This window comes from Salmo salar, chromosome 17, assembly GCF_965601325.2.
Source record: "Salmo salar chromosome 17, fSalSal1, whole genome shotgun sequence".
Taxonomy (NCBI): Eukaryota; Metazoa; Chordata; class Actinopteri; order Salmoniformes; family Salmonidae; genus Salmo; species Salmo salar.
The window spans coordinates 51,559,918-51,631,315 of NC_138307.1; the positions used below are offsets into that span (position 1 = coordinate 51,559,918).

General features: G+C 44.9%; 3 protein-coding genes across 6 annotated transcripts in view; all 3 read left to right on the forward strand.

Annotated features, from left to right (window-relative positions):
• Positions 1-1,069: 1,069 nt before the first annotated feature.
• LOC106576087 (ataxin-7-like protein 1) lies at positions 1,070-30,358 on the forward strand. 2 transcript variants are annotated; one of them, XM_014152973.2, is made up of 11 exons: positions 1,070-1,198; positions 1,675-1,743; positions 5,498-5,602; positions 16,579-16,762; positions 17,005-17,417; positions 18,958-19,040; positions 19,245-19,501; positions 19,954-20,176; positions 25,764-25,885; positions 26,253-26,946; positions 27,182-30,358. In XM_014152973.2, the coding sequence occupies exons 1-11, from the start codon at positions 1,102-1,104 to the stop codon at positions 27,197-27,199; spliced, it is 2,265 nt and encodes a 754-aa protein (XP_014008448.1). In that variant the 5' UTR covers positions 1,070-1,101; the 3' UTR covers positions 27,200-30,358. The 2 variants fall into 2 exon arrangements, with proteins under 2 accessions (XP_014008448.1, XP_045555680.1); XM_045699724.2 differs by lacking the exons at positions 1,070-1,198; positions 1,675-1,743 and adding an exon at positions 8,307-8,408.
• Positions 30,359-34,151: 3,793 nt separating this feature from the next.
• LOC106576088 (zinc finger protein 800) lies at positions 34,152-55,432 on the forward strand. Of its 3 annotated transcripts, XM_014152977.3 has the most exons (8): positions 34,152-34,515; positions 40,034-40,108; positions 41,392-41,566; positions 44,759-44,854; positions 45,178-45,321; positions 46,755-47,110; positions 47,214-49,015; positions 51,318-55,432. In XM_014152977.3, coding segments are annotated over exons 2-8 (2,625 nt in total). In that variant the 5' UTR covers positions 34,152-34,515; positions 40,034-40,057; the 3' UTR covers positions 51,319-55,432. The 3 variants fall into 3 exon arrangements, with proteins under 3 accessions (XP_014008452.2, XP_082819970.1, XP_082819971.1); XM_082963844.1 differs by lacking the exon at positions 51,318-55,432 and having other exon boundaries at positions 47,214-49,019; XM_082963845.1 differs by lacking the exons at positions 40,034-40,108; positions 51,318-55,432 and having other exon boundaries at positions 34,153-34,515; positions 47,214-49,019.
• Positions 55,433-60,986: 5,554 nt separating this feature from the next.
• The window catches only part of LOC106576124 (metabotropic glutamate receptor 8), a 392,665-nt gene continuing 382,253 nt past the window's right edge, over positions 60,987-71,398 (forward strand). The window contains exons 1-2 of the mRNA XM_045699730.2: positions 60,987-61,117; positions 65,826-66,608. Of these exons, the coding sequence (XP_045555686.1) occupies positions 66,054-66,608 (555 nt within the window). The 5' untranslated portion in view covers positions 60,987-61,117; positions 65,826-66,053. The remainder of the gene's footprint in view (positions 61,118-65,825; positions 66,609-71,398) is intronic.

Genomic DNA, 71,398 nt, shown 5'->3' on the forward strand with positions numbered 1-71,398 from the left:
CTATTGGATCATTGCTTAGACCTACCAGACTGTCTTTGAGGGTGACAATTACCCCATGGAAGGATGGAATTATGCAATGTTATAGTAGCCTATTGGAACATGGCTCAAGTATTCCTCCCAGTGACATCCTGCAGCTAGACAACCACTGTTACATGCTCAGTCATGTGGTCTGTGGTAGTCCACACTGACACGTGCTGAAGTCATGAAGCCCTATTGGCTTTGGTTCCTGTTCAACACCAGCCTACTGTCACTGATCTATAACTAATGTTATAACACAGTCTGTAGCTATAACACAAGTTTGACCACTCATCCACACATTTCCCCATACATTTCTCCAACAATCACTTGTTGAATGTTGGATGGGTACTGACTGTATGGATATTTTCACAAACATCGACATCACCATACCAATGAGGCAATGTCGTAGGCTACTGTCTGTCCATCATTTAGTGGAGACGCTATTTCCAATTCCAACCACAAGAGGTCAATGCTGAGTAATATTTTGTTGTTGCTCCATGGCGCTGAAGAGCTCTTGTAAACAATGTATATGATTCCTATGGCAAATTTGTGATCAGCAAAAGTGATATTTTATATAATAATGTGTATGGGCAGCAAAAGGTATAGTGCAAAAGTGTCCAATATTCTTGTCTGTAGTAAAAGTATTATTGACTGACTAGGATATTGCTGCTTCATAACGACTGCACATGTTGTTGTACTGTATTATACTGTAATATTGCTCATATATTGGTCAAGTGTGCTGTACTTTGGCTATTGCCAGCCTAATATATTCTACTATTACTGAAACATGAACTAAAACATATTTAATATGTAAGACATCGGAATATATTTCAGCAAATAAACAATGGGTGAAATGCAATTTGAGGAAAAAAACAACACACGTGTCATTTATGTATCAGAAAAAGAAACGTTTGAACTTCTGAACTTCAGAGGCGCACACCGTCCTTTGCAACCTTTCAACTCCTTGCCGCCAGAGGCCGAGCGAAGACGGAACATGACGAAGATGACGTCAGGTGCTCCGCTCGTCTCGTTTAGCTTACTGCGAAGGAGAGGAAAAAAAGCAAGCAACAAGAAGGAAGTGCAATGGCGACATTGGATCGCCAACTACCAAATCCGGATACGTTCCTGTGCAAACCTTGGTCAACTTTTATCAGCGCAGCAAAATTACACTATTCTGACAGTAAGTGCACGTCAAATTTGTCATCCATTTCTATAAAAATGGCACGTGCGAACAGTGTTGTTGAACTGAGATTGAGTTAGCCAGCCGTGTCCTCCATGCATCTGTCAAAACTGGGAGATAACAACCAAATATTAAGTTAGTTACCAAATGCATAACAAATCGACACAACTCTCATGTTTACAAACGCTCTGTATTCATTTCTCTGATGCATTCTCAATATGTTCGTAATGAACATGGGTTAGTTTACCGCTGCCTGGCCAGGATAACTTTCGTTGCTTGTTGGTGACAGTTCGCTTGATTTATCAAGGCACCTCGTCAGTTAACGTTACAAGCTGCGAGCCAGCTATCTACCTAGACGTAATGACACGTTTCCGCGTGGCGTGCGGGAGATTGATGTTTTATTCAACCACCAACTGACCTATCTGACATGAACTCTAATATGAACCTTTTATTTTCTTTATATTATTCAAATCCAGACTCGGTCGTCGAAAACCGCTTGAAAGAGCTGTACAACAACTGGGAAGGAACTAAACTCCGTAAAGAAGGTAAGGTTGATCAAAACGTGCTGTAGTGTCTGTCACCTGAGCCCTGTTCGTGTTCTTGTGGACTGATGATGCTCCAGTTGTCACTCCAGTATTCTTGCCAACGTCCTTGCATATTTTAACACCCCGGCCACACAACTAGGCACAGCCTGTCAACTTCTAATCCAAGGGATGATCACAGCATACCTATTTCCTAAAACTGTTTATTATGAAGATAAAATGTGTTTTATGTGTGATAATGAATGTACGCGTTTGTTAGTTACAAATGAATTGATATCTAGTGGCATGATATTGGTCAAGCAAGAAATGTCACGCTCGCATTAGTATGTTCCCTTCCTGCTTACCTAGAGTTTGTGCCCTAGAGGCTCTTGGCTCCACCTACACTGTAAAAATGAGGGGATTTGATAACTATAGGTTGGTGGGCCACCCAGAGTGACAGACAGGAGCTACACTCAAGTGTAGTGCACTTCGGTACTAACTCCCCTGTCTTCAGTTCAGTCAGACTGTGAGTGCCAAAGCAGCCTCTCTCAGTCCCAGCCAGACTGGAATCACCAACATGCTCTGACTGCTGATCCCAGGCCAACACACTGAGACAGAGTAAGATTGACTTGCCCTTTAGACACTGATCTAAGGCCAGTTGTGTTTGCCCTGGACCCCCTAATGGATAAGGTAAGGAGATCCACTCACTCAGTCAGAATGGAGTCTCCCAGTGTTGCTGTTCCCCGGACAAGAGTCAGGCAGGTTGTGAGACACACACACACACTCAGTCACACCATCAGCTGATGAGGTCACACCATGTGTCAAGCAGACAGTAATAGCTAACTGGCGCTGAAGAAGACTGAGGGACGTCATTACAGTCCAATGGCCTAATCATCTCTGAGATTAGAGCCAGACAGCGATTATGCCCATAGTTATATGGTAAACTCAGCATTATGCCTTCTCTCCACTACATATGTCAACAGCTGATGCAGTCTGTAATTCAATTCATTATCTGACAATGTTGTTTAGAGGATAAGTGAGACTTGACAATGCACAAATATATATAATACTGTTATCCCCGCTTTATACTATTTTCTCAGCGGGTGTCTGTCAGACAGTGTGTTTGTCTCTCTGCCTGGGTAGCGCTCATTCACCAAAGACAGATTGTTTTAGCAGCAGTGTTTTGGCAGTTTCTGTCGTTTTGGCAGGCGAGCGCTGGAGTAAGCTACACACTGTTCTCATTTGTCTTGGCAGAGACAGATGAAAAAAAAGTGCTTTTATAAGTACTATACTTGTTGTTTCTGGTTTAGGGATGGACATTTGAAATAATTTCACTATTAGAATAATATCAGGATTTTTTTTCTCGGATATCTGCATAGTCGGAATACATGTTTTTTTTTTTTTTACTTATGTTTTTAGTAGGAGGAAGGACTGTGTGTGAGAGAGACTAAAAAGTAGCCACGCTGGCCCGCGCGTGTTAGACAATCTTGTAACAGTTAGCTGCTGCTTATTCGTCATGCCATGGCAGTGCCTGTTTTGACTGCGTCAAATCCATGTACAGAAGATGGCTAAACTAGCTAGCTAAATTAGCCAGCTAGGTAACTAGCTAACTGAGGCTACAATTACTGCACTCCTTGTCCTTGTAAGTAAATGGCAACACCATGATTCAGACTGAACAACAGCCTACCTCTTGGTTGTTTGTTGTAGCCCACTCCGTCTTATTTAGCTAACTTTTAATTCTGTCATTTTAATTCCATTTTGGAACCTCTGACTGTAGAGCAGCTTTGATTGGCCGACAAAATCAACAAGCGTGAAACGTGTGTAGGCTACCGTCGTAGACGGCTACAGGTGTGTCTTTTTTTTTTTTTTAATGGGGTGAACGTCATAAACACTACTTTTTAAATGTTGGTTGTTTTATTAAATTAAACAATTTCCAATGTCATCCTTGTATTTAACAAAGTCACATGGATAATTAAATGTACATACAAAGCATTTTCATTGTTAATAAATAGGGTGGCAGGTAGCCTAGAAGTTAAAAGCGTTGGGCCAGTAACCGAAAGGTTGCTGGTTCAAATCCCCGAGCCAACTAGGTGAAAAATCTGTCTGTGCCCTGTGCAGCGGCTACTACTGTTAAACCTTTGGATGCCATCTACCATAGTGCCCTTCGTTTTGTTACAGGTGACAGTTTTGATACTCATAACTGCATCCTGTATCAAAAGGTAGCTGGACTTCACTAAAGACCCATAGATTTCTACATGACTCTCTTTTTGTTTACAAGGTCCTACTTCATAAACTTCCATCTTATCTAACTTTGCTGTTGAAGTATAGATACCCGAGTTGCCTAACCTGTTCACAGGATTGGTTAACTCTTGAGGTTCCTAGGATCTCCACCGAGCTAGGTAAATCTGCTTTTGGTTTTAATGTACCGTATTGCTGGAACAAAATCCATTTCATCTTGATGTTCTGGTACAATTTAGAGTATTGATTGGGGATTTATTTGTGGAGGGATGCAACTGTTTTTCTAAGTGATTTGTGATGTTTTACTTGTACTTCCAATGACTGTGTTTTTGTATTTTGTGTATATATATATATGTATGTATGTATGTATGTATGTATGTATGTATGTATGTATGTATGTATGTATGTATGTGTATTCTGTATATAAATGTGTTCATTTGTGTTGTATTGTGCAGGGCACATTTGAAAAAGATGTCTTCCCTGGTAAAATAAAGGTAAAAAAAAAAAAAAAAAGCTGTGTTATTTTCATTGGAGCAGAGCGGCTAGTCTACCGGAGTGGTCTGCTCCACACCGTGTAGGGGCTTGACCATGGAGGTCAAGGTTGCCCTTAACCACTGATCTAGCATCAGAATAACCCTCCACCAATCCTAACCTTTAACAATTATGTCTAAGCAACTATCTGGACCAGATCCACTCGATTTGATTTGTTTATTTTGACCCCCATTTAGTTTTTGCAGAAGCAGCAGCTACTCTTCCTGGGGTCCACAAAAAACACAGAACATGACGAGTAACAAAACACTGATGGACAAGGACAGCCACACACATTTTAAAATACAAAGATATACAATCAATCAGCAGGCATTATTGTATGTTTAGTGTTAGCCAGAGTGATGCTTCAGTCCTCACTTCCATGAGACCTTGATTGGCTCTGAGGCTGCATCCCCATTCTCCACCTTTCTCCACAAAGTGTACATTTGTGGAGAATTGGGACGCAGCCAAAGATCTCCTGACAGTCCGGGACAGCATGAGTACCGCCTCAGTTAGATACCCACCAAGCATGACTGGCCTCTTATCTCTTCCAGTCGACAGAACATGCCAGGTCAAGGCGAAGACGAACCAAATCCTCAGTTTTCTCACAGGTTGATGTTTATTGTCATGAGTTTTGTCCTGGAGGCAGCTCTGAGCGATTTTCCCGTCAGTTAGTTGTAGGCATTGTGGTTAAGGTTAGGGTTAAGTTTAAAATTGGATTTGATGACTTTGTGGCACTCTGCAGAGCTGCCTCCAGAGCAAGATTCACGACGAAAAACGCTAACCTGCCAATCCGCCTGGGATGCAGAGTCCACATAGTGATGAGTAAGATCTCTGTGAGTTGCCTGTTTGTAAGTAGGAAGATACATTTTGATTGGATCAGCTCAACCCCCCCCAAACATTAACCATGGGAGGAAACAATAAGCCCTTAGATCAATGTCAATGCAGCTTTCTGATCCTACTCCTAGCTCACCCCTGTCCCTGTCCCTGTTCCCGTCTCTGTCTCCTGTAGAGATGCACGTGTTTGGCCAGTTTCCCAACCAGGAGGATTTCTGTCTCGTCGTCTGCCATGTCTGCAACCAAGTGGTCAAACCCCAAGGCATCCTCACCCACTACGGTAAGAACCCTAACCCCTACACACTACCCACTACCCAAACACACTACAGTAAGAACCCTAACTCTAACCCATTATAGTAAGAGCCCCCCCAACATTGCTCAGTGCTGGACCAAATCAAAATCACATTTTATTTGTCACATGCTTCATAGACAACAGGTGTAGACTAACAGTGAAATGGTTACTTACGGGTCCTTTTTCAACAATGCAGAGTTAAAGATAAAAAAATAAAATAATTGAAAACCAGCTCTTGTCTGTCCGTTTACTTACGTTCTCGTTGATCCCCAGTGAGCGGAGCGCGCTTACATCTGCTGCTGGCTGGCTACACATGTCCTAGAGCGAGGAGTCTGTCTGTGCCAAGAGACAGGCAAAACACACATGCATATGCACACACACACACACACACACACACACACACACACACACACACACACACACACACACACACACACACACACACGCCCCCCTTGAGTGCTCTCTCCTGCCCCCTGCAGGTTGCTGCCTCCAGCTGCAGTCCTCTCAGACAGGCCCTAGACTTTGTCCTAACCACTAAATGGTTATAACGCATGTAAAACTGACCTTAGATCTGTGGTTAGGGGAAACAGGAAAGCTTCCTCTCACAACAGCTGCTCACTGACAGGCTCTGAGGAGGTCAGGTCTGCTCAGGGGTCAATGCCTTTCAGCTATGCTCCTCCAGCTCTAGTGTGTGTGTGTGAGTATGGAGGAATACTCTTTCTGCCAGCCAGGCTGCAGGAGTCAGACAGACACATCTGTAGCTGGCGGCAGAGGCTAATTAAGCAGTTTAACGGAAAAGCTTTTGTGTGTTATTCAGAGGTGGGGTGTGTGTCATTCTGAGAATGTCTGTGTGCTAGATTGTTATTCATAGTGTGTGTGTGTGTGTGTTGTTGTTGTTGTCTGGTGACTGCCCTTATGGTCCTGGATTAATTGAGCTCCTTGCAGGCTCTGTCCTCTCAGCTTAGTTTCGTTTCCTGACTTTGATGTGTGGGCTGGCACTCACTGCAGTGCAGTGTGTTGGCGAGGCAGTTAGTTGTTTGTGTGCTTGCTTTGGTTCCAGTGTGGGCCGTTGTTGTGTTGAAGCAGCTGCAGTGATTGTGTGTGTGGTTTAGTGGAGTGTTGACTTGTCTAGAGTAATTTAGTAATGTGTGTCATGTTATGAAATGTATTGGCTGTTGCAGAAGGGTTTGGCGCTTCACTCTCTCTCTCCTCCCTCTTTGTCTCTCTCTCTCTCTCTCTCTGGTGGGTGTCTTCCTCTAGCGCTGGCGGTGCGGATGTAAACAAAGCCAGCTGAGCTCTGAGAAGCTGACTCTGAGCTTCCTACTTCCTGTGGTTGCTAGCCTCACAGGGCTCTTACGCTAGCCACCGTTTCGCTCGCTTGGCAATGTCATGGCAATGGGCTTGAGGGACTAGGTAGTCGTTGCCCCTAACCACTGATAAACACTAACCACTGATACCGGGTCAGATAGTTTTAAAACCCCTTAATCATGTTTTTAAGGTCAGGACAGGGTATTTTGACCCTAGATCTGTGTTAGGTGCCTTGCCTTGCTATGTTGTTGTCTTAGGTCTCTCTTTATGTAGTGTTGTGTTGCCTCTCTTGTTGTGATGCGTGTTTTGTCCTATATTTATATTGTATTTATATATTTATTTTAATCCCAGTCCCCCGTCCCCGCAGGAGGCCTTTTGCCTTTTGGTAGGCCGTCGTTGTAAATAAGAATTTGTTCTTAACTGACTTGCCTAGTTAAAGAAAGGTTAAATAAAAAATGAAAGGTGGTAACTTGTACCTTGGAAGGGCAGAAGCACAAGACCTAGACTTGGGTGCATTGTTAGATGTACGCTAAACTACAGTTGTAAGTAGCTAATCTGTGTGTGAATCTGGATGGCTTGCTGTGTAACTACTACGACTGCTGCTACTACATACCTGAATGAGGTGGACTTTGGTCCTTGCTCCCCCACTGCTTTACCTTGCCTATTTACTCACCTGCACACACACCTGCCCGCCGGACGCAGTTACACGCTCACACACACACGACTGCCGCCTGGCGTGTACACACACACCACACACACACACACACAGCCTTGACGCCTGTTTAATCTGTGTGCTCATTCATCCGTATTGTTCTAACGAGCTGTTGGTATTTCAGCACTCATTGGCAGGGTAAGGCAATCTCCTTGTCATTCCCACACACTGTCATCTTATTGGCTCCTCACACTGTCAGTCACTAAACTGTGACCAATGAGACAGATTCTGTGTGGGTGATACAGCCTGTCAGACAGTAGTTGATTGACGACAGTTGGCAGGATGGCTGTGGTGTCGAGGACAAGTCTATTTAGGAAATTGCCAGGGCAGAACAAAGATGTTGATTCCAAAATGAATAATCATGAAGAGTTTTATTTGCTGACAGTGATATAATGCATTATTGTATCCCCACTGCACAGTTCACAAGCTTTCCACACAAATGTTTGTGCAGTCTGCATGAGTAGTAGGTCTACAATAAGCATTTAATGAGGTGTGTGTGTGAGAGTGTGTGCGAGAGCACGTGTGACATGTGGGTATGTATGTATGTGTGTGTGTGGGTGTGCGAGAGCACTTGTGTGGTGGGTGGGTGTGCGATGGGGGGGTGTGCGAGACCGTGTGGGAGCGCCCGTGTGGCTGTGTTGTGTTTTTGACATGTCCCTCTGTCCTGATTAGGTGTCTGGTGAGTAGAGTCCCAGTGAGGCAGAGAGAGTAAAGGACATCCCCACCCTCCTCCTCACCCCCCCCCCCCCCCCAAAGACATGCATAGCCAGAACCGTAAGTCTCCTTCCTTCCTTCCTTCCTTCCTTCCTTCCTTCCTTCCTTCCTTCCTTCCTTCCTTCCTTCCTTCCTTCCTTCCTTCCTTCCTTCCTTCCTTCCTTCCTTCCTTCCTTCCTTCCTTCCTTCCTTCTCTATCCTCTCCTCTGTCTGTCTCTCTCCAATGCACTCTACTGCAATATGGATCACAGCGTTTCAGACTAACTATTTCACTTGGTGGCACCAGCTCATGATTCGGTCGCACTCATAAAAAAAAAAAATTGTCACGCAATATACAGTCGTTGCCAAAAGTTTTGAGTATGACACAAATATTAATTTTCACCAAGTCTGCTGCCTCAGTTTGTATGATGGCAATTTGCATATACTCCAGAATGTTATGAAGGGTGATCAGATGAATTGCAAAGTCCCTCTTTGCCATGCAATTATTGCAAATATTGCTGCCAGTAAGATTGCACCTAAATCAACCATTTATCGGATCATCAAGAACTTCAAGGAGAGCGGTTCAATTGTTGTAAAGAAGGCTTCAGGGCGCCCAAGAAAGTCCAGCAAGCACCAGGACTGTCTCCTAAAGTTGATTCAGCTGTGGGATTAGGGCACCACCAGTACAGAGCTTGCTCAGGAATGGCAGCAGGCAGGTGTGAGTGCATCTGCACGCACAGTGAGGCGAAGACTTGTGGAGGATGGCCTGGTGTCAAGAAGGGCAGCCAAGAAGCCACTTCTCTCCAGGAAAAACATCAGGGACAGACTGATATTCTGCAAAGGGTACAGGGATTGGACTGCTGAGGACTGGGGTAAAGCCATTTTCTCTGATGAATCCCCTTTCCAATTGTTTGGGGCATCCGGAAAAAAGCTTGTCCGGAGAAGACACGGTGAGCGCTACCATCAGTCCTGTGTCATGCCAACAGTAAAGCATCCTGAGACCATTCATGTGTGGGGTTGCTTCTCAGCCAAGGGAGTGGGATCACTCACAATTTTGCCTAAGAACACAGCCATGAATAAAGAATGGTACCAACACATCCTCCGAGAGCAACTTCTCTCAACCATCCAGGAACAGTTTGGTGATGAACCAGGCCTTTTCCAGCATGACGGAGCACCTTGCCATAAGGCAAAAGTGATAACTAAGTGGCTCGGGGATCAAAACATTGATATTTTGGGTCCATGGCCAGGAAACTCCCCAGACCTTAATCCCATTGAGAACTTGTGTTCAATCTTCAAGAGGCGGGTGAACAAACAAAAATGCACAAATTCTGACAAACTCCAAGCGTTGATTATGCAAGAATGGGCTGCCATCAGTCAGGATGTGGCCTAGAAGTTAATTGACAGCATGCCAGGGCGGATTGCAGAGGTCTTGAAAAAGAAGGGTCAACACTGCAAATATTGACTCTTTGCATCAATAAAAGCCTTTGACACTTATGAAATGCTTGTAATTATACTTCAGTATTCCATAGTAACAGCTGACAAAAATATCTAAAGACACTGAAGCAGCAAACTTTGTGGAAATGAATATTTGTGTCATTCTCAAAACTTTTGACCACGACTGTACAGTACCGGTCAAAAGTTTGGACACACCTACTCATTCCAGGTTTTTTCCTTATTTGTACTATTTTCTACATTGTAGAATAATAGTGAAGACATCAAAACTATGAAATTACACATATGGAATAATGTAGTAACAATGAAAAAGCTATTTTATATTTGAGATTCTTCAAAGTAGCCACCCTTTGCCTTGATGACAGCTTTGCACACTCTTGGCATTTTCTCAACCAGCTTCATGAGTTAGTCACCTGGAATGCATTTCAATTAACAGGTGTGCCATGTTAAAAGTTAATTTGTGGAATTTCTTTCCTGAATGCGTTTGAGCCAATCAGCTGTGTTTTTACAAGGTAGTGGTGGTATACAGAAGATAATCCTATTTGGTAAAAGATCAAGTCCATATTATGGCAACAACAGCTCAAATAAGCAAAGAGAAATGACAGTCCATCATTATTTTAAGACATGAAGGTCAGTCAATACTAAAAATGTCAAGAACTTTGAAAGTTTCTTCAAGTGCAGTCGCAAAAACCATCAAGCGCTATGATGAAACTGGCTCTCGTGAGGACCTCCACAGGAAAGGAAGCCCCAGAGTTACCTCTGCGGCAGAGGATAAGTTCATTAGAGTTACCAGCCTCAGAAATTGCAGCCCAAATAAATGCTTCACAGAGTTCAAGTAGCAGACACATCTCAACATCAACTGTTCAGAGGAGACTGCGTGAATCAGGCCTTCATGGTCGAATTGCTGCAAAGAAACCACTACTAAAGGACACCAATAAGAAGAAGAGGCTCGCTTGGGCCAAGAAACTTGAGCAATGGACATTCGACCGATGGAAATCTGTCCTTTGTCTGATGAGTCCAAATTTGAGATTTTTGGTTCCAACCGCTGTGTCTTTGTGAGATGCAGAGTAGGTGAATGGATGATCTCCGCATGTGTGGTTCCCACCGTGAAGCATGGAGGAGGAGGTGTGATGGTGTGGTGGTGCTGGTGACTCTGTCCGTGATTTATTTAGAATTCAAGGCACACTTAACCAGCATGGCTACCACAGTATTCTGCAGCAATACACCATCCCATCTGGTTTACGCTTAGTGGGACTATCATTTGTTTTTCAACAGCACAATGACCCAACATACCTCCAGGCTGTGTAAGGGCTATTTGACCAAGAAGGAGAGTGATGGAGTGCATATCAGATGACCTGGCCTCCACAATCCTCCGACCTCAACCCAATTTAGATGGTTTTGGATGAGTTGGACCGCAGAGTGAAGGAAAAGCAGCCAACAAGTGTTCAGCATATGTGGGATCTCCTTCAAGACTGTTGGAAAAGCATTCCAGGTGAAGCTGGTTTTGAGAGTGCCAAGAGTGTGCAAAGCTGTCAAGGCAAAGGGTGGCTACTTTGAAGAATTTAAAATATATTGGTTAACTTTTTAGTGACGGGGCAGTATTTGGAAATTCGGATGAATGACGTGCTCAAATTAAACTGCCTACTACTCGGGCTCAGAACGTAGGATATGCATATTATTAGTAGATTTGGATAGAAAACACTCTGAAGTTTCTAGAACTGTTTGAATGATGTCTGTGAGTATAACAGAACTCATATGGCAGGCAAAAACCTGAGAAGAAATCCAACCAGGAAGTGACTTGTAGTTCTATCTAATCCCTATTCAAACTACAGTGTCTGTGGGGTCATTTTGCACTTTCCAAGGCTTCCATTGGCTGTCAACAGCCTTAAGAAACTTGTTTCATCCGTCTACTGTTACTGGGCAGAGAATAAGAGCTCAGTCAATCAGTGGACTGCCTGGGACCAGTGAGTTGTTTACTGTGTGGGCACGTTGGCGCACCTCTCCTTTTTTTTCCCTCTGTAATGAATACGCTATTGTCCAGTTGGAATATTATCAACGTTTTATGTTAAAAAGACCCTAAGGATTGATTGTAAACATCGTTTGACATGTTTCTATGAACGGTAATGGAATTATTTCACTTTTTGTCTCTGGTTCTGCGCTCTCGCGTTATGCCTTTGGATTAGTGACCTGAACGCGCAAACAAAACGGAGGTATTTGGACATAAATATGGAGTATTTCGAACAAAAAGAACATTTCTTGTGGAAGTCCTGGGAGTGCATTCCGACGAAGATCAGCAAAGGTAAGGGAAGATTTATAATACTAATTCTGAGTTTAGTTGACTCCAGAACTTGGCGGGTAACTGAATAGCTTGCTTTGATGGCTGAGCTCTGTACTCAGAATATTGAAAAATGTGCTTTCGCGGAAAGCTATTTTAAAATCTGACATAGCGGTTGCATTAAGGAGTAGTATATCTATAATTCTTTCAATAACTGTTGTAAAGTTTATCAACGTTTATGATGAGTGTTTTTGTAAATTGATGTGCTCATTCACCGAAAGTTTTGGTGGGAATACATTTTCTGAACATCACGCGCCAATGTAAAATGGGGTTTATGGATATAAATATGAACTTTATCGAACAAAACATACATGTATTTTGTAACATTGAGTCCTGGGAGTGTCATCTGATGAAGATCATCAAAGGTTAGTGATTCATTTTAGCTGTATTTCTGGTTTTTGTGACGCCTCTCCTTGCTTGGAAAATGGCTGTGTGGTTTTTCTTGTCAAGGTGATGTCCTAACATAATCTAATGTTTTGGTTTCGCCGTAAAGCCTTTTTGAAATCGGACACTGTGGTTAGATTAAGGAGAATCTTATCTTTAAAATGGTGTATAATACTTGTATGTTTGAGAAATTTGAATTATGAGATTTTTGTTGTTTTGAATTTGCCGCCCTGCTATTTCACTGGCTGTACCGTGGGTGGGATGCTAGCGTCCCACATAGCCCATACTAGTTAACACTTTTTTTTGGTTAGTACATGATTCCATATGTGTTATTTCATAGTGTTTATGCCTTTACTATTATTCTACAATGTAGAAAATAGTAAAAAAAAAAACATTGAATGAGTAGGTGTCTAAACCTTTGACTGGTACTGTATATTTTTATAGTAATCTTATCAAGTCAATCCCAGTGCTTTATTAATACGTGTAATAGGCTACTACTATTCAATAAATAAGTTGTTTCATTCAACATGTCCAAGCAGGAATGCATGATTCAAGATATTTTGATGTGCAACCTAATCCAGTGATTGTCATGGATTTTGGGTTGACAATTAGGATATTGTTATATTTTACTGTCAAAATAGGGCTCCAGATGTTTATTTTTGTTTTATGGAGATGAATTTGCCTACATCTTTATATGCATTAAGGGACAGTTAGAAAATTACTGGGGGTGGGGGTAACTTTTTTTGCTTTGTTCCGGGCTCCTATTCGTCACACTTGATATTTGCCTTTCCAAAGGCCGCGAAACTACATGTTTCATTGCCCATGATGAGGCTTTTTATCAACGTAATTGACCTCACAATAAGCCAGTGTCGAGTAACTTCCATGACTGCTTTGTGGTGCTGAAATGGGAAGCGGCAGCTGCTGTGCAATCAATCGGGAGGTGGAAAGCACATGGTGCTGAAATTACGCTAATTTGAGTAATTATTTAAAAAAAAAACATTTCACTAATTAACTAACAACGAAGGCTTTGTGTTGGAGCCTATTTCTTCCTATTTAAGAAATAAGAGGTAGGCCTACCTGTTTGGCCGACAATTATACGCTATGTTTAGATTTGTCGGACAGTTCCTTCAATACCTCTGTGTCCGTGAAGGGCTTGGTATGTTAAGTTAAAACCATTGAGGGGGCAGGTCTATGTGAGGGTATACCATAGCCTACTTTTTGTTAAAGAAAATTGCAAAAAGCCTACCCCTTGTTAGTTTAAGATTTTGAAGAAGACAAAACTGATCTTTAACAGCGCTTTCCTCTGATGCTAGAAACGAGCCACAAAATGCACGAGAAAGACGAGACTCTTGCGTATGGGAATATCTTCGGTTTGCCTCTGATATTCAGAATTTCTATAGACTAAGAGTAAAAAAATGTACTTTGCTAGGGAAGTAATCTAGTAGACCTACAGTGTGTAACTCTGTTGCTATCAATTGAGCTGTTCACTTTCTGTAAAAGAGAAGGAGTTTAAACCAAGGCAGCTTTTAAGGATGCACTTGTAACTAGGGTTGGGCGATATTATGATGGTATCGTCTATCGAGGATGATTGACAGCCATTGTCGACGGTGACGTCATCATAATGTGACAGACGATACCTAACCTATTTCAATTTGACTGGCCGTATTAAAGAGATAAGCAGGGCAGTGCATAGGTGACATTCCGAGGAAATTGTCTATATTCCTATTTGCTGTAGCCTATTTCAATTAATATCTTATATTTACAGAATGCAAGAGAACAATGTAGACATGGCCTAGTCACCAAAGCGGCGCTAAATGTCCAGTCAGAATTTTTTCATATTTTTCTCTCTCTCCAATAGGGGATGATTTCTCCCACTGTGCTATTTCATGTTCAAACAATTAATATATCTAATGGAGTTCTAGGCTATCTCAAAGTTTTAAGTAGTTTTTTTAATAACCTACAAATATGGTAGGCCTAAGGTAATAATGAGAGGGATACAGTGCCTTCAGAAAGTATTCACACCCCTTGACCTTTTCCACTTTTTGTTGTTACAAAGTGGAATTAAAATTGATTTAATTGTCTACAACAATATAGCCTGTCAACGTGGAAGAAAAATTCTAACATTTGTTTTTAAAAAAATATGAAAAATAAAACACGATCTTGATTAGATAAGTATTCAACCCCCTGAGTCAATACATGTTAGAATCACCTTTGGCAGCGATTACAGCTGTGAGTCTTTCTGGGTAAGTCTCTAAGAGCTTTCCACACATGGATTGTGCAACATTTGCCAATTTTTCTTTAAAAAATCCTTCACGCCCTGTCAAATTGACAACCATTTTCAGGTCTTGCCATAGATTTTCAAGCATATTTAAGTCAAAACTGTACCTCGGCCACTCAGGACCATTCACTGTCTTCTTGGTAAGCAACTCCAGTGACGATTTGGCCTTGTGATTTAGGTTATTGTCCTGCTGAAAGGTTCATTCATCTCCGGGTGTCTGGTGGAAAGCAGACTGAAGCAGGTTTTCCTCTAGGATTTTGCCTGTGCTTAGCTCCATTCTGTTTCTTTTTTTAATCCTGAAAAACGTCTCACTCCTTAACAATTACAAGCATAACCATAACATTATGCAGCCACCACTATGCTTGAAAAAATTGTGAATAATGTGTTATATTGGATTTGCCCCAAACATAACTTTGAATTCAGGACAAAAAGTTAATTGCTTTGCCATATTTTTTGCAGTATTACTTTAGTGCCTTGTTGCGAAGAGGGTGCATATTTTGGAATATTTGTATTCTGTACAGGTGTCCTTCATTTCAGTCTGTCATTTAGGTTAGTATTGTGGAGTAACTACGATGTTGTTGATCCATCCTCAGTTTTCTCCTATCACAGCTATTCGACTCTGTAACTGTTTTAAAGTTGCCATTGGCCTCATGGTGAAATCCCTGAGTGGTTTCCTTCCTCTCCGGCAACTGAGTTAGGAAGGACACCTGTATCGTTGTAGTGACTGGGTGTATTGATACACCATCCAAAGTGTAATGAATAACTTCACCATAGACGAAGTGATATATAATGTCTGCTTTTTAAAAATTTTGCCCATCTACCAATAGGTGCCCTTTTTTTGTGAGGCATTGGAAAATCTCCCTGGTCTTTGTGGTTGAATCTGTGTTTGAAATTCACTACTCAACTGAGGGACCATACAATTATCTGTATGTGTGGGGTACAGAGACGAGGTAGTCATTCAAAAATCATGTTAAACACTGTTATTGCACACAGAGTGAGTCCATGTAACTTATTATTATATTTACTCCTGAACGTATTTAGCCTTGCCATAACACAGGGTTAAATACTTATTGACTCAAGACATTTCAGCTTTTCACTTTTAATTAATTTGCAAACATTTTGAAAAATATTATTCCACTTTGACATTATGGGGTATTATTGTATGTAGGCCAGTGTACATTTTTGTTACGTTTAATCCATGTTAAATTCAGGCTGTAACACATCAAAATTATACCTATAAAAAGCTGAGACTCTCCTCTCTTCAACATGGACAACAGTAGTTGCTTCTAAAGCTGTGTCGTTCCTGCAATTAGATTTTGAAATGTTTTCCAATCGGAACACATTTATTTCTCCTGGAGAGGAAAGTGGCTTGCTCATCACATCATTAGGTCCCAGTGAAACAGGAGCAGGGCAGACACTTACATTATAGGAATCATGAGTATAATGTACTTCACTGTTTAACCAAATCGTGCTTTTAGCTGCCCAAAAAAGAGGAACGTTTGAGTGAGTGACAATGTAGAATGTGCGGCTCGCACCGATGCGACGACTAATAAAACTCAACTCGTACAGCCAAGTCAAATGGTTGCAGTCTGGAGCCATGGATCACTTGCAAACATCACAGATCCATTGTGTGAATAACTGACTAGTCCGTGATCTACAGCGTTAAGATGTTCTCATGATGCTGGGTGTTTACCAGTTGTGTTGACGCTGTGTATGTTCAGTCTGTATTTCTCCTGACCCTCTCTCTGTGTGTGTGTGTGTGTGTGTGTGTGTGTGTGTGTGTGTGTGTGTGTGTGTCACAGAGCGTCGGCACGGCTCCCCGAGTCCCTCCAGGGGTCCAGTGGCCTCTGTGAAGCCCAATGTGGCAGTGTCCCCCACCCAGGGTCCTACTCCCCCTCTGCCCTTCAGGGTCCCCAGAGACTACTCCCGCTTCAACAAGGCCCCGCTCGCTGTCTACCCTCCCAAGGGTGTCCGCAGCAAGACATAGTGGGTACACACACTGGCCAAATCTTGTGAACATGCAGACATTTCCTACATTGAATTTCCTGCATTGAACTCCGTCATGGTTATTATTATTCTGAATTATTATTCATTTATTTTTATTAAAAAAATTCCATAACTTTCCACTCAATCAATTAGCACCCCCCCCCCCTCTCTCTCGCTTTTTCTCTCTCTCTCATCCCTCTCTCTTGCGTTATCTGTCGCTCCATCCCTCTTTCTCTCTCCAGTGTGTCGTTGCCAGTAGTGAGTCTGGAGAAGATGCCGTGTCTGGGCCATGCAGAGGGCGGAACACATGTCAGAGTCCACTGCTTTTCTTCCACCCCCTCCTGCTCCTCTCCCTCCTCCCTCAAACCCTCTCTGACCCCTCCAGCTCCCCTCAGGGGGTCTCAGGAAAAGCTGGTGAACGGTCGTGGCCCCACCACCCCTTGCTCCTCCACACCCCCCTCCTCGGTGGACCGCCGGCCAAGCCCGGCCCGCTCTCCCGTGGACAAACGGCCCTCCTCTACCCTCTCCCCCCTGGACCACCGCAGACCCTCCGCCTCCCACTCTCCCTCCCCTCGGACCCCTGCAACCCTCTCCCCCCTGGACAGGAAACAGCAGAATGGAACCAAGACCCCCAGGCCTCACAGGAGACTGTCAGGTGAGAACACAGTCTAACCACAGATTTAGGATCAGTTTACCCTACACCCAATCCTACCTTTTAATCATTATCAATGGCCTGTGTGGCTCAGTTGGTGGAATGGTGCTTGCAATGCCAATGATCATGGGTTCGATTCCCGCTGAGGCCACCCATACGAAAATGTATTAATGCAGGATGTTAGTCGCTTTTGGATAAAAGCGTCTGCTAAATAGCATATATTATATCTACAGTATTATAATCAGGGATCAAAACTGACCAGAGATCAGCCAACTTCATCCTCCTCCTAGGTGAACAGACACGGAGAGAACATATGTGTTAATGTACCTTTTATCTGGTATGCAATGTGTATCAACTTAAATTCTTCCACCAGTAATGTGCATATCTATCTAAGCACCATAAAGGCCATGGTATAAATATAAAGCCTATGTTTATAAGTGTTCCTCTCCCCTAACCTTTGAAAGCTGCCCAGTCATAGGAGTGATGGGGCATGAACAGATTCATATGATGGGTTAGGAACTTGGCATGGGTGGGGGCTGTTTTGAAAGAGGAGAGATTGGAGGCTGTTGCTCAACACTAATCCTATGCACTGGGGCCTTGCTAATTCTACTGTGGAGGAGACTTCCCTCGTACCTCTCTCTCCAACTCTCCTATCTCTTTGTTCTTCCGCCTCTCTCTCTTTTTCCCCTCTCTCTTCCTCTCGTCTCTCTTGCCTTTCTCCTTTCTTTCCTCTCTTCCTTTACTCCTCTCTCCCGTCTCTTTCCCAGTCTCTCTCTCTCTCTTTCCCGTCTCTTTCCCAGTCTCTCTCTCTCTCTCTTTCCCGTCTCTTTCCCAGTCTCTCTCTCTCTCTCTCTCCCGTCTCTTTCCCAGACTCTCTCTCTCTCTCTCCCGTCTCTTTCCCAGTCTCTCTCTCTCTCTCTCTCTCTCTCTCTCTCCATATGTTGTTGTCTCTGCTCTGTGCGTCCCTCCAGCTCTATGATTTAGAAGTAAGTGTAATTCATGAGCTACTGCTGCCAAGGCGTCTGCTCCTTAAAAACCTTCCCACCGCTTGGGACTCCCAACTGGCCTCATCTACTCTCATCTCCTAAACACATACTCCTGAGAGAGAGACACACACTTCTCATCTCCCACACAAGCGGTAACACACACGCAGTAACACACACACAGACACTTTTCATCTCCCGCATACACACACTCACATACACATGCACATACACTCTCCTCTCATCTTCCAAACACACACATACTCCCAACCACTCCCATAACTCAGACTACCTAGCTAGATTATAGATATTACATGTGGAAGATTACTGGGACAATTGAAGTGTTTAACTCAGGGGAAACTTCTCAGGAGAATTTGGGACATTTCAGTCAATCAACAGTCTACTGTAGGTCCTATAACACACTTTTGTAAGACACTTCTCTCCTGTCATTCACGATATATTGGCAAAAGATTACTTCATGGTGCTCTGGAAGACAACATTCTGAAATCAGCCGCGATGACCTGGTTTGATTTTTTTCTCTCTCTGTCTGGTGTTTACAGGGAGGGTGTTTGACCCGAACAAGCACTGTGGAGTCCAGGACCCGGAGAGCAAACGGTCCTGCACGCGATCACTCACCTGCAAGGTGAGACACACTGACCTCTAACCTCACATCTCATTGGCTACACAGCTAATTCTGACCATCAGTACGCGTTACTTTATTTTGCCTTATGTGTTTTATTTTCCTTGATACCAGGGAAAACTACATTTTAAGTCTCATTTAAATGTGTTTTTATTGCCCTCTTGTGCCCACTTCTCTTTGTTATTATATTGTGTGTCTGTCTTCCAGACTCACTCCCTGATCCACCGACGGGCCGTCCCAGGCAGGCAGAAAGAGTTTGATATCCTCCTGGCGGAACACAAGGGCAGAGCGAAGGAGGGGGCAAAGGAGAAAGAGAAGGAGGGGGGGCAGAGGAGGGAGTCACAGGGGGGCAGTCAGAGCACCCCTGCCAATGACACTACCCCCTCCACCCTGCCCCCCCACTGCCACAATGGCAGAACCGTCTCCACTCTCAAACTGCGGCTGGCTAATGCACACATACCCAGGTAGGGGGCAGCACTGAGGCCAAAGTCAATGTATAGCTTCTATTCATTCAATGGAATCGTATACTTGTTATGACATTTGTTCAATAAAGATGCTGTGTTTGCTTCTCAGGAATATTAGACCAAAGTTAGACCAAAGTTGCATATTTGCAAGACATTGTACTGCACTGTTGGAGCTAGTAACATAAGCATTTTGCTGCACCTGCTATAACACCTGCAAATCTGTGTACGCAACCAATTAACTTTGATTTGATTATTTTTTAAATCACTCAGTTCAAACTCACACCACTAGGGGGTGATGTAAACTACTGTTGATAGCAGAATCAGAATCCAAGTGAAACAAGGCGATTTTGACACTTGTTCTTTTTGTAGGTCATGTTAGTGTCAAGTTCGAAACATTTTCTACCTTTCACTTTTTCTCCTCTTTCTTTTTCGCTCTCCCCCTCTGTGTGCAGGGTACCAGGTGGTGGGGGCGCTGCTGTCCTATCCTCCACCCCCGTCCCCCCAGCCTCAACCCAGGACCCCCCAGCCCCTGTCTGGCAGAGGGCAGGAGAGGACCGGGACGGTCGTTTGTCCAGTTATGAGGGCGACCCAGGAACACCAGAGGACCCTGACAGAGACGTAGACGGAGACCGACCGTCCTGCCACTACTCCCCTCACCACCCTCGACCGCTGGCGGTATGTACCCGTACCTTTAGTCAATTAACATACGCTCTTATCCAGGGTCACTTACAGGAGAAATGTAGGTTAAATGCCTTGTCTACCCAATATTTAACATTAAGGTAGCTATGCGCAAAAATATGTATAATTTGTACGAAGGGTGTGTAAGTAATTGCTAAATTTCAGCTGCTTCTAAAATATCTGTAAACTAATAAACGACTTGTAAATCCTTTATAAAACACCCAGACTGAAATCAACCCTACGCCCCTACCCTAGAGCTAGGAAGATAAACCGAAAACTACCGACACGGACATTGCCCTCTTACCAAAACGCTTCGGTAAATCTGTAATTTTCGGTGAATATGCTACATAACGTTCCTATAGATGTTTTTGTTCTAAAACCATTATTTTGTCAACAGTAATGTCCGTTACTGTACTTTCATTGCAGAAAGCACATTATCTTCCTAGTCCCTGTTTCGCTACTAGGTCTCGCTCCCTTTCCCCACTTTGCGCACCAAGTGAATGGACAGATGCATTCTGGTAAGTACAGGCTTACAACCATTGATCAACATTTCAAAATGTAATTTTGGGGGAAAACGACGTTTTTAAAACGTATTTTTACTGTTAAAAATTGGACAGTCTCAGGTTTATGTGAGTATATTTTATCCTCGGCTCTCAATATTGAGGAAATAACACCAATTTACAGACCGAATATGGAATTGAGATGATGGGCTGACCGTAACGGGCCATTTGCAGTCAATACATCAAGTATACATCAAGTCTATTGATGCCTACCAATGGAAAGTTTTTGTTGAGGCATTACATTTACTGTTAGATCAATTACATGGCTATCCAGCAACAATATCATATATTTAGGGTTAGCAATATGTGTTTTGAGTTCCTACTTCCTCAGGTGGTGAATTTATGTATCATATTGCCTAGGCCAATATGCACCAAAAAAAAAGATGCAGGCAAATGAATCTATAAAAAGCCAAGAAGAAATCGGATCATTCTGGATCCTATTTTGACAGGTTGCACGTCAAAATATCCCTCATGCATTCACTGAACATGTTAGATGAGATATTGTAGCTAACTTTCATGTCTGTCTTGGCACTGGCAAAGCCAGTCTAGTCCCCTGCCGCTAATGGAAAGTGACTGTGTATTTATCGTTATCGAGCAAAATGAGTCAATTTATTGTGATGTGACCCCCCCCCCCCCACACACACACTCTTTGAAACCTCAGCCGGCCTGCCTGATGACAATGCTATAGAGCTATGCCTTAGTAATGACTGCGGAGCTATTGCCATGTCACCGTACTGAGTGGCGCAGTGGTCTAAGGCACTGCATCCCAGTGCAAGAGGCGTCACTACGGTCCCTGGTTCCAATCCAGGCTGTATCACAACCGGCCGTGATTGGGAGTCCCGTACGGCGGCACACAATTGGCCCAGCGTCGTCTGGGTTTGGCCGGGGTAGGCCGTCATTGTAAATAAGAATTTGTTCTTAACCGACTTGCCTAGTTAAATAAAGGTTACATTTAAAAATGTAAAAAACTAGGGGTGTAACGATACACATATTTGTACTGAACTGTTCGGTACGGAGACCTCAGTTCAGTCCGCACTGTGAACACGAATGAATACATACAAATATTACAAAATATAAACACTAAACCTATAGGCTATCAAATCAAATGTTATTTGTCACATACACATGGTTAGCAGATGTTAATGCGAGTGTAGCGAAATGCTTGTGCTTCTAGTCCCGACCATGCAGAAATATCTAACAAGTAATCTAACAATTTCACAACAACTACCTTATACACACAAGTGTAAATGAACGAATAAGAATATGTACATACAAATATATGAATGAGTCATGGCCCGAACGGCATAGGCAAGATGCAGTAGATGGTATAGAGTACAGTATATCCATATGAGATGAGTAATGTAGGGTATGTAAACATTATATAAAGTGTCATTGTTTAAAGTGACTAGTGATACATTTATTACGTCACATTTTTTATTATTAAAGTGGCTAGAGATTTGAGTCAGTATGTTGGCAGCAGCCACTCAATGTTAGTGATGGCTGTTTAACAGTCTGATGGCCTTGAGATAGAAGCTGTTTTTCAGTCTCTCGGTCCCAGCTTTGATGCACCTGTACTGACCTCGCCTTCTGGATGATAGCAGGGTGAACAGGCAGTGGCTCGGGTGGTTGTTGTCCTTGATGATTTTTTTGGCCTTCCTGTGACATCGGGTGGTGTAGGTGTCCTGGAGAGCAGGTAGTTTGCCCCGGTGATGCGTTGTGCAGACCTTACTACCCTCTGGAGAGCCTTACGGTTGTGGGTGGAGCAGTTGCCGTACCAGGCGGTGATCCAGCCCGACAGGATGCACTCGATTGTGCATCTGTAAAAGTTTGAGTGTTTTTGGTGACAAGCCGAATTTCTTCAGCCTCCTGAGGTTGAAGAGGCGTGTTGTGCCTTCTTCACCACACTGTCTGTGTGGGTGGACCATTTCAGTTTGTCCGTGATGTGTACGCCGAGGAACTTAAAACTTTCCACCCTCTCCACTACTGTCCCGTCGATGTGGATAGGGGGGTGCTCCCTCTGCTGTTTCCTGAAGTCCACGATCATCTTGACGTTGAGTGTGAGGTTATTTTCCTGACACCACACTCTGAGGGCTCTCACCTCCTCCCTGTAGGCTGTCTCGTCGTTGTTGGTAATCAAGCCTACCACTGTAGTGTCATCTGCAAACTTGATGATTGAGTTAGAGGCGTGCATGGCCACGCAGTCATGGGTGAACAGGGAGTACAGGAGAGGGCTGAGAACGCACCCTTGTGGGCCCCCAGTGTTGAGGATCAGCGGGGTGGAGATGTTGTTTCCTACCCTCACCACCTGGGGGCGGCCTGTCAGGAAGTCCAGGACCCAGTTGCACAGGGCGGGGTCGAGACCCAGGGTCTCGAGCTTAATGACGAGTTTGGAGGGTACTATGGCGTTAAATGCTAAGCTGTAGTCGATGAACAGCATTCTTACATAGGTATTACTCTTGTCCAGATGGGTTGGGGAAGGTTTTAATAGTTGCTGTGGGTACAACATCACCGATGCACTTGCTAATAAACTCGCTCACCGAATCAGCGTATTCATCAATGTTATTGTCCGACGCTATGCAGAACATATCCCAGTCCACGTGATCGAAGCAGTCTTGAAGCGTGGAATCAGATTGGCCGGACCAGCGTTGAACAGACCTGAGCATGGGCATTTCCTGTTTTAGTTTCTGTCTATAGGCTGGGAGCAACAAAATGGAGTCGTGGTCAGATTTTCCGAAAGGAGGGCGGGGCAGGGCTTTGTATGCGTCACGGAAGTTAGAGTAACAATGGTCCAGGATTTTTTCCGCCCGGGTAGCGCATTCGATACGCTGATAAAATTTAGGGAGTCTTGTTTTCAGATTAGCCTTGTTAAAATCCCCAGCTACAATGAATGCAGCCTCAGGATATGTGGTTTCCAGTTTACATAGAGTCCAATTAAGTTCATTCAGGGCCGTCAATGTGTCTGCTTGGGGGGGGGGCATACATACGGCTGTGATTATAATCGAAGAGAATTCTCTTGGTAGATAATGCGGTCGACATTTGATTCTAAGGATTTCTAGGTCAGGTGAGCAAAAGGACTTGAGTTCCTGTATGTTGTTATGATCACACCACGTCTCGTTAATCATAAGGCATACACCCCCGCCCTTCTTCTTACCAGAGAGATGTTTGTTTCTGTCGGCGCGATGTATGAAGAAACCAGGTGGCTGTACCGACTCCGATAGCCTGTCTCGAGTGAGCCACGTTTCCGTGAAACAAAGAACGTTACAATCTCTGATGTCTCTGGAAGGCAACCCTTGCTCGGATTTCGTCTACCTTGTTGTCAAGAGACTGGACGTTGGCGAGTAGTAAACTCGGGAGCGGTGCGCGATGTGCCCGTCTACGGAGCCAGACCAGAAGACCGCTTCTTCTGCCCCTCCTGCGGCGCCGTTGTTTTGGGTCGCCTACTGGGATCCGATCCATTGTCCTGGGTGGTGGTCCAAACAGAGGATCCGCTTCGGGAAAGTCTTATTCCTGGTCGTAATGTTGGTAAGTTGACGTTGCTCTTATGTTCCTCCCTGCTGTATGTAATCAAACTTAAGATTTCCTGGGGTAACAATGTAAGAAATCATACATAAAAAAACTAAATAATGCATAGTTTCCTAAGAACGTGAAGCGAGGCGGCCATCTCTGTCGGCGCCGGAAGATATGATACGTATGCTGCGTTTACAGGTCTACACCTCTTGAGTAAATCTTAACTGAAAAAATAACATTTCAGGCTATTCCGTTAAAACAAGCTATGCGCACGTTAATCAAAATTAAAGTCTTAATTGGGGCATTTGAAAGTGCTCTTTTCTGAGGCGTAGCCGGGAACTAGTTCTATGGTGGGGTCGATAAACCACAATTGGAGGATCCTCCATTGTTTTAATCTCCCGTTTGGGAACATTTTGGCTTCCTAGTAGATTACAACAGCGATGGAGATAGAGTTGTGGGTAAAACGTTAGCAGTATGTCGCCATGCTCAACGAGAACAGCCTATGCAGCTGCCAACACCTCAAATATGTTGACATCACCTCAGTATACCGCATGCAAGCAGCCCTTGGCAGCTGATTCTGACCTGACCAAACAATTTACAAGAGCGATAGGTAGGCTATGTTTATATTTTTTTTTACAGTCTTTGGTTTATAGCCGCGGATATGTGCCTATTCTCGGTGGTTGAGAATAGATGGTTGTGAAAGTGCTCGAGCCACGTTACAAACTTCCCTCTTGCACCCATTTCAGCTAACAGGTAGTATCTGCTCTATATAAGCATACAAAAGCCAAAGTTTTCAATGAATTGGCACTTACTAAAACAGTAACAGCTCATCGCGTTACCCCCAAGTGGAAGATGCTTCAGAAACGCCCCCTTTATGAGTGTCACAAGTGCGCATCTGGCACTGAAGGATGCAGTATCATGGTGCATTCGTTACCAAGAGGGAAGTGGGAATTTGCCACTCGAACGGCCCTCCAACTGGTAATTACTAGTGGGAAACTCCTGAGCTCCCACTTCGCCCACATACTGACCTTTGACGCCACCTACTAAGGAAATGGCCGCTAACAGCATTTTCAGCAGTTCAATGCAACAACTAAACATTATTTATAAAAAGCAATCTATTAATGTGGATTTTGAACTGTATAACTGTATAATATCTGTACTTTTAGTTTAGCCATTAGCCAATCTGCGTTTCTCAATGAGTTCAAATCACATGAATGCATCCAACTGGTAAATTCCTACCTCCCGCATGGTTACAAACGCAGCATCAGAGTGGAAACTTGAGGCCCAACATAACAATCCTGTCACGACAGACAATGCCAGGAACATTGTGAATGCTGAACATTGTGAATGGCATTTTAATCTTCCCGCTGTCCCGAAACCGAACCACGACCCCAAAACCTCAATACGTACCGAACCATGGGTTTGGTGAACCGTTACACCCCTAGCTTGAAGCCATCCATACAGGCTGATTTGATCTCTTTTCTCCGACTGTGTTAACCCCTCCCTCCGTGTTTCAGTGCTGTGCATTCAGCAGCAGGCTGATGGGGCGTGGTCACTATGTGTTTGACCGGCGGTGGGACAGGATGAGGCTGGCGTTACACTGCATGGTGGAGAAACATGTCAACGCTCAGATGTGGAGGTGAGGAAAGTGCATGTATTGTTGTACCAGTATAAATTATTTGTCGGCCCGTGTTCTGGGGCTCTGGGACCAACTCCAATGTATTTACATCCAGCTTTAGACTTCTGAGATGCTCTGTGGAGAAAGTGGGTTCAGCTGTCTAGGGAAGACACACAGAGACTCATAGACACTATTAATAGGTGTGGAATGGCAGATGTTAGTATGTCCTGGATCTGCTGAGGCTCTGGCATAGGACATCAGCAGCCAGCTCATTTTCTAGACAGAAATGTATCTGAACCCCTGTAAATCTACAGGTCAGTATTTCATTATGGCTCTGGTTTTCCTAACGCGCTGCCTCTGCCTGTCTCTGTCGTCTGTTGTGTTACAGAAAGGTGCCCCTGGCTGCTGAGAGCCCTCCCTCCCCCAGCTCTCTCACCCCTCCTCCCCCCCTTTCCTCCCCCTCCTTCCCTTCCTCCACCAACGGAGCCTTCTCCTTTGGATCCTACTCCACAGCCTTCCCCCAGAATGCATCAGCAACAGGGTTGTTTGGCATCAGGGACCCCTCCCAGCCCCTGGCCCCTATCTCCACCCTAGGGAAACCCCGTAACGGCACTTCCACCAAACCCATCAGGCCCCCAGGGGCCACTGGTGGCGCGGCCAAGAAGAGGAGGACCACCCTTCCACCTAGTTCTGACACTCTCAGGGGGAACAACAACAGAAGCTACCACACTCTGACTCCCACCCCCGTGCTCAGCTCTGGCGTGCCCCCCCTTAGTGGTAGGAGAAAGACCTTAGGACACAGTGCCAGTGAGGTGGGGGTCAGGGCCGAGGACTGGTACTCCAACCCTGACCCAACCACCACCACACCCTACTCCCTCACTACGGACCACCCCAGCCCCCTGCCTCCACCCAGCCCCCTGGCCTACGGAGGAGGGGTGGATGGGAGAAAGAGGAGGAGCCCCAGTGCGTACGGAGGAGGAGGGAAGCCCAGTAAGGTGACCAAAGCAGCAGCAGGGCTGGACGGCATCTTCAGGAGGAACAGCACTGGACTTCTGGCCTCAGGCCCCGAGTCACCTCGACAGGTAAACACACCTTCTAACTCACCTGGTTACTCACATTGTAATTCACCTCACTTAACAGCTTCAAGTTAGCTTGGCTCAAATAGCCTGCCTCATATTTATTTTTGCTGTCATGGATTATACACATTGATGTCGTTTTTGGATATGGGTTGAGCTTGACTGTCAACTTGAATCTTTCTCCATTTTTTGCCTTCCCTCTGCTCTTCCTCTCCCCCTGTTTCTCTCTTTCCTCTTGCAGTCCAAGTTGCATCATTGACAATAACAGGAGACATGGACAGAATGCTGGGCAGCTCCATGGACTAGAATCTGTGACCTTTGACCCAATGTCAGTACCACAGGGTCCTGCCCTCTTAACAGTGATGTCACCCTGCCCACACATTGATCAGCCAATGGGCGGTTTTGCAGAGGTAGTCTCCATGGATACAGGGTGGAACACTCAAATCAAGACACTCATCATCAAACTGCCCTCTGAAAAGGGAACCCGCTTTAGTTTGGCATCTTCATCAGCGCTTTACATGCATTTAGACATTTGTTGTTGTAGCTTCCTGTTCCTGTGTGTTCAGGTGACCAGGAAGGAATTCCCATGTCCAAAAACTTCCTCAGACAGACCTGTCTTGACAGCCCCAGCAGACCTCCCTTCCTCACCACACACACCCTTCTCTCCAGCATGCCAGAGTTCAAAGTGCACTTGCTCTCCTCCTCCTGGACTCCAGAGGCTACACAACAACCTGTCTGTCACACAAGGGAAGACTTTATACCGACACTTTTTCATGAAATGTCTTGCGAAATAGGAAGAATTCAGGTTATCGAGGAATGTTTTGACTATTCGTCTCAAATGTTGCGACACAGAGTGTCAGGACCTACACCCTAAATGGAAAAACGATGGTGTTGGATTTTTTTTTTTAATGTATAATAATTTATCATTTCTTAATTTTCTTACTGACCAGAGTAGAGCTACAAACGTTGAGCAAAATTATATTTGTATGTCAATTTAAAAAGTATTATTATAATCATAGTTATTGTTGAAAATGTGTACATATATTTTATTATTTTTGTATTTATTATTACTCTCCCCTTACTAAAAGAACTGAAGCTATAGTGTTTTACCCGCCAGGTGACGTGTGCACCGACAGTGTGCTCTTAATATGGTTACTGTGGTTAGTATTTTTAAGGGTCCTCTGCCAGTGGTTCTCCCTTTTCACACGTTTTCCACTGTTTCTGTACGATATGTACATTACAGAAATGTACATCTGGCACCAGCCATCTTCTTTTAATAGCGCTGGTTCCACTGCGGTGTGTTCTTCTGTTCTGTCAGCGATGGACCCTCTACAGGGACGTCCCTGACATGGGCTGCATCTCAATAGTCTTAAGTGGCATCTTCTCCTTGTCTCCTCCTTCGCTTTTTTTTCCCTGATCTGAAAACGGCGGTGGTGGTGGTTGCCAGACAGGAGTTTGTACTTCCGTCTAGCGAGTTCTTGCGATAGGAAGTTACTTTAGATTACTTAGAGGCGTATTTCAGAACGGTGGCAGTGCCCCTACTGTTGCATACTGTAGGTGGGGAAGTCTGTTCAGTGGTTGCCTGAAGGTTGAATAATGATTTTTCCAGATCCTCTCTTTTGCACTTTTTCCTCATATGCCCAGGTCGTTAATCTACTTCTATTTCTATAGATATTTGCTTCCCACCAAGTATGAACTCTGGGGTGTGACAACACGCACAATCAAGACAACTTTGTTTTTGTTTTGTATTTGTAATGAATTTGGGAAATGGTTATTTTTGTTTTCTTTCACTTTGAAAATGTTGACGGTTTTGTAGATCGGCAGGACAAAATCCAATGTGTTCCCTTTTTAGAGGGAATTGTAAGGCTGCGAAATGCGAAGACTGTGCAAGGGGTGTGTAGACTTTCACTAGGCACTGTATATATTTGTAAAGGTGTTTTGTCAACAACAGTAAATATGAAGACTAGGCCTGTATTCCTTGTGATGTCAATCCCCTCTATAAACCAGTGTAGTGTAGGCTACAGTGTAGGCCAGGGCTATTCAACTCTTACCCTACGAGGTCCGGAGCCTGCTGGTTTTCTGTTCTACCTGATCATTAATTGTACCCAGCTGGTGTCCCAGGTCTAAATCAGTCCCTGATCAGTCCCTGATTTAGATGGGAACAATGAAAAAAAATGCATTGGAACTGGCTTTGAGGTCCAGAGTTGAGTTTGAAAGGTAGGCTATCTGAATCTCAGACAGAATGTGTCTGTCACCATGGCTAAGGGAAATCACAAACACTGTAGGTCTGCCTGGTCCAGGGGGAGGTACAGTGGGGAATGTTTCTATGCCTGCCGTTTGTCTTCAGACCCTGCCTCTGCAGCAGTGCACACTCTTCCAAGTCCTTAGGCCGTCGCCTGCAGCACTCCATATTTCTATAAGTGCTCATAGGTGAAAGTATTGTCTCTTTTCACCATCTCGGTCAAATATGCTCGCTTTCTGCAAGTGGTCAATGTCGACATGTAACTTTTCCCAACATAGTATTAGGCCTACATAATATCAGTTTATAACTCCATCAATTACCAGTTACTGTTCGATCACTGAGAATGTGTGCACTGCTCTAATGGTTAGTCAGGAGGCACCAATGCCCCTCCAGTCATTTAGGTACACAAACGGCACGTGACTGACTAGGTATTATTCCTGAATGTTAACTTTGCTTCTCCTCCCCTCGCTATTTTTACTGAGTGTGGAACAGCAAATATGCCATCTAATTCAACTGCCTCAGAGGCTGACGCAAGTTTATGGGGAGTAGCGGAACACTATGGGAAGATCTCAATTGCATACTGCTCGCGTCCTCGTCTCCTTCTCAAAACCCATTGGATAAGAATGCCAGAGGTTCCCGCCCATCTGATCTTCTCCTCCAATGGGTTGTGAGAATGACGGCAGGAGAGAGGACACGAGGAGAATGCAATTGAGGTCTTCCCTACGTGTTGGTCTGAAATGGCACGCTGTTCCCTGTAGTGCACCACTTTTGACCAATGCCCTAATATAAGTGCCCTGGGCAAAACAAGGGCACTGTATCGGGAATACAGTTAAGTAGTGCACTATAGGGAATGACGCAGAATTGAATAGACTAGTGCTTCAGTGCAGTCTCCTCCTTACTACTCACCCAGGACATGGATCTCTCTCTGGAAGTAAGGCCTTATTTTTGTATTCACTGTAAATAAATCAGAACCAGGTCCTTGTTGAGATCTTACTATGAAATAGTCACTGGTTCACCTTATCAGTCTGTGGTGGCGTCCATCATGTGCTTTCTACTCCTGGGTGACTCTTTTATCTTGTTGTCCCCATGGTGTTTTGAACACATTTAGATGTGTATTTTCAGGTTTGACTATGTTTTGGATTAAAAAATTATATATAAAATAATTTTTTTACCTGCTGTTTTGTCCTGTCCCTTCTTGATGGAATAACTCTACCCAGTTGCATGATTCAGCATAGCAGGATAGTAATTCCATGGGAGAATCTCAATTGCATACTCCTATACTCCTTGCCTCCTCAATACCCATTGGATAAGAAGTCAGAGGTCCCACCCCTCTGACCTTCTCCTCCAATGGGTTTTTAGAAGGAGGAAAGGAGAGGACGCAATTGATGTCTTTGTTTCCCGTGGGGGAAAGATGTACACAATGAATTATGCCTGAAAGAAGGACAGACACCCATACATTTCCATTTACTTGAATTAGTCCTCTGTACACTTGCAAAGTCCATTCCCCTCATTCCTGCAAGGGTGGCACTTTAAAGGCCCACCTAATATAAAATGTATGGATTGTGCCATATGGACTTGAGCAGTAAGTAAAGAACAAAGGTGGGTGTAGTGCTGACGTTTAGGATATCTTTGAGTCCCCTTGTACACGTGACCACAAACTATCACTTGGTATACAGTCTAGTAGGTGAGCCAGAATCCGTTTTGGAACCAGACCTAATCATTATGTTGGTGAACAAACACTGGCATCTGAGCTGTGTTGAGCAGGGAGCATCCTTCCGTTCATAATATATTGAGTAAACAAGTCCTGGTGTGTAGGGATAGCTACTACAGAGCTGTATTCATCCTATTCTTCACAGTAGCCTATCCATCCACCTGTAAAAAGTTCTGCGTAATAGACTATGTCTGTGTAGCAACAGGTGCCGCCTCATCGCAAGAATTGGTAGGCTTGCTGGAAGGCCTCATAAGAGCCTTTTCTATTCACTTTTAAAATCACAAGGGAATAGTTCCTAACTACCCACAAGTAGGCCTATTTGTGTGTTGTAAAGTGGTTATTACAGCAACACAAATCGAGAAACTAGCGCTACGAAATGTCAAGAAGATGTCAGTAGGTAAAATGGCAAAGGCGGCTTGCATGTAATTGATGACATAAAAGGTTTCCAACACTATGCAGCATGTCAATGAATTCAGAGGGCTTTCCCCCCCATTGCAAACAGCATTCTTATGATAATGGTTTAATGCTGGTCCTTTGGTTAATTGTCTGGCCGATAGCGGTGGCCACCTTTTGTTGTATTTCTCACTGGGCCTAAAGGACAGGGTCTGGTCTAGGGGATTATAACTCAAGAGATCTACTCAAATACCACAACAGCTATATTTTTCAGAAGCCCCAATTTGTAGCCTACGCTAGAAGTTGGTTCCAACTACTTTTAGACTGGTTATTAATACTGTATTATATGGACATAGGCTAAACAATATGAAGGCCTATAATACCTGTTCTACTGAATCTAAAATAATGTCTAAAACACACATCACATTGTGAGATTGTGAGAGAACTTGTAGACCTATGTTTGAATGATTAGCGTAATATTATTTATATTTATGAGTTAATTAAGCAATAAAGCACGAGGAGGTGTGGTACAAAAATAAATGTGGCCAATATACCATGGCTAATGGCTGTGTCCATGCACTCCGCAATGCGTCGTGCCTAAGAACAGCCCTTAGCCGTGGTATATTGGCCACATTTATTTTTACTTCTCTAATTATGTTGGTAACCAGTTTATAATAGCAATAAAGCACCTCTGGGGTTTGTGGTAGATGGCCAATATACCATGGCTAAGAGCTGTATCCAGGCACTCCACATTGCGTCGTGCTTTAGGACAGCCCTTAGCCGTGGTATATTGGCCATATACCACACCCCCTCATGCCTTATTGCTCAAATATACCATGGCTGTCAGCCAATCAGCATTCAGGGCTCGAACCACCGAGTTTATAATGAATAATAGACAATCTTTGCGCAAATCTTCGTGCCATTAGGCCTAGAGTGCACTGTTTGCCATGTCCACATTTTTATTCAGCACGTGATTAGCTAAGCGACACTTACGGCGTTCACGACAGTTTGCGGTAACATAGCAACAAAATGCTGCAGCACCTGCGAGATGGCATTCCATGGAACCTATGACTAGCCCCGTCTCTAACTCTTCACTATTAAGCACACTAGAACATTTAATACTGAAAATCATATTTTCCTAAATGAATTCAGAAATGTTGTAGAAACCTTATTACATTTGAGCAACATTTTATCAATCCATATGGGTAAGGTTGGGCAAGGTTGCTTTTATGCCGAAATTAAACTTGGCTATCCATAAAAACAAAAATTCACAGACTGTGTGCCGGCAACCTGGACACAGGGGTAAACGTAACATAGTAAAAGTACGTCCGAAATACTCCAGTTAGTGTGATATGTTACCTTTCATCAGTGGAGGTTACCTTTCATCAGTGGGAGGAGCTAGAGGAGGAGGGACTCATTGTAATGGCTGGAATGGAATTAATGGTACGGAGTCAAATGTGTCCATTACAATGACCCCGTCCTCCTATAGCTCCTCCCACCAGCCTCCACTGCATTTTATATAGAATGTATTAATTTGTGGATGTCCATTATCCCTTTCTTACATGTTACAAATTACAATTTATACAATATGTTACGAATTTGAAAAATGTATGATATGTTACGAATACCAATTAGTTGTAGATAATGTTAGCTAGGTGGCTAATGCTAATGTTAGCTAGGTTAGCAAGGTGGCTAATGCTAACGTTAGCTAGGTGACTAATGTTAGCTAGGCAAGGGGTTAGGTTTAAGGTTAGGAGTTAGGTTAAAGGGTTAATAAGGTTAGGGGAAGGGTTAGCTAACATGCTAAGTAGTAGAAAGTAGCAAGTAGTTGCAAAGTTGCTAATTAGCTCAAATGCTAAAGTTGTCCTTGATGAGATTCAAACATGCAACCTTTGGGTTGCTAGATTATCCAGGTATATGCCCACCCATCCACCCCGACCAACCACCCCATTATTTTTGCCTTAAGTAACCTTCTGTCTTATGTAACCATACCAAACGTAACATATCATACTCATTTCAATGTCCCGGATTTAGTTTTACTATGTTATATCTAGTCTATGAGACCAGGCTGGTGCCGATGCTGGACATGCGTTATTGCAACCAATATTAACATATCACCACAATTCATAATCTGCATTAACTAATTGTAGCTTTGCTATAGGACAAGTTATGCAATATGAAAATGTAGGCTTATCTAATAGGCTACTGGAATGTTCTAGACTAAACTTTTTTAAAAATTAAATAAGATTATCAAAAGGGATGTAGATGATGCGTTCTTTAGGGGAAATTTGATTGCGGTCTTCCTGTGTATCAAGGGAAATGTTGAAATATATACATGTATCATTATTATAATATAGGCCTATCTTATCACATATGAAAGTCATTTATTTGATCCTTAATGAAACAAATTAATCACTGAAATGTTGAAATATATACATGTATCATTATTATAATATAGGCCTATCTTATCACATATGAAAGTCATTTATTTGATCCTTAATGAAACAAATTAATCACTCGTTCACTTCAACCCGCAGGTGAACAATTGCAGGTTGCGTTTTGGTGTCAAGATAAATAACTTAGATTTATTGAAATAAATGTATTTTTCCTCAACATTGTGGCATTGTTCTATTTGCCCTACTATTAAATAAACTACAAACACAGAAATTATAAATGGCCATGGTGCAACATTTCAAACAGTTCCAAATCGCCGGTTTATTCTTTACATTCTGCTTTAGCGTTTTACGACTTTTCCTAATGAATAATGCACTTTTATCAACGATAAGAATGCGCAGAAGAGAACAAAACGAGCGAACGTTTCGGTTTAATTTGTGTGTCCTGGATTCTGGAAAGCCTGTGCGCGCGCTTAGTAAATGGAGCACTAAACGGCCTGAATTTGGCAACAGTGTTCCTCGATCACGGGGAGGGGGGGATTCAACTATTCCTCTCCTACCCCCCAAAGTGCCAACGAGACTGGCATTTATAAAGAAAAGTAGAAGTGCTGCACCTTTGCGCAGCGGCCGCCTTTAGCTGAAAGGTCCCCTCTGAGTGCACAAAGGCAGCTGCTGGAGGAACTGTTCAGCGAGAGACGAGCCGAGCGCTGAGAGGCGTAATAAACAACCCCCGGTTAGCTACAGACAGGGACGCGGACTCGAAGTAGCTCCCCGGCCCAAGCCCGTAGTTTTACTCCGTGAAACCGGATTCCATCGCCAGGTTAAGACTTATACAGGTAAGAACTATTCTTAACACATTTCTATTCGCCCTAAATGTCTCATCGAAGACCTGGAACGCGTTATGGAAGCGTAAAAGCCCTCGCCTTGGCTCCCCGAACGTGGTTGTTTTTGCAGAAAATGGCGTCATCGTTCTCTTGTTCTGCCTGTCCATGGAGGGGAGAGGAATTGGTTTCGGCGACTCAAACTCGCCCTTAAATAATATTTCCAGGGCCTCAAATACGATGATAGTTACAACTAGATGTATTTAGTCATATTTCATTGCTAAATTTAGATTTGTTGGTAAAATCTAGTCGTTATAAAGACGCGCAAAGCCGGAAGGGTCACCGTTCTGTGCGCCAAGCTGCTTCTTGGAAAAGGTGGCACAGAGCCGCAAAGCGCAGCGTTTTACATTCGTAATATCGTCCACTCGGGAGAGTCTTTACAACGCCAAATATCTGAGAGTGGTTTAGGGATTTCCCTAAGATGGTGATGGATGTGTTTATGTGAGTGTTGTACGTTCTCTTTGTATTTAGTTTGTATGGGTTAACCCGTTTTTACGCCGCACTCCCCTGCCATGCTGCAAAATGTAGAAGGGGCCTCTCTTTTACGGCTTGAAAGGTGCATTTTGTACTTGGCTTCTGCTTTGATCAAGTTAAGCTGGTCTTTTGTTGCTCAAAATACTGGCGTTTTGAGGCTGACAATATAACCGTGTAAAGGAGATTTTCGGGGATAATGGGGCAATGCAAATCGTGCCATGAGAACGGTAAAATGCCCTGCGCTCTGGCTTCCAGATTGCCAGTGAGGACAGCCTGAATAAAATGTTCCTTTGGAACATCACGTAGTTAGCACAAAACTGGGGAAGTCCAGTGCTGCGCAACGATATGCTGCTTTGCACATATCTATGGAAGCCCATTCCCACAATGTCAACAGGCCTACTATCTCAAAATGTCGAGATACTATACAAAAAAATGTAGATACCTAAGTCCAATTTTTTTTTGATACTATCTCAATATGTTCAGATACTAATTCTACATATTGAGATAGGCCTACATAAATCAACATTTTGAGATACCAAGTTGAAATTTCGAGATAGATCCCTAGGCCTATATAGGATGATTCTTCGAAAAAAAGTTGTATTGTCACATGCATCGGATAGGTGCAGTGAACTGTTTTACAGGGTCAGCCACAGTAGTACAGCACCCCTGGAGCAAATTAGGGGTAAGTGCCTTGCTCAAGAGCACATATTTTTCACCTCGTCTGCTTGGGTATTCAAACCAGCGACCTTTCAGTTACTGGTCCAAAGCTCTAACAGCTAGCCCATGTGCTGCCCCAGAGTGAGGAGCACAGAGTTTCTCCTGATCTGGTAGGCAAACCTAACTAGGTATAACTCTGGACCCTAGTTGTAGGTTATGATCTGGTGATAAATCAACTGTAAAACAGTTTTATATGGGCTATGATGGGACCAAATGTTTTCTAATCAGGTCATATGTTGTTTTTTTTTCTTTGGGCCCTAGTGAGGATGAAACGATTAAAACGCTGTCAAACTGCAGCAACCTTGTACTTGTTCATATCAATTCTATTTTTTAAATAAACTAATGGGAAGTCCTTTACACAGACAAAGAGACAACTGCAATTGGACAGTAAAACTTAACAGGGTTGCATCATGTAGGCCTTTGCATGTGTGATTGAAAAGTGAATCACACAGTATGTCATCACTATTGCGTTGATTGATTCATTCCAATCAATCATCTTGAATTGAAAATGTCTAGGTAGCCTAGCCAGCTAAAGTTTGCATATAAACCAAATGTGTGCTGTAGTGATGATTGTTAGCTGTGGTTGTTATCAGTACCCACTGGGGACAGACGTCAATTCAACTTCTATTCCATGTTGGTTCAACGTCATTTCAACAATGTTGATTCAACCAGTGTGTGCCCAGTGGGTAGGCTACAGTTGATCAGACTGAAGCACAGAGGAATTGTGCATGAGTTGACAAATCATGAGGCAAATCAGTCTAAACAACAGTAGGCTACTTTGTCCTATCTTTTCAATGCTTTTTGTTCAGTATTTGTTATTAAACCAAATCAAAAGTGATGAGGCAAATGCAAGCTGACCATTCGTTTGCTGGTGGCCCTGCTGTGCTGATCCCTGCAACGTGGATAGATGGAAACCGCCACACAATGCTACAAATAAAGAAACATATCCTGTATATGTATGATCTATCTCAAAATGTTGATCTAGGTATCTCTCAAAATGTTGAGATAGTAGACTTTAAAAAAAAATGTTTGGTGGCGGGAATGGGCTTCCATACATATCGGCAGCTGCTGAAACCACCTGTGTTTCGCCACAATAATTTTTTTGGGGGCGAACCTTTTGTAAATACTTGGGGACTTTTGGAGAAAAGAGTACACAATACAGTATTAATGCAGCCCTTTATCCGGGCGCCCGTATGGTCTACGTATGAATGCAGTCCCAAGTTCCACTCGCTGGCTGCCCTGCCCTCTCTATCGTCAGCTGCATGCGTCCTAGCAGAACGGAGCCAAGCGCTGGCTACCACACATCCATGTTTAGCGAGGTCACTCGCTTCCTATGTCTTGTGTACACGTCGTGTAAGTCGCCGTGTCATTTCGCGCAGATTGGAATGTAATCGTGTTGATTGGGCCATCATATTGAAAACGTAACAATACCCAGACTGGCTACTGCACCCGTTCGCTCTCGGTGCACAATTTATTAAGTTGGGCTGGCGAGTTATGCAACGAATCCTAACATAATATGCTGGCTAGTGGCTATTGGCATCGCCACATCTCCCAGCACGGGGGTGTTATAGTTTTAAATGCGGGGTGAATAGTCATCCAGCCACACTGAATTAGATATGTCAAATTTGCAATTCACAAGTGGCATTTGCGTCACAGCCAGCGGCCCTCGCACGCCCATGGGATATGGAGTTGCTAATGGAGACTGCTACCCGTTGAAAGATAACTGTAAACCCAACGCCAACAATCACCGCGCGCTCGCTAGCGGAGACGACTTGCAATTGGAGATGTAATGGAACAGTGTAGGCATCGTTTAATGGTATTTTATTTTACGGAATGGCAACATTTCTTCCCCCTTGCGTGGAATGCGTAAGGGGATGGTGGCTGGCAGGCTCACAGGGACTTTTGTTAGTCAGCGAGGGCAGTTCACTTCGTCCTTCATGTTTGACGAGACCCATTGTGGAGTCGCTGGTGTCGATATCTCGCGACTTCTCAAAATATGGATATATTTTCCCACTGTATGGTAAACGTACCAATACATTTTGTTCGACCGTAAAGCCCTTACGAATAGCGCACACAATAAATTCTAGATAACCAATCATAAAAAGAAGGCATCCTTTCTGATTAAAGCGGGGGGGGGAGAAACGCAGTGCCATTTCTGGTTTCGTCCCGAGTGGGGCGTATTATCCAACTGAACCCTTTGGTTTTGTTGTTGCGCCCCGTTGGGCACTGCGCATGTTAGTTACACTTGTCTCGGGTGATTTTTCTGCTTTCATCAAAAAGTTGTATTTTATTTTCTCATTGACTTTAATGAAAATCACCTGAATGCATTTTAATTTGACCGTATTTAGCATGTGGAGATGAGTGACATATTTTGGTAATGTTGGGTTATGATTTTAAAGTAATAGGCCTAAACAGTGCCCACTTTAGAAACGGATTTCTATCCCATTTTAACAAGACTAGCCGAGGGCAAGAGAAAGTATGCCTATATAATGCCATTAAGATGTATATTTTTGGTCAAATTCTTCTTCAGATGAATTAAATTGACCAGGAGAGGGTTGCCTAACAACTGGATGTAAAAATCCAAGGCCAGCCTATTGTTATGGGGTTTAGATTGATTAAATTGAGAATCACACTATAAGGACAGACCTGCGTTATGATGTGCTGGTGGTCTGTCTAGTGGGTGTGATTATGAGGGCAGCAGCTCGTCTCCATGCGAGGTTATAGTGTCTCACACTGGTTACAACGTGAACAGAGGCAGCCATCCTTTATTCCAGCATTTATACACTCATCCCTTTCACACAGAAATAATTGCTGTGAACTTTTCTGTCATTTCTTCATTCAATTATTTTCACTGCCTAGCTGCAGCAGTCTTGTGCAGGTGTGGGTTCAGTACTTTCACATCAGTGTTCATCTTATCAGGCGACGTTAAAGGGGCAATCTGCAGTTCAACTAAATAACACATCAATTCCCCCCACGGATTCTGTAAACAGCTTAGGGATAGGGCTGGAGAAATGTAGAGCTATGGGTACAAGGACTGACCATCCATGAGAACAATTTAAAAAAAAAATAGTTTTAACCGTGTTTTGAAGCTATACAGTGTTTGTCTACAAAACAGTGTTAACTAGCAAAGGAGTAAAACAAGCTTATATTTTGGTTTCTGATGGGGTAAGACAATTCAGCTAACTAAGATCATGAGGCATTTGAGTTATATTTTTCACGAATCAATGGGACATTTTGTGTCATGAATTTAAAAGCAAAAAAAAAAAATGATGTAGCAATCACAGATTTCCCCTTTAAATGACTCTCTGGTGAGTTTGTTCTGGTAGCAGTGTCTGTCTCTACAGGCCCACTGATAAATACACACTTCATCATATTACCTGAGTAGGAACAACTACTTCTGGCTCTGTCTCCATGGAAACGCCTGAGCGTGTTACCAAGTCTTCGTCATCAGGTCACCTCTCTGATGATAGCTGCATGTTTTCTGATTGAGCCTCGCAACATTGGATTGAGTCCATTTATACCCGGCCTTTCTGTCTGATGCCGTCAGAGAGCATTACCGCTCAACTCTTCATTGATCGTGTTCTTATAGTTCTCCCCGCTCTGAAACTGCGACGACCATCTTCCTCCCAATGCATTAGGCTAGGTTTGGAAGAATAGAAATCTGAAAACTAGTTTTGATCAAATCTGTGCAAGTTGAGGACAGGTACACCGACTTAACCAGAACATTTGCAGAGTGCCCTAAAGTGAGTCAGCAAGCACTTGCACAGTGACCAGGATAAACTACCTGGAAGGAAGTTAGTTTGAGAGGAACCAGACTTGGGACGGGGACGGGACGGGGGGGACGGGGACGGGGGGACGGGGGGGGTTGACTCTTCAGGCAGTCGTGCTGGAATCAAATCGTTACTGTGGCGTCTTCTTTGACATGACTTCCAAAACATGGACTTTGTCACCATCTGGTGGTCAATACGTGGTACAGTCAGAGACTGTAACTTCACAGTGCATTGAAAATATAATGTGTGTGTGGGTAGGGGGGTATGGTTTGGGTTGTCTTTGATAAAGGGACACACACACACACTATTTTCATGGAATAACACATGAAGACTTGGAAGTGTGCTGACAGTCAGGCAGGTGGATGTGATGGATGGAACTGCACTAGCCTGAGACCACCACTAGAGGGGGCTTTACCTCTATTTTCACCTCTGTGACGGCATCTAAAAATGGTCTGGTGATGATGGAAAACACACACACACTGAAACATGGGCTCATTCCAGTGTTGTTGCAGGTGTTTGGGTAGAGAGAGAGCAGCATGGTGAAGGCCAAATCCGCTCCGAGGAAGACCTCTCAGCAACACACGAAGGTAGAGACAAGACAGTTTCCCCCCTCAAACCTCAGTATATATCCTACCGGTACACAGTCCCAATAGCACCCCAAATATATACTATCCCCCCCCTCTCCTAAACAATAGCCCCTCACCCCCAGTGTACTATGTTTATATCCTGACTCCCAATCTACACACACCAGAAGAGTCCTCTCAGTGGGTCAGGTACCATCCCTGTGCTCCTCCCTGTTTCCAGTCCACTCTGTCTTTTCCTTTTCACAGCATCTGTCATACAGTAGTTAAATACAGACATTCTTCCTCACTGTTTACTCATCAATCAGTGAGAGAGATGACAAGTTCTCTCTCTCTCTCTCTCTCTCTCTCTCTCTCTCTCTCTCTCTCTCTCTCTCTCTCTCTCCTCATACTTACAGTACCTTCAGAAAGTATTCACAGGGGAGGGGAGAGAGAGAGAGAGAGCGAGAAGCCAAGGGTCAGTGTAGAGTCCCTTATCTCTGACAGCCTAGTGTGTGTGTGTTAGTCCCAGAGAGAAAGTGTGTTAGCTGGGTGTGCTGGGAAACATCTCCATCACCCTGGAGGGAAAAACAGAGAGACAGACAGGCGAGAGTCTCACCCAGCCAAACAATGCCACGCGACACAGCAGGTGTCTAGATCAGCAACGGCACTGCTGATCAAGTAGCGTTTGGCATAATGAGTCATTAGGTATCTTTTACTCAGACCAATTATGCAGCTATAGAAGCGGTTCCGTAGTGCCGTGTACAGTATTTCTGTGTCTCTCCTATATCAGTATGGTTCTCCTATAACACTTATAGCGCTGGTGTTACACATGCTAGCAGTAGAGTGTCTGTAGATGTACATGTAACTGCCAAAATAAAGGAAACACCAACATAAAGTGTCTTAATAGGGCATTGGGACACCACGAGCTGCCAGAATAGCTTTAACCCACCTGTGCTCCTCTGAGACCCCTCTATCAATGTCACTGAGATCTCTTCTTCTAGCCATGGTAGTCAAAATAATGGGCAACTGGTCATTTTTATACATTGCCGTAGGCAAGATGGGATGTTAATTGCTTCATTAACTCATGAACCACACCTGTGTTGAATCACCTGCTTTCAATATACTTTGTATCCCTCATTTACTCAAGTGTTTCCTTTATTTTGGCAGTTACCTGTACCTCTTTTTCCAACTCCGCACCCCACACCCTCTGTCTCAGCATTTCCCTGACCATCGTATAGCCCAGGAATGTCTGTGAGGTTTAACAGGTAAACTTCACCATTCTCTCTCTGTCTCTGTCTACGTATCAGAGTTCCAGCAGGATGGAAGTGGAGATGGAGGAGATCCTCCAGGACGAGCCCCAACCTGAGCCTGAGAGCCATGTTACCAGAGACCAGTGCTGCCAGACAGACGAGCCACAGCCCAGCAGCCCTAACCCAATGACTGACCTTAACCCTGGCCCTGACGCAGCCCCCAGGACACCAGGTAAGACTGCCTACTTGTCTACACCAACCTACCGTTAGTTTGATTGATTTAAGTCCTTCAAACATACCGTGGAGCACTAGATACAATATATTTATTCAGTCATTGTTGGCCAGTCTGGCCTGACTGGGAGAGGAGAGTGGCTGAGGAGACTGGGAGAGTGGCTGAGGAGACTGGGAGAGTGACTGAGGAGACTGGGAGAGTGACTGAGGAGACTGGGAGAGTGGCTGAGGAGACTGGGAGAGTGGCTGAGGAGACTGGGAGAGTGGCTGAGGAGACTGGGAGAGTGACTGAGGAGACTGGGAGAGTGACTGAGGAGACTGGGAGAGTGACTGAGGAGACTGGGAGAGTGGCTGAGGAGACTGGGAGAGTGGCTGAGGAGACTGGGAGAGTGACTGAGGAGACTGGGAGAGTGGCTGAGGAGACTGGGAGAGTGGCTGAGGAGACTGGGAGAGTGACTGAGGAGACTGGGAGAGTGACTGAGGAGACTGGGAGAGTGACTGAGGAGACTGGGAGAGTGACTGAGGAGACTGGGAGAGTGACTGAGGAGACTGGGAGAGTGACTGAGGAGACTGGGAGAGTGGCTGAGGAGACTGGGAGAGTGGCTGAGGAGACTGGGAGAGTGACTGAGGAGACTGGGAGAGTGGCTGAGGAGACTGGGAGAGTGGCTGAGGAGACTGGGAGAGTGACTGAGGAGACTGGGAGAGTGACTGAGGAGACTGGGAGAGTGACTGAGGAGACTGGGAGAGTGACTGAGGAGACTGGGAGAGTGACTGAGGAGACTGGGAGAGTGGCTGAGGAGACTGGGAGAGTGGCTGAGGAGACTGGGAGAGTGACTGAGGAGACTGGGAGAGTGACTGAGGAGACTGGGAGAGTGGCTGAGGAGACTGGGAGAGTGACTGAGGAGACTGGGAGAGTGACTGAGGAGACTGGGAGAGTGACTGAGGAGACTGGGAGAGTGGCTGAGGAGACTGGGAGAGTGGCTGAGGAGACTGGCTGAGGAGAGTGGCTGAGGAGACTGGGAGAGGACAGAGGGAGCGGAGAGGAGAGTAACAGAGGGAGAGGAGAGGAGAGTGGCCGAGGAGAGTGGCCGAGGGGAGGGGAGGAGAGGAGAGTGGCCGAGGGGAGGAGAGGAGAGGAGAGTGGCTGAGGGAGAGGACAGGAGAGTGGGAGAGGAGAGTGGCCGAGGGGAGGAGAGGAGAGGAGAGTGGCTGAGGGAGAGGACAGGAGAGTGGGAGAGGAGAGTGGCCGAGGGGAGGAGAGGAGAGGAGAGTGGCTGAGGGAGAGGACAGGAGAGTGGGAGAGGAGAGTGGCCGAGGGGAGGGGAGGAGAGGAGAGGAGAGTGGCTGAGGGAGAGGACAGGAGAGTGGGAGAGGAGAGGATAGTAACAAAATAAGTATTTTTTGGTTCGTGAACTACAGTAAATGAAGTGGATTTGTACTACACAGAAACACAATATTATACATATACATTTCATTCTCTTCATGGTGATGTATCCTAGGTACACAAAGGTAGAAATATGCAATATCTTCCTTTTCATATTTGGGTACACTGGTTATTATTTTAATGCGCTCAGACCCCAAACAAATATCAAATTAGGTTGGACCGGACCAAATATGAAACAATAGACGTCTATCTTTCACAAGTTTGGACATCAAAGTACAACACAGTAAAGTACAGCACAGTACAGTAGAGTTCAGTACAGTAGAGTTCAGTACAGTAGAGTTCAGTACAGTAGAGTTCAGTACCGTAGAGTTCAGTACCGTAGAGTATAGTTCATTCAGTACAGTACATTAGTGTGCTCAACTCTGGTGTGGTCTACTGTGTACTGTACTGAATTCTACTGTACAGTACTGGACTGTACTGTTCTTCACTATACTCAACTTTTAAAAACTGTACTGTACTGTGCTCTCCTAACTTTTGAAACATGGTCCAGACTTGACCAAATCTGAATAATCATGGACGTCTATTGGGCCGAATGAAGGTCGATCGGGACCGGACCAAAAATCAACATCCCTGGACGTTGAAATTAAAGCCGGTCCGGGAACGTAGCAAAAAACGACATCCGTGGACGTTGAAATTAAAGCCGGTCCGGGAACATAGCAAAAAACGACATCCGTGGACGTTGAAATTAAAGCCGGTCCGGGAACGTAGCAAAAAACGACATCCGTGGACGTTGAAATTAAAGCCGGTCCGGGAACGTAGCAAAAAACGACATCCGTGGACGTTGAAATCAAGGCCAGGGCGAGTTGACCAAATGTCAACTACTTTTCAATATCTATGGACATCCGGTGTCGATCGGTGCTCTGTGGTAAGGACGCTGGTTACAGTAAATGGAAAGAAAGGGGCTCATGGGTAGGTGTCTGAGAGAGAGAGAGATCTGTGGAGATCTGAGAGGATTTGACAGGTGTAAGCAATATGGCAATAGCTTCCACCTTGCCCTCGGATATTTTAGGTGGAAGTTTCACCATATTTCTTAGGGGTCCGTTTTGGATTGGGCCCTACTCTCTAAATATAGGCCCCAATAACTGTAACAAACATGTGAAATATCTGTTGCATCAACTCTGTCTATTGCATAAAACTCACGCACACACACACCACACACACACACACACACATTTCCTGTTTGTCCGGCTCTAACGGGCGGAAGGGGTGAACTGGGGTGTATTCATTACGGAAACCGTTAAGAACCAAACGGATGCAAACAGAGCAAACGGAACAAAACTGGGAGGGACCTAACTGGGTTATTCCAATAGGAACTCGTTTGCATTTTCCGTTTGGAGTAAACGCAACAGACCAAACGTTTTGCAACAGAATGGGCATAATGATTACTCCCGTGTTTGGTGCTGGCTGTTTCGGCGCGTCTGATTGGTCACCATCTGACCCCGGGCTGTGGGGGGGGTCAGACTAATACCAGCACCCCCTGAGGGGCGGGGGAGGGGCCTACACACACACACTCTGTGACTCTCATTGACACACACGTTGCACACACCACAGTCATTGTATAGGGGCTGCCACCACTTCTATTCTTATATACCCAGGGTCTGGCAGCAAACCCATCCTAGTCACTTCCTATAGGAAATAGCCACTCTCTATACACACACACACACACACACACACACACACACACACACACACACACTCCATGGCTGGGGGCAGAGTGAAGTGTTGTATTGAAGTGTGTGACCTCTGCAGGGTACTGCGTGGAGCCAGGCGACCCTCCTCTGTTGCAGCAGCAGCTCCAGACCTCCAAGTCTGGCATCCATCAGGTCATAGAGTGCTTCCGCTCAGGTAACATCTAGTCATGCTACTCAGATAGCACGGAGGCCTTTTAATTAGGAATCATTACACAGTCAGACGTTTCGTTATGAAACGCGATTCAAGTTCAACGGCTAGCTTCTACTCTTTCAACGTTTGCAGATCTGAAGAGAAGTAGTGATCGCTCCTCCACCAAAAGCACATCTATTTAATTACACCTATCCTATTCCTTCAGATATGCAAACACCAAAGGGTTCTAGGCTCTAGGAGTTGATGATCGTCCAGTCCTATTTGTCCTGTCTGTCTGTATCCGCCAGTGCTCCCTAACACTGCCCCCTGGTGTTGTGTACGTGTAGGTACTGCCCAGCTGAAGCACATGCTGCTGAATGAGGTGGACACCATCTTTGAGTGTAAGATATGTCGCAGCTTGTTCCGGGGCCTGCCCAACCTCATCACCCACAAAGAGTACTACTGCCTTACCAGACTGTCCAAGCCCGACGGTACGTGGCTACACCTCTCTAAGACTCTCTCTCGCTCTCTTGTTCTCTCTGTCTCTCGCCCTCTTTGTCAGTGCTTGTCTCCCACATAATGCCTATGCTTGTCTCTTTTTTCTGTCACCCACTTTACTCACTCACTCACTCACTCATGGTCTTCATTGGTCGACACTCACTCTCTCTCTGTCTCTCTCCATGTTTCTGTCTCTCTCCATGTTTCTGTCTCTCTCCATGTCTCTGTCTCTCTCCATGTCTCTGTCTCTCTCCATGTCTCTGTCTCTCTCCATGTCTCTGTCTCTCTCCATGTCTCTGTCTCTCTCCATGTCTCTGTCTCTCTCCATGTCTCTGTCTCTCTCCATGTCTCTGTCTCTCTCCATGTCTCTGTCTCTCTCCATGTCTCTGTCTCTCTCCATGTCTCTCTGTCTCTCTCCATGTCTCTCTGTCTCTCTCCATGTTTCTGTCTCTCTCCATGTCTCTCTCTCTCCATGTCTCTCTCTCTCCCTCTCTCCATGTCTCTCTACATGTCTCTCTCTCCATGTCTCTGTCTCTCAGGTCTCTCTCCATGTCTCTGTCTCTCAGGTCTCTCTCCATGTCTGTCTCTCTCCAGGTCTCTCCATGTCCTTGTCTTTCTCCATGTCTCTCTCCATGTCTTTGTGTCTCTCTCTCTCTCTTTCCATGTCTCTCTCTCTCCATGTTTTTGTGTATCTCACTCTCTCTCTCTCTCTCTCTGTCTCTCTCTCTCTCTCTCTCTCTCTCTCTCTCTCTCTCTCTCTCCCTGTCTCTCCATGTCCTTGTCTTTCTCCATGTCTCCCTCCATGTCTCTCTCTCCCTGTCTCTCCATGTCTTTGTCTCTTTCCATGTCTCTGTCTCTCTCCATGTCTCTGTCTCTCTCCATGTCTCTGTCTCTCTCCATGTCTCTGTCTCTCCCTAATGTAGTTGGTCCCTTTCTCTCCTCTCCTCCTATACTCTAACTAAATTATCTGTCATGCTCCAGCCTCTGTCTTTGATCTAGCCTCATTAGCCACTACTCTTCCATTCTCTATGACTTCTGTCTATATCTGTCTATATCTAGAAATACAAGTCATCTAGGAAATCCTTTGTTATCTCATCTGTGTATTGAACTAGTGATCATATAACGAAAAAAAATACCATGGCTGTGAAAACACAAAGATACGTTCAGTTGGTATTTAATGATATGGTTGAAACATGCTTGCTGTTGCCACGGTGTGCTCATTACATATCTTATTAGGAAACTGAAAAAATGGTGTGTTTTTGTTTCTCCCTTTGGCAAGTTGGAAAATGTTCCTTCTCTCGGAATGTTCCTTAGTGTTGTGACGTCTCTAGGCTCAAAACACATCACATTTGGGAGCAAATATTGGTGTCTGATTGAAAACGTTCTTTTTCTAACGCCTTTCTCTTCCTCCTCCCTGGCCCCTTAGATCCAGCGGGCGAGGGTGACAAGCAGAGCGGGGCCATGAAGGACCTCCTGGAGGCCATCTACCCCAGGAAGGACCGGCCGGACTACGTGATGCGCCTGGAGCCAATCCAGACCTCTAACAACGCTGTATTCCAGTTCCTGTCCTCAGAGGAGGAGCTGGCCCACTTCCCCCGGGCTCCACACACCCCTGGAGGGACACACACACACAGCCCTGAGCCATGGGGGGAGCAGGGAGGGACACCGGAGAATGGACAGACAGGAGAGGGGGAGGAGAGGAGGAGGAGGAGTGACCAGGAGGAGGAGGAGGAGGGAGGAGAGGAGGCGGCGCAGCCCGAGGAGGAGGGGTCTACGAGCGGGGTGGGTACATACAGGAGAAATCGTGCAAGCAGACACACGCTCGCTCGCTCGCACACACACACCGACGCTCACTGTAATACTCTCTCTGTCTCTGTCTCTCTAGGTGGAGGACGTTACCATCTCGTGCTGCCTGTGTGGTAAGGACTTCAACTCTCGCCGCAGCATCCGCCGCCACTGTCGCAAGATGCACCAGACCAAGCTGGAGGAGCTCCGGAAGTTCACCGAGACGCGCACCGTTCCCATCAGCCTCCTCTCCATGGTCAAAGGTCGGTCCCGCCCCTTGCACACGCCCAGCGGCAAGTCCTGCCCCGTCTGCTTCAAGTCCTTCGCCACCAAGGCCAACGTGCGGCGCCATTTTGACGAGGTGCACCGCGGCCTGCGCCGGGACACCATCACGCCGGACATCGCCACGCGCCCCGGCCAACCGCTGTCCCTGGAGGCCACGCCTCCCCGCAAGAGCGCCAACTCCTCCCCCACGAGAGGCCACACCCCAAAGAGCGGAGGAGCCGCGGGTGCTACCACCCCTCAGCCCCCCAAAGCCTCCACCGCGGTGCCCCCCGCCCCTTCTCTCCTGGCATCGGCCCTGTACAACCTGGCCTCTTGCCGCTGTCTGCTCTGCAAGAGGAAGTACAGCTCCCAGGTCATGTTAAAGAGACACATGCGCATCGTCCACAAGATCTACAATCTCAAGAACCTCAAGAACGTTAGCTCCGTCTCCGTGACCACGGCCGCAACCACATCCATGGCGACCAACAAAAACAACAGCAGCAAAACAACGACCAACACTGACAGCACCCCTAGCAACAGCACCCCTAGCAACAGCACCCCTAGCAACAGCACCCCTAGCAACAGCCTGAGCGTGAAGGAGGAGGCGCTGGAACCCTGGGACGACCCTGACTCCAGCCCCGCCTCGTCGCCTGGCGACCCGGACGGGAAGGACACGGACAGGAAGGGTGTCGCCGTGGCATCCAAGGCAGGTCAAAAGATCAAAGAGGAAGAGGGTGGCAGCAGCCCCAAGACATGGACTCGTTCCACGTCCATCAACAGCACCGCTGGTACTAGTAGTGGTAGTGGGACTCTTGGGAGACCCCCTCAGAAGCTCTCGGTGGGGTTCGACTTCAAGCAGCTGTTCTGCAAGCTGTGCAAACGTCAGTTCAGCTCGCGCCAGAACCTCACCAAGCACATCGAGCTGCACACGGACGGCACGGACATCTTCATCAAGTTCTACCGCTGCCCGCTCTGCCGCTACGAGTCCCGCCGCAAGCGCGACGTCCTGCGCCACGTGACGGTGGTGCACAAAAAGTCCACGGGCTACCTGGCCAAGATCGTGCCCAAGCTGGAGTCGCGTGCGGTCAAGCGGCCGGCTGAGGTGGTCCTCAACTCTCCCCCCAATGCCAACAACAACAAGAGAGGAGGAACAACGGTCAAGGAGGAGGTGAACGGGTGCCACTCGGCCCACTCTCCCCCTACGCCCCCAGTCACCCGCAAACAGGAGCTCCTCAACTCCTCCTCCTACCCAGTCACACGTAAACAGGACCTCCTCTCCTCCACCTCCTCCTCCACTCCGGTCACTCGTAACCAGGAGAGACAGGAGAGGCAGCAGGAGGCCCAAACCGGGTCACCTGTCACCCGTAAGAACGACAAACACCCCGACACCCCCACCACGACGCCCCTCCACACGCGTCGCCATGACGCCCACCAGGAGAGCAGCAGCAGTAGCACAGAGGTGCGTGTCACCAAGAACTTCTCGCTCCACGCGTGTGACGTGTGCGGCCGGGCCTTCGCCAAGAAACTCTATCTGGAGTCCCATAAGAGGAGCCACCGGAACGCCACGCCACCGGTCAGCACGCCGCCCAGCGACACCAGGGCTAAGGGGGTCAGCACTCGGTCCAAGGCAATGCTCTGGTGAGCCTCACTACACATATGGTTGTCTTTGTTGATATCTTGTTGTCGAGAGAAAGAGGAAGTGACGTGTGAAATGGGTTGTTATGAGAGAGAGAGAGAGAGAGAGAGAGGGAGGGGTGGGGGGGACTGATAGAGATGGAGCCAGGAGAGTGGGGTTGGGGCGATATTACATCTATTGACGAGGATAGACAGCCCATTTGAACTTGACTGGGTGGTGTACAGCAGGGCGGCACACGAGTGACATACCGAGTAACATCCTATTCCTGCTACAGCCTAGTTCAATATGTTATATAGAGTGGAGAATTGCACCAAATCAGAGCAAAATGTCCAGTCAGAATATACTGTTTCTTTCTCTCTCTCTCTGTCTCTTTTGCCCTCAGAACAGTCTCAATTCGTCAGGGTGTGGGCTCGACAATGTGTCGAAAGCATTCTACAGGGATGCTGGCCCATCTCGACTCCACAGTTGAGTTGGCTCGATGTCCTTTGGCACCTGCTACCATACCCTGTTCGAAGGCTCTTAAATATTTTGTCTGGCCCATTCACCCTCTGAATGGCACACATACACAATCTATGTCTCCACTGTCTCAAGGCTTAAAAATCCTTCTTTAACGTGTCTCCTCCCCTTCATCTACACTGATTGAAGTCACCTAGATTCAACTGGTCAGTATGTCATGGAAAGAGCAGGTGTTGTTAATGTTTTGTACACATTATATGACAGCTAATCCTTATCTATCTTGCTGTTTTCAATTTCTTTGGGCTGTATTCTCTTCTCTCTCCATGTCGATAGGCTATGCATATTACTTTGGACTAGGCTACGCTTTCATCTCAAAAAGTTGTTTGAATTGCCTAAAAACGTAAGTAGCCAGGGTAATAATGAGGGAGAACAAATATCAATAGCCTATAGACAAATTGAATGACAAGTTGAATCAAGTTTAAGCTTATGAAGGAAGAAATCATTTGTGTGATGCAGAGAAATCCCTCGATGCCAAGTGGCCAATCCTCCTGCTAGTTAAAGTTATGAACCGTAGCCCATTTCCCAAATACTCTAACAGCCTAAGAAGGTTAGTTAAAGGTTAGTTAGTTAAAGGTTAGTTAAAGGTTCCGCTTTCAAAAAGAACAAGGATGAAAGTGGGAGTCTATAGCCAAGGGCTATTCTCAGTCACAGCTTTATGAGAGATTGAACCAACAATATTAAGAGAGAAGGATGAGACAAATAAAGCAGATATTATCCAGGTCTGGAGACGATAGACTTTGCTTCTATCCAGCCCGTGATTTAGAACCTCGCCACAGCAAGACAGCCAGTTCCTCATCAGTTGACTGTCACTGTGCTCCATCATGTGCGTGCCACACAGACACGCGCAAACCTGTTTCATGCCAAAAGCTCCACCCAAAAAAATAACATTAGGAAAGATTTGCCTGCACTTAGCCTCTTCCCAGGCTTTCAACAACGTTATCTTCCGTCATGATTCGTCCAGTTGTAGCAGGTGATTTCGCGCTATAGCCCAACGTGGGATTTTAGCATTCTTTAGGGGGGGGTGGGGGGGGGGGTTGTCCAATAGGGGGCGATACCATCGTATATCACAATGTTTTATGAGTACAGATGTCCTCAAGCTTCCTCCTCTCTTCACTCACTCTGTCTAATAAAATATGGATCCTGTAGCCAGGCCCGGAAATAAGGCCGAATCCGTCCTCCTCCAGTTTTACTCCCCCGGGCTGTGGGGTCCGTCTCAGGACGAGCCTCTTTAGCTGTGATTGAACTAACCCCACCGGGGGTGTGTGTGTGTGTGTGTGTGTGTGTGTGTGTGTGTGTGTGTGTGTGTGTGTGTGTGTGTGTGTAGCTCAGTGTTAGTCACGGTGGGGTGTCAGGAGACCACAGAGAGGGGAAGAACATTCTCTTTTAACACATTACACATCATTGAAACCCTTTGGTCAGTCTGCTACGACACACACACACACACACACACAGGCTGATTCAGGTGTCGCTTCTCCAGAGAGTTGAACTTGTTTTCTCCCCTGGACGACTGTAGGTTTCAATCAAAGGGAGCGAGCACAGACACCTGATTAAAGGGGGGTGTGTGAGTGTGTGTGTGTGAGAGTGTCCAGACAGACAGTTGATTAGTGTGTTAGTGTTTATGTCTGGGAGGAGGCTAGTCCTTGGGGTAGTGATGTTATAGCAGAGGAGAGAAAACAGAAACAGTGTTTAAACCGGCTCTAATTGACTGCCGAGCGCCTTCTAACAGCTGCTGTTGCCCCCTCTCTCTCTCTCTCTCTCTCTCTCTCTCTCTCTCTCTCTCTCTCTCAGATCCCCAGTCTCGTCTCACTCCTGGTTCTTGGGAGCCTCCATCCTGAGAGGAGAGACTTAACGGATGAAAGAGCACCACTAACGATGATGAAGAAAGTAGCTGGACTGGAAAAGTGGTGGAAACGAAACACAGAGAGAGAGAGAGAGAGAGAGAGAGAGGAAGGGGTGAAAGAAGGGGAGACTTCACTTCTAAGGGACCAAATGTATTGCTGGAATCCCACACTAGAAGAATGATGCCAGAGTGGAGTCAGTGGACACTCAAGGAGCCATCTGTGGAGGCACCGATGCTATCACACTGCTGTGTGTAGGTTACCATCACTGTATGTACATGTAGATCCATATATATACACACACATGGACCTGGTCTAGACCTGAGCCTGTATAAACCTTAGGGGTGGGGGGAGAAGAGGGCAGGTTTGGGAGCGCTCTTAGCACACCATAGATATCCCATATCTGACCAGCAGAGGGTGTTCCACTTCTGCTTTATAGGATTAGACTTTAAGGTCGGGCTCTCCAACCCTGTTCCCGGAGAGCTAACCTCCTGTATGTTTTCACTCTAACCCCAGTGGTATCTTGCCTGATTCATCTTATCAACTAGCTAATTATTAGAATCAGGTGTGCTAGATTAGGGTTGGAGAGAGAACCTACAGGATGGTAGCTCTCCAGGAACAGGGTTGGAGTGAAAACCTACAGGACGATAGCTCTCCAGGAACAGGGTTGGAGAGACCTCCCCTGTATGCTGTGAACTTGACCCAGCCAGAGCCAGCAGTAGTGATGTTAGTTTATTTCCCCAGCTCATAGTAGGCTCATAGTAAGCTATCCATCCACTGGAAAGGACTGGGAAGGACTCCATACTGACTCAGTTCATCCAGATAGGCTTTAGTTTTTCTGGCATTCCAAGAGATATAGTTTGGGTGATTATCTGACAGAGAAAGACAAGTAGGTAGCTGACCAGCGATACTCTGGCACATTGAAGAGACGGTGACCATTGATTGATTGATGAGTGGCTATGGCTGTGTTTAAACAGGCAGCCCAATTCAGACTTTTTTTTCACTAATTGGACTTTTGACCAATCAGATCAGCTCTGAAAAAGATCCGATAGGCAATCCTCATGAAACTGTAAAAAAGAAAAAAATGAATTCAGGTGTAATTTTTCCTGGAATTTCCTCGTGAATCACTGAGATTAGGATCTGTGCTTATCTATTTCATAATTATTATACTTTTTTAAAATCAGATATTATGCATTTTACCAACCTTTTCACAAAACTCTCATTACCGTAACAGTTTTCGAAGTCCCAAAAAGTTATATACACTGCTCAAAAAAATAAAGGGAACACTTAAACAACACAATGTAACTCCAAGTCAATCACACTTCTGTGAAATCAAACTGTCCACTTAGGAAGCAACACTGATTGACAATACATTTCACATGCTGTTGTGCAAATGGAATAGACAACAGGTGGAAATAATAGGCAATTTGCAAGACACCCCCAATAAAGGAGTGGTTCGGCAGGTGGTGACCACAGACCACTTCTCAGTTCTTATGCTTCCTGGCTGATGTTTTGGTCACTTTTGAATGCTGGCGGTGCTTTCACTCTAGTGGTAGCATGACACGGAGTCTACAACCCACACAAGTGGCTCAGGTAGTACAGCTCATCCAGGATGGCACATCAATGCGAGCTGTGGCAAGAAGGTTTGCTGTGTCTGTCAGCGTAGTGTCCAGAGCATGGAGGCGCTACCAGGAGACAGGCCAGTACATCAGGAGACGTGGAGGAGGCCGTAGGAGGGCAACAACCCAGCAGCAGGACCGCTACCTCCGCCTATGTGCAAGGAGGAGCAGGAGGAGCACTGCCAGAGCCCTGCAAAATGACCTCCAGCAGGCCACAAATGTGCATGTGTCTGCTCAAACGGTCAGAAACAGACTCCATGAGGGTGGTATGAGGGCCCGACGTCCACAGGTGGGGGTTGTGCTTACAGCCCAACACCGTGCAGGACGTTTGGCATTTGCCAGAAAACACCAAGATTGGCAAATTCGCCACTGGCGCCCTGTGCTCTTCACAGATGAAGCAGGTTCACACTGAGCACATGTGACAGACGTGACAGAGTCTGGAGATGCCGTGGAGAACGTTCTGCTGCCTGCAACATCCTCCAGCATTACCGGTTTGGCGGTGGGTCAGTCATGGTGTGTGGTGGCATTTCTTTGGGGGGCCGCACAGCCCTCCATGTGCTCGCCAGAGGTAGCCTGACTGCCATTAGGTACCGAGATGAGATCCTCAGACCCCTTGTGAGACCATATGCTGGTGCGGTTGGCCCTGGGTTCCTCCTAATGCAAGACAATGCTAGACCTTATGTGGCTGGAGTGTGTCAGCAGTTCCTGCAAGAGGAAGGCATTGATGCTACGGACTGGCCCGCCCGTTCCCCAGACCTGAATCCAATTGAGCACATCTGGGACATCATGTCTCGCTCCATCCTCCAACGCCATGTTGCACCACAGACTGTCCAGGAGTTGGCGGATGCTTTAGTCCAGGTCTGGGAGGAGATCCCTCAGGAGACCATCCGCCACCTCATCAGGAGCATGCCCAGGCATTGTAGGGAGGTCATACAGGCACGTGGAGGCCACACACACTACTGAGCCTCATTTTGACTTGTTTTAAGGACATTACATCAAAGTTGGATCAGCCTGTAGTGTGGTTTTCCACTTTAATTTGAGTGTGACTCCAAATCCAGACCTCCATGGGTTGATAAATTGGATTTCCAGTGATTATTTTTGTGTGATTTTGTTGTCAGCACATTCAACTATGTAAAGAAAAAAGTATTTAATAAGATTATTTCATTCATTCAGATCTAGGATGTGTTATTTTAGTGTTCCCTTTATTTTTTTGAGCAGTATATTTCGAATATTTGTTAATATTGCTCCCCTAATGACAAGGCCTGAGTTAAACATAACACTGAAAATGTTTATATTTCAAACGAAAGTGTACAGTTATTATAAAATGAAATCATACTTCCCAATTTGAGCTCTTTAGCTGATTCGGTAATTGCGGTAATGAAACACGTCCTCAGACACTGTTTGTATGTAATAAATATTATAGTTTAATGTAAACTTCAACTAGTAATCCATTTTTATGATTTATGGACAAATGTATGATATATGTACAGCAACATATTTTGTGTTAGGTTTTCTAAAGAAAACATTTATAATGACCCGAGAATTTAATCCGGATGCATTTCGGAAATTAGAATTTGGGGTGAAAATGTACAAAATTCAGGGAAAATGTTACATTTACTTTCCCAATAACTAGATATCTTAGTCCTCATAATGATAGTTCATTTTTGCAGATGCATCATGGTTTTGTAACTCAATTTGCTACAGACTTTAAAAAAAATTGTTTCATGAAAATCATGATGTGAAAAGATCCGATTGGTCAAAAAAAACTATTAGTGAGGGGGGAAAAAAATCTGAATTTGGCTGCCTGTATAAACATAGCCATAGTAACAGACCAAATGTACAATGTCTTGTTCAGTCAGAAAGCCATGGCACAATAGAAAAGAACCTGACCAAATTGTATTTTTCTAACGGAAGAGCTTGTTAAACTATCATATGGATGGTATAAACAATAGATATATTGGCAGATGTATAGGTGATGTATAGTTTTTGTTTGAATCTCCCTGAAAAGTAGATCTATTGTATAGCCTACTGTTGGTTACATATGCTCCAGTATCTCTGAATAGTGAGAGATTTTGTTTTCCTCTATTTGTTCAAAGCACTGAAGAATCTGTTACGTTCAGACTCTCACTCATATGACTGTGTCAAAACCAGATGGCGAAATGACGTAGAGAGTTTTCTTTCTTTCTTTAAAGGAGAAGATGTGTCTTTTGGCTGCACATCTGTGACAGAGCAGAAGGGAAATGAACTGATTTTCCTTATTTGTCCTCTACATTCAGATATAAAAGAGTGGAGACATTTTTCCAGGCCTACTAACTAACCTAAAGCACCTCCGTAGGATAAGGAGAAGAGTAGATCAGTTAGGTTTTCTGTTGAAAATAATGTAACCCATAAATCCATCCTGAAGAAATCAACTGTTACCCCAATAATAAACAGCCCAAAAGGAGAATGTGTTCTTGTGTTTTTATTTTGTAGTTGTGAAATTGACATTTCCCCCAGTATTTCAGCTAGAATCAATTGAGATAATCAAACCCTCAACATTTGTCAGGAAAGCTGTGAATGAACTATTCAGTTCATGGTTATTCCATCTGAACAAACCCAGGCAATATTATGCAGCGTTGCTTGTCATGGGGCTTACACCACAGACACACACCTCATTAGTTCATTATGCCGGTGTTATGATACTGATGTTTTCTTTTAGAAATGATGGCTTCTACGGTTGTGGCTGGTACAGCGCCATCTAGTTGTCGCGTCAGGGACAACTGTAGAATTTTAGCTAAGCCTAACCCTTTTCCTAACCTTAACCTAATTCTCATAACCTGCTACATTAGTTCTCATAACCTGCTGTGTTAGTTCTCCTAACTTTAAGTCCATGCTGAAGTTCATCTAGCCACAATCGTAGAAGCCACCAATTCTATCACCACCAAATGATACAACCCCATATTAGAATAGTTAGCCTATTCAATTGGTCAGCTTTTAGCATTCTATGTAAAAAAAATAATATTCCTCTCGAGGTGCTTTCAAATTGCAGGTGGCGCACAGGGAGAGAAACATGCATTCCCAGTCATTGTAGCCTTCAACATTCTTAATGCAGTCGTGGAAAAACACCTTTTGAAAGTAGTTTTGATGGCTACTCTTAAAAGAGGAAGATCATAGAGCGTTCTAGTGGTGAACCTCACCATTTTAGAAGTTTTTAGCTAGTGGTGAACCTCACCATTTTAGAAGTTTTTAGCAGTGGCATGGTTTATAGGTCCCTGCTATCTGGGATCCTTGGGACGTTCTTACCAATTTAAGTTTGCATTTTAAATAGTTAATACAGTTCCTTCAGAAAGTATTCAGTATTTTTTCCACATTTTGTTACATTACGGCCATATTCTAAAATTGATTCAATATTTTTTTTCCCTCATCAATCTACACACAATACCCCATAATGACAAAGCGAAAACAGGTTTATTGACATTTTTGCTAATTTATTTGAAATCAAAAACAGAAATACTTTATTTACATAATTATTCAGACACTTTGCCGAACTGAGCAATCGGGGGAGAAGGGCCTTAGGGAGGTGACCAAGAACCCGATGTTCACTCTGACAGAGCTCCAGAGTTCCTCTGTGGAGATGGGAGAACCTTCCAAAAGGACAACCATCTCTCCAGCACTCCACCAATCAGGCCTTTATAGTAGAGTGGCCAGACGAAAGCCACTCCTCAGTAAAAGGCACATGACAGCCCGCTTGGAGTTTGCCAAAAGGCACCTAAAGACTCTCAGACCATGAGAAACAAGATTCTCTGGTCTGATGAAACCAAGATTGAACTCTTTGGCCTGAATGTCAAGTGTCACTTCTGAAGGAAACCTGGCACCATCCCTACGGTGAAGCATGGTGGTGGCAGCATCATGCTGTAGGGATGTTTTCAGTGGCAGGAACTGGGAGACTAGTCAGGATCGAGGGAAAGATGAACGGAGAAAAGTACAGAGAGATCCTTGGTGAAAACCTGCTCCAACGCGCTTAGGACCTCAGATTAGGGCGAAGGTTCACCTTCCAACAGGACAATGACCCTAAGCACACAGCCAAGACAACGCAGGTGTGTCATTGGGACAAGTCTCTGAATGTCCTTGAGTGGCCCATCCAGAGCCCGGACTTGAACCCGTTCGAACATCTCTTTAGAAACCTGAAAATAGCTGTGCAGTGACGCTCCCCATCCAACCTGACAGAGCTTGAGAAGTTCTGCAAAGAATAATGGGAGAAACTCCCAAAATACAGGTGTGCCAAGCTTGTAGCGTCATACCCAAGACTCGAGGCAGTAATCGCTGCTAAAGGTGCTTAAACAAAGTACTGAGTAAAGGGTCTGAATACTTATGTAAATGAAATATATCCGTTTTTTATTATTAACAAATTTGATAACATTTCTATGCTTTGTCATGGGTAGGGCTTTGTGGCTTTGTCGTGTGTAGATTGATGAGGGAAAAGATTCATACATTTTGGAATAAGGCTGTAACATAACAAAATGTGGAATAAGTCAAGAGGTCTGAATATTTTCTGAATGCACTGTATATGGGTTAGGGTTAGCGTTAGGTAGGGGTTAGGGTTAGCGTTAGGTAAGGGTAGGGATTAGCGTTAGGTAGAGGTAGGGATTAGGGTTAGTGTTAGGTAAGGGTAGGGGTTAGGGAGGGGTTAGTGTTAGGGCAGGGTTAGCGTTGGGTAGGGGTTAGGGTTTAGGGTTAACATTAGGTAAGGGTAGGGTTAGCGTTAGGTAAGGTTAGGGTTTAGGGTTAGCATTAGGTAAGGGTAGGAGTTAGGGTTAGCGTTAGGTAAGGTTAGGGTTAGCATTAGGTAAGGTTAGGGTTTAGGGTTAGCATTAGGTAAGGGTAGGGATTAGGGTTAGCGTTAGGTATGGGTAGGAGTTAGGGGTTAGGATTAGGTAAGGGTTGGGGTTATGGTTTAGGGTTAGCATTAGGTAGGGGTTAGGGTTTAGGGTTAGCGTTAGGTAGGGGTTAGGGTTCAGGGTTAGCGTTAGGTAAGAGTAGGGGTTAAGGTTAGTGTTAGGTAAGGGTAGGGTTCAGTGTAAGGTAAGGGTAGGGGTAGGGGTTAGGGGTTAGCATTAGGTAAGGGTAGGGTTTAGGGTTCGTGTTAGGTAAGGGTAGGGTTTAGGGTTAGCGTTAGGTAATGTTAGGGTTTAGGGTTAGCATTAGGTAGGGGTTAGGGTTTAGGGTTAGCGTTAGGTAGGGGTTAGGGTTCAGGGTTAGCGTTAGGTAAGGGTAGGGGTTAGGGTTTAGGGTAGGGACATACCAAGGATCCCCTATTGCATGGAGGCATAGTGGAGACCAGGGCAAAATGGGTCAGGTGCAACAGGTAGGCCTACATCATATCCAGTCATCAATATGTTGCTAGCAACAAGATAGCTTAATGTTTAGAGTTTGTGGTATAGCTGTGATTAGCCCATTGGGGTAAATGTAGATTGGAAACCATCAGACTATGTATTTATAGAAACTATGCCGTATCAGCTGGCCTACAGCAGGTGATCATGCTTATTGCTGAATAGCCCACCTGCCTGATGATATGGACCAATATGTTATTGGGCTAATTTCTGGAGGGCGAAATTATTTTATTTTCATTTATTTTGGAGTTGAATGTCCTTTTAAAAAGTTACCAGAATTGACCTTTTCACAGTCATTCTGCCCCCAAAATGTTTAGGTCCATCCACGACCTGTAGACCTAGTATGCTGTGATACAGTATGTCCTTTAGTCAGTATTTACTCAGTTTATTAGGTACACACATTTAGTACCCCTTTGCCTCCAGAACAGCCTGAATTCTCAGGGGAATGGATTCTACAAGTCGGAAATGTTCCACAGGGTTGTTTGTCCATGCTGACGTGATGGCATCACGCAGTTTCTGCCGATTGGATGGCGGTACAGCACCGCCACCAGCCTGTACCGTTGGCACCAGGCAGGATGGGTCCATAGACTCATGCTGCTTACGCCAAATCCTATCTCTGCCATCAGCAGACGCAACAGGACCCGCGATTTGTCGGACCAGGCGATGAGGAGTGGAACCCAGTGTGGTCGTCTGCTGCAATAGCCAATCTGTGACAAGGATCGATGAGATAGCGTTCTGCACACCACTGTTGTATTGCGTCGTTATTCGTCTGTTTGTAGCTTGCCTGTTAGCTCACACGATTCTTGCCATGCTCCTTCGACCTCTCATCAGTATACACTCAGTTTATTCGGTACTCCCATTTAGTACCGGGTCTGATCCCCCTTTGCCTCCAGAACAGCCTGAATGCTCCGGGGCATGGATTCTACAAGTCGGAAATGTTCCACGGGGATGTTGGTCCATGCTGACGCGATGGCATCACGCAGTTTCTGTGGCTAAGAAAGGAATGATTGGAAAATAATTGTGGTTCCAACCCCTGCTTTAGAGTGCAATAAAAATAGCATACAAGCTGTTTTACTATGACTTCTGCAGTGTATGGCCAGATTAATCAAGTCTAGAGCCCTGAGGAAAGAAACTTGCATTTTGAAGGCCTCCCCACTTGGCATCAGAGAAACATTTCTGCCGTTTAAAGCTCATTTCTTGCAATTCTACACATTTGTCCATGGGGCAGAGAGAATTTTGCAGTGTAAAGCATAAAGTACAGTGCATTTATGTTCAAAACAACATTCTTAGGTAATACACGAATTGAGTTGATCATTGGTGTCAGTGGAGGCTGGTGGGAAGAGCTATAGGAGGATGGGCTCATTGGAGTCAAACATGTTGTTTCCATTCCAGCCATTACAGTGAGCCGTCCTCCTATAGCTCCTCCCAGCAGCCTCTGCAGCCAATGCTGTACATGCGTCTAAGGGTAAAGATTTAATTTGGTTGAATAATATTACATTATGCTGTGTTGCGCCCTCAACATTTTTTCCTTGGACTACTTGCCCAAAATTCATCCAACTTGTTGTTTCTAGCTATATTCATAAAAGATTGAAACGTGAACGTTTTATACACACTGAGTGTACAAAAAATTAGGAACACCTGCTTTTTCCATGACATAGACTGACTTGGTGAATCCAGGTGAAAGCTATGATCCCTTACTGATGTCACTTTTTAACCTGTCTCCTCCTCTTCATCTACAACGATCGAAGTGGATTTGATGAAGGAATTTAAAGGCTTTTATTTAGCCTTTTAGTTTATTAGGTACATCACCCCGATCAGGAAAATGGTTCGCTCTTACAGACAGTGAATCACGTGGCCGTGGCTTGCTATACAAAGCAGCCAGACAGGCCGTGTGTATGTTATACCGTATTTTGCGATCAGTTGCAGTACCTCATCTGACCCACAGGCGTCCCCGAACCCTATTTTATTAAGAACCACTGATCAGAAGAGCTGTAGTCAATAGTTTCCATAAATGGACATGACCGGTGTTTCGGTTCTAGACCTACTGTCGGCTACGTAACACTAGATGGCGGTAGTGCTCTATCTAGTGAGGCGCTCGCCTCCTCAAGTCATGACACCATTTCATCACGTCTCGCACATCACCGTCATTAAACGCGAAAGGCTTTTTTTTTTCTTGATGAATCAGTTGTCTGACATTTGATCGTCCGTATTCACTTTGGTTTGTTAATGACCAATATATAGCTTATCTGCAATATATCTGCGGAAGTCAAGTCATAAATGGATCATTGCAACCAATAGGCCTATTGATTAGAAATAACCTATTAACATGTAGCAACACATGTGTGTATTATGCAGAAAGTAGATATAGGCCTATTGATGTTGTCTAGTTTTAAGACATAACAGATTCATTTCATGGGACTCTGTCTGGGCAGACGCATCAGAATATGACTGCTTAACTGTTGCATTCCAAACGCTTTCTGTGTCATCTATGCTACATATAAAAGGTGTCGATGCTGATAAAGAAAGAAGGGGATATGTGGAGAGAGAGAGAGTGAGAGAGAAAAAGAGAGAGTTGGGAGACCAATCGCTGCTGGGTGGGTGTTTTTTTTTGTGTGTGATTCATTTGGCGGAGACGCGCGCTGGGCTGCTTGGCTGGACGGCTGCATGCGCTGTCCCTTTCAGCACCGAAAACCCGAGGCGCGTGCATCTCTGAGTGGGATGCGAAGGAGCGAGGATCACTCAATCAAGTCACGGAAAAGCAGGTAGGCATTTTTGAAAATTACATATTTAGTTCAATAGTTTTCGTATGTCTGAGAAGGTCCCATCAAACATAATTCTTCCCCCTCTCTCTCCCTCTATCTGAAGAATCCATCGCTCTCCGTCCATCTGCCTTTTTTTTCTCCCTCATTGTTAAATTAATTACCCTCGATGGTTCTGCAAATAACCCCTTAAATAACTATTTATCCTTTCATTATCGACATGCATAGTTGATGTTGACAATCCACGGTATCGTTAATCAGAGTCGTGACCTGTAGCTAAATGAGAGGGTTCAGGTTTGGGAAAGGAAACTGCTGAGGTCCGCAATGAAGTTCCGCTATTGACCCAAAGGAATGCGCTCTCTGCTCTGTTCCGTGCGCCAATGAACTGCATCCCCTCTGATGCCATTTAGGAACGATCCATACATCTGATCTTATCCGTAGCCCAAACGTCTTGTTTTGTGATCTAACTAATTATAATTAATATGGGAAAATTAGGTGAAAATAATTGGGATATCAATAGTGTGATTTTCAGAGCTCACGGAAAAGAGGCGCATTATTTCACACACATGAAGGATGCTGTCTCAATCTATAGACACAAAATGTTATATTGAACTTGAATTAAAAACATTACGGTTGGATAATGTTTGTATCTAATTATATGTAGCCTACCATTAAGACATCATTAGGTCGTTATTTCTCTTTGGAGCACAAACACGATGTGTATACCGCAGCTGCCTGCTTCATGACACTGCTTTAATCAGTCGTATGTGTCAGAGGGTGGTGGGGGTGTAGCCCACATTCATCCCTATCTATCCCCGCAACAAACCCACGAATCATACCAACCACACCACTTCCACCACGTCTTCTGCGAGGAGTTCCGTTGCTTCTCTCATCTACAAGAACGGGTCAAGGGAATTGTGAGGATCACAAGTCAATTTAGGGGGGAACCGTTGGAGGGATTTGGGATGTGTTTGATTCGTTGCCGTTGGTTGGTGTCTTTACCTGCCTGTGATCTGAATGCAAAAAAAAAACTAATGTCATATTCAACGGGTGCGGTGAGAGGGGGAAACGAAGGAGGAGGAGGAGGAGGAGGGAGAGGAACGGGCGGGGAGATGGGAGAGAGAAACGAGCAGAGGGAGGGGGATAAAATAGCAGAGGGAGGGAGAGAGAGAGAGAGAGAGAGAGAGAGAGAGAGAGAGAGAGAGAGAGAGAGAGAGAGAGAGAGAGAGAGAGAGAGAGAGAGAGAGAGAGAGGCGAAAAAGAGAGAAAAGCTATCACTTAGTGAAAAGCAGTGCGCTCCCCAGAGAACGTCTCTGTCCATGAGGAAACCTAATATAATGACCAATAGAGAGGATGGTGCAGCCTGACACCTAGCGATTGGTGCAAATTAAAAAGTTAGATGGGCCAGCCTCTGCCTCGCAGGGTAATACTCCCTTCTTCTTACTGCCAGCAATAATGATCACACTGCTGGAATGTCTACCTTTCGGTCAATTATCTCTTATTACTGAGTCAAAAGTTTCAACCCGAGCAGGAATCAAATCAAATCAAATTTTATTGGCCAAATACACATGATTAGCAGATGTTATTGCTGGTGTAGCGAAATGCTTGTGTTAAGGTTTTATTGCAGAAATGAAATAAAATGGTGTAAAAGAAAACAATACGTTGAAAGATCCATTCTTACACTGTAAAACCCAAGGCATTATGAACTCAAAAACTTCTAGTAAGTTGAACTCAAAGTCAATGAAAAGTCATCATTACTTAAAATGTTTGTGGTACTGACTCAAAACTAAATGAGAAGTCACATCAACTTTATTTTTTTAAAGTTATTATAAAAAATAACAAATTAACTTTTTTTCCCAGCATGCTCTACTGCAGGTAGATTTTTTTGGAATTGTTTTTAATATCTGTGTTTTTGCATGTACATTGAGGGATGGATTGATACATCTTATGCTACACAAAGATAAATAACATGTTCTTTTTCTGAACTAATCTAATAATTTAGTTGGATTTTTGCAACCCCTTACTGAAATTATTGTTCCAGTTTAAATGCAGTCCTCATAATTTCCCAAGACCTTGTAATCATTGTGAATGCAGATTGTATGTGAATGTGAATTCCAACTGTTAGATGTCCTAATTCTGTCTGGATTCTAATAGGAATTACACATCACTTTGCAAGCCGGCATAATGTGACTTGCAGTTAGGGGTGCAAAGTTCTTGTAAATATCACAGATTTTCCAGAAATTGCAGTTGGAAGATTCCTGAAAATACTTCAACCAGGACTTTTTTGAAAATCTGGGAAAGTTACTAGAATTTGGTTTGACCTCAAAATAAGGCCTTACATGTAACGTATTGTCATAAAGATTTTAATGATAACATTCACCTAGGAACTTACTTGGGGAAGGCCACAGGACTGAAAATGAATCAATTCAACAACCATTTCTCTGTCACTAACAAATACAGTCATGGGTGGTAACTCTACAACTCACTCGAAAAGGCAAGGCACTCTGGGAAACTATATTGGGATGCGTGGCTTAGTGGGGGCGTTACTCAAAGTCTTCAAGCTCATACGACTCACAGTGACTATAGTTTTTGAGTAAAGACTACAGAATCACTTTAAGTAACTGTACTCATATATATTAAGTCCAACGGATTTCCTCAGAACTTTTGAGTAATGACAGCACATTGGGGTTTACAGTGTACGCGTGAATACAGCCTGAATAGCCAATTAGGAATATAACCTAACCATAAAGGTACACTGTTTTATATTAAAATGCGTGTGCCTTACCCAATTGCATTAGACATTTTTATTTTTTATTGTTTAAGTGCTTGGTAAAGTGCTATAGTAACGTTATCCTTTCAAGGTAAATTATTCATTTATTTCATAGCTGTATAATTAGCAACCATAGGAACTATACACTGTACAAAATATTATGAACACCTGCTCTTTCCATGACAGACTGCCCAAGTGAATCCAGGTGAAAGCTAGGATCCCTTATTGATGTCACTTGTTAAATCCACTTCAATCAGTGTAGATGAAGGGGAGGAGACGGGTTAATGAAGGATTTTTAGGCCTTGAGACAATTGAGATTGTGTATGTGTGCCATTCAGAGGGTGTATGGTAGTCGGTGCCAGGCGCACCGGTTTGTGTTAAGAACCGCAATGCCGCTGGGTTTTTCATGTTCAACAGTTTCCCGTGTGTATCAAGAATGGTCCACCACCCAAAGGACATCCAACCAACTTGACGCAACTGTGGGAAGCATTGGAGTCAACATGGGCCAGCATCCCTGTAGAACGCTTTCTATATCTTGTAGAGTCCATGCCCCAATGAATTGAGGCTGTTCTGAGGGTAAAAGGTGCTGGTAGGGGGGGGTTCTTCATTTTTTTTGTACACTCAGTGTATCTGAAAGTGCTGTTTGTGTGGAAAGGTGAGCGTCTTTGAAATATGGGTACATAGACGGCGAGGGAGGGAGAAATATTACCACGATGTCCCGAATATACATTAGGATATTTATATGCAATGATGCTGCAGTCCCCTAGCATCTCAGCATCCTAGAATTGTGCAGCCGGTTCAGCCCACACAAGCATACTGCGCAGCATCTGTGCCTTTTGGAACGCACACGGACGCGCGAAAAAGTGGTCACGGCGCTCAGCGGGAAGTTTAGACCTATTGAGCCAATACTGCCGTATGTACGTTATAGCTACGAATGTGAATTTCTCGGATATTTTCACATTCTAGTGTTATTAATGTGCCCTTCTATCTATCTCAGAAGAATATCCACACATTTGACTATTTTGGGGAAGCGGGTGTGGTCAAACCATAACAGATCATACACACTATTAGGAAGGCCCTCTTCGTCTGTCTCAATGATGGTCTTTTCCTCATGCCTATGTTTTGTCTGAGGAATATTGAGTGATGATATGATATGAATGATAAAAGTTTATTAGCGGGCTACAGATAAACTAGGTCGGCCAGTGGATATTATGTTTTGAGGTGAAGAGGGCACCCAGTAGCCTAATCTGATTGGCCAGCAATGACATCACTTACATTCGTGAAGGACATTCAAAGCGGGAATGAGACCAGCAAGAAAACTAAGAGAGTTAAACCAAACCTGCTCCACGAAAGCCTTGCCTCTTCTCACTGACTTGTGTACTAGGATGGCTTGCTACATCATTACTGTACTGTTTCTGATGATAATGATTAGGTAGCTGAGGTGACACCTTCCAGGTGTTGATTCCCATACAGCTGTCAGTCAAACAGGTGTAGAACCAGTAGATGTTTATACTGAATGATTACATACTGAGTAACCTTCACCCTGTCCACGTGAATAATGCATTCGGGACCATTGTTGATGTGTTTGACAGGCTTGGCACTTTGTGTTTGACAGGCTTGGCACTGACGGATAGGATGGACTTATCAGTGGGATAGGATTGGCGGTTGTGTGTGTGTGTGTGTGTGTGTGGGTGTGTGTGTGTGTGTGTGTGTGTGTGTGTGTGTGTGTGTGTGTGTGTGTGTGTGTGTGAGGGGAGAGGGGGCTGTACTGTGTGTGTTGCAAATGCTCATCTCCCTTGCTCTTGAATCTGGGAGACAGGCGTTGCAGCATGAACAGTGATTTGTGTGTGTGTGTGTGTGAGGGAGGGAGGGAGAGACTATGTGTACTAGATGACTGAGGCACTGACTGCTATGTGTTCTCTGTGTGTGTATATCTTGCAGGGTCTGCTGAAGATGTGAGTTCAGGATTACAATCACTGCAGCTGCACTCACCTCCTCTCTCTCTCTCCCCTCTACTGGGACATGCATGCCTCATGGGCCTGGGACATCTTAGAGCTGCCTGCTAACTCCTCCCCCGGGGTACTGACGCCCTTTCACCCATGATCCCGCCCACAAACTCCACGGTAACTCCTCGGTAACTCCTCCCACAACCGCCACCCAACTGTTACCATGGCGTTGTCAGAACACCAACGCCTTCCTTCCCTCCTCGCCACACGCCACTTCCTTTTCCACTTCCTTGCCTCAAGTTCTTGGCTCCTCCCTCTGGCCTCTCCTCAGCGAATCACGGACCCCACCATCGGTACTGCGCCCAATCAGGAGTACGCCCACTCCATCCGATTGGAAGGCGACATCATCCTGGGCGGCCTGTTCCCGGTGCACTCCCGGGGGGGAGGTGGCGTGCCCTGCGGGGAACTAAAGAAGGAGAAAGGGATCCACCGTCTTGAGGCCATGATGTTCGCCATCGACCTGATCAACAAGGACACGGAGCTGCTCCCCAACATCACCCTGGGGGCCCGGATCCTGGACACCTGCTCCAGAGACACCTACGCCCTGGAGCAGTCGCTGACCTTTGTCCAGGCCCTCATCGAGAAGGATGGCTCGGACGTACGCTGTGCCAACGGCGACCTGCCCATCTTCGCCAAGCCTGATAAGATCGTGGGGGTGATCGGGGCGGCAGCCAGCTCCGTGTCCATCATGGTTGCCAATATACTGAGGCTGTTCAAGGTAAGGACACTGGAACGGGTCTGGGTTGGTTTCTGCTGGGTCCGGTTTAGTTTGACTTGAGTTTGGTTGGGTTAGTCAGGCTGGGTCTGGTCTAGTTTGACTTGAGTTTGGTTGGGTTAGTCAGGCCGGGTCTGGTTTAGTTTGACTTGAGTTTGGTTGGGTTAGTCAGGCCGGGTCTGGTTTAGTTTGACTTGAGTTTGGTTGGGTTAGTCAGGCCGGGTCTGGTTTAGTTTGACTTGAGTTTGGTTGGGTTAGTCAGGCCGGGTCTGGTTTAGTTTGACTTGAGTTTGGTTGGGTTAGTCAGGCCGGGTCTGGTTTAGTTTGACTTGAGTTTGGTTGGGTTAAGAACCCTGCCGGTTTCAGTGTGGGTGATGTCATGGTTTGTGTTTACATTGGTGTTGGAGCCATGCGTGGAGCTTTGTGTTGTGTTTGTGTGGATACGATGGCACTGTGTGTGTAGGTGTTGAACACCAGCCACTGTGTGTTGGATGTAGGGGGTCTCTTTACAGTGAAATGGAGTATATTGCTGGCTGCCAGGGTCAGGGCTTCATCATGTCTATCTGCTCCTCCTCCTCCTCCTCCTCTTATCCTCTCCTCGTCAGATGGATGCATATTGTTCCAGCAGGATATTACCCTGGCCAGTGTCTGTCAGTCAGAGCCATTATTATGTTCTAGAAGCAGCCTGGCTCCTGACATAGGTTCTCTGGTATTACACACAGAGACGCCACTTCAGCCAGCCGTGCTCACTCGCTACTGCAGGCAGATACAGTTCAATTGTGACAACCAATTAAAATACTGTCAATCTTATTAAAGAATACTCCACTTCACTCTGCCCCCAGCCCCGGAGACTGTGTGTGTGTGTGTGTGTGTGTGTGTGTGTGTGTGTGTGTGTGTGTGTGTGTGTGTGTGTGTGTGTGTGTGTGTGTGTGTGTGTGTGTGTGTGTGTGTGTGTGTGTGTGTGGTGTGTGTATGAGGTTTTGGGCATGGGAGTATGCTGTTAAAATTTGTTCTATGCTAGACTGGTCTAGACTGGGCTTTCTAGAACATGGAGAAACAATGAAATCAATTACTGTCTAGGGTACAAAAGCCAATTAATGGTAGAGTGGTTGGAACAGAGGAGTGTGTGTATACGAGCATAAGAGTGTGTGTTCCCGCCGTCATTAGTCGAACAAGGTTGATCGATGCGAGCGCAATGTGGAAATATGTGTCTCCTAATGATCCATGTGACATTCTCAGTCATACACCTTTGTCTTTTTTCTCTCTCTCGCTCTCTCTCTCTCGCTCTTCTCTCTCTCTCTCTTCTCTCTCTTTTTTATTTCTCTCTCTCTCTTCTCTCTCTTTCTCTTCTCTCTCTTTTTTTATTTCTCTCTCTCTCTCTCTCTCGTCTCTCTTTTTTATTTCTCTCTCTTTCTCTCGTCTCTTTTTTTATTTATTTCTCTCTCTCGCTCTTCTCTCTCTCTTTTTATTTCTCTCTTTCTCTTTTTTGATTTCTCTCTTTCTCTTTTTTGATTTCTCTCTTTCTCTTTTTTGATTTCTCTCTTTCTCTTTTTTGATTTCTCTCTCTCTCTCTCTCTCTCTCTCTCTCTCTCTGTCTCTCTCTCTCTCTCTCTCTCTCTCTCTCTCTCTCTCTCATCACTGCCCTTGTTCTGTGTGAGTGGCAGTGCTGTATTCTAAACCTGTGCATAATAATACTAAACATGATTTAGGGAGGATTCTGTCATGGAAACAGCACACACAGGGCCTTGATTTTGGGTCGCAGTGCCTCGTTCTCATTTTACTAATAGGATTTAGAGCAGGGGATTGGTAGGCGTGTGTGTTTGCATTGTAGCATTTCTGTGTGTGTGTTTGTGTATATGTATACCCTGAGTGTACAAAACTTTAAAAACACCATCCTAAAATGCAGTTACACTGGGAGAAATTAGATGGTGGATGGTTGTATGGACGTTCCAGCCTTGGATAGCCCAACCAGACACAACCGTTTCCCTCCAGTAACCCTTCCTCCTTGCTGCTTCCTGTTTCACCCCCTGTCTCTCTACAGAGCAGGGCTGGTAGTGGACACAGACTGTGGGTATCTCCTCCCTCCGTTGGCCCCTGTTTGGCAGGTTAACCAGGCCTACACCTGTCCGGGCCTGCCTGGCTGGTTAGGTATTGATTGAGAAGCTCCAGAGGGGCCAGGTGGGTAATTATACTGGATCACTGTTTAGACAGGTTCGGGGTCCATTCTATTTCAACCATTTCAATTGAAGAAAAGGTCAGATAGAAAAGGAACGTTAATGATGCCTTTCCCATAATTTACCTCGCTTTTCAAAATCAATTTGTGCTGGGGAGGAATAAGGGGTGTCTGTGCGTGCATGTGTGTGTGAAGGTTTAGTAGATAACGCGGCACTCCAACAATGCAGCGTCTGGAGCAGTATTATCTGCTGCGATGTGTCATATTACCCATAGTCTCTGTATTACTGTGTTACTATTGTCTGATAGGATGAGGAGAAGATCATTGCTCCTAGTCTACCCATGAATCTCTCTGCTCCCAACGAGCCAAGAGGGAGGAAGATTGAGGGGGTGTAATGGAACAATTATTTCAGAGTCTTGCTGAGCATCAAATTGGCGAGAGCAAATATTTCCAGGCCCCCGGAACGTGATGCACTCTGTAGTTGAACTAAGAACGCGTTGATAAAAGAGGATCATTTCAAATACTGCTCAGCGAGTTATTAACTAACCGTGGTGCTCCGTTACACTCCGAAGACAACAATTAGATTGGAATGAACAAATACATGCTCATGAATCACACAAGGCACGTAGAAGTCATCGTGATGATTTCGCCCTCTGCATTGAAGAGTTTAAAGGACAGAGTTACTGATGGCCAGAAGGCTTCTGAGGATGTGATTGGACAGGTCCAGACAGAAAGTGTGCCAATATGTGTCTGTTTTACTGTGAACTGAGTCAGGGAGGACGAGAGAGAGATTGAGATCAACGGAGAGAAATCGAGAGAGCGTCTCAGGAGTCTCAGGAGTCTGATGATTGTGCCGTTGATCTCGTTAATGATGAGAGAATTAAGTGGCTGATAATGAAGCCAGGGGTTCTTCACATCACAACAACAACAACCCGGAGATCTCATTAGGGAGGAGAAACTGACTGCTTCCCAAATGGCACCCTATTCCCTGTGCACTACTTTTGACTCTCTCTGCCCGTCTCAAACAAGATGGGGGGTGCGAAGGCCCTCACTAACGAGGAGAGCTCTAATTGTCCGTCTCAAATTATTTATTTTCAGGCAGGGACGACCTACTGATGATTCATCAAACGAGCTCCACTGGCAACACACACACACACACACACACACACACACACACACACACACACACACACACACACACACACACACACACACACACACACACACACACACACACACACACACACACACACACACACAGCTTTTTGAGTGAAGTTTGTTTACATGTCTACCAGTTTCTCCTCAAGCTCTTTGGGAGTGAGTCGAGGTCACCAGAGTTTGTTTTTATAATCAACCTGATTCTGGAAAGCCTGGTGGTAGAATGTGTGTTTGGGGCAACTATCCCTTTAAGAGAATGGCGGTAACAAGTGTTTTTGGGTCAGGTCTGTTGTGTTGTGTAAGGGGTGAGAGTAGTGTGTGTAACGGGTTTGTGTGAGGAGATTGTGTAATGGGTGTGGGTGTGAATGAAGGAGTGTATTTGGGGTGCATGTGTTAGGCTTGTGAGTTTGTCTGTGTTTGTGTGTATGTGGATGTAGGAAGTGTGTTTGAGGATTGTACTTGGGCTGAATGTGTAAGATGTGGTGAGTTTCAAAAGTCTCTGTGAGGAGTGTTCTTGGTCTGTTTGTGTTAGAAGTGTGTGTTAACAGTGTTCTTGGTCTGTGTGTGTTATAAGTGTGTGTGTTATAAGTGTGTGTGTTAGCATTGTGCTTGGTCTGTTTGTGTTATAAGTGTGTGTTAACAGTGTTCTTGGTCTGTGTGTGTTATAAGGGTGTGTGTTATAAGTGTGTGTATGTTAGCATTGTGCTTGGTCTGTGTGTGTTAGAAGTGTGTGTTAACAGTGTTCTTGGTCTGTGTGTGTTAGAAGTGTGTGTTAATAGTGTTCTTGGTCTGTGTGTGTTAGAAGTGTGTGTTAACAGGGTTCTTGGTCTGTGTGTGTTGGAAGTGTGTGTTAACAGTGTTCTTGGTCTGTGTGTGTTAGAAGTGTGTGTTAACAGTGTTCTTGGTCTGTGTGTGTTAGAAGTGTGTGTTAACAGTGTTCTTGGTCTGTGTGTGTTAGAAGTGTGTGTTAACAGGGTTCTTGGTCTGTGTGTGTTGGAAGTGTGTGTTAACAGTGTTCTTGGTCTGTGTGTGTTATAAGCGTGTGTGTTATAAGTGTGTGTGTTAGCATTGTGCTTGGTCTGTGTGTGTTATAAGCGTGTGTGTTATAAGTGTGTGTGTTAGCATTGTGCTTGGTCTGTTTGTGTTAGAAGTGTGTGTTAACAGTGTTCTTGGTCTGTGTGTGTTAGAAGTGTGTGTGTTAGAAGTGTGTGTGTTAGCATTGTGCTTGGTCTGTGTGTGTTAGAAGTGTGTGTGTTATAAGTGTGTGTTAGCATTGTGCTTGGTCTGTGTGTGTTAGAAGCGTGTTTGCGCTGTTCTCTGAAACTTGCACCTGCCTCTAAGGAGGTCCCCAGGGTTGAGCAGGAGATGTGTGAACTCTAGTGCCTGACTGAAAATGACTCCGTAGGCTGCCTCTTATAAACCGCCTGTCAGAGTGACACACTGCAAAACAGCTCCCCATGCA

Excerpts from the sequence above, each read along its gene's own strand:
- LOC106576088 (XM_082963844.1), top strand. The coding sequence starts at position 40,058 with ATGGTGAAGGCCAAATCCGCTCCGAGGAAGACCTCTCAGCAACACACG. Across the intron at positions 45,322-46,754 it reads CAGACTGTCCAAGCCCGACG|ATCCAGCGGGCGAGGGTGAC; the intron begins GTACGTGGCTAC and ends CTGGCCCCTTAG. Across the intron at positions 47,111-47,213 it reads AGGAGGGGTCTACGAGCGGG|GTGGAGGACGTTACCATCTC; the intron begins GTGGGTACATAC and ends CTGTCTCTCTAG.
- LOC106576087 (XM_014152973.2), top strand. The coding sequence starts at position 1,102 with ATGGCGACATTGGATCGCCAACTACCAAATCCGGATACGTTCCTGTGC. Across the intron at positions 5,603-16,578 it reads AGGCATCCTCACCCACTACG|AGCGTCGGCACGGCTCCCCG; the intron begins GTAAGAACCCTA and ends TGTGTGTCACAG. Across the intron at positions 25,886-26,252 it reads GTCAACGCTCAGATGTGGAG|AAAGGTGCCCCTGGCTGCTG; the intron begins GTGAGGAAAGTG and ends GTTGTGTTACAG.